At 46.6% G+C, this 72,089-nt stretch overlaps 2 protein-coding genes, 1 long non-coding RNA gene and 1 pseudogene across 3 annotated transcripts; 1 reads left to right on the top strand and 3 right to left on the bottom strand.

Annotated features, from left to right (window-relative positions):
• Nucleotides 1-10,609: 10,609 nt before the first annotated feature.
• On the bottom strand, nucleotides 10,610-21,561 carry LOC123066911 (uncharacterized). The gene is made up of 3 exons (XR_006431472.1): nucleotides 21,548-21,561; nucleotides 17,642-17,643; nucleotides 10,610-10,747 (listed from the first exon to the last, which is right to left on the bottom strand). It is a non-coding gene; the product is annotated as an uncharacterized lncRNA (long non-coding RNA).
• A 13,147-nt stretch (nucleotides 21,562-34,708) lies between these two features.
• LOC123073105 (uncharacterized) lies at nucleotides 34,709-34,845 on the bottom strand (annotated as a pseudogene).
• Nucleotides 34,846-51,364: 16,519 nt separating this feature from the next.
• LOC123068062 (increased DNA methylation 1-like) lies at nucleotides 51,365-60,471 on the bottom strand. The gene is made up of 9 exons (XM_044490566.1): nucleotides 59,994-60,471; nucleotides 59,834-59,907; nucleotides 59,481-59,707; nucleotides 59,214-59,300; nucleotides 58,037-58,136; nucleotides 57,761-57,931; nucleotides 57,453-57,718; nucleotides 51,686-51,776; nucleotides 51,365-51,589 (listed from the first exon to the last, which is right to left on the bottom strand). The coding sequence occupies exons 1-9, from the start codon at nucleotides 60,469-60,471 to the stop codon at nucleotides 51,365-51,367; spliced, it is 1,719 nt and encodes a 572-aa protein (XP_044346501.1).
• A 2,245-nt stretch (nucleotides 60,472-62,716) lies between these two features.
• Nucleotides 62,717-64,420, top strand: LOC123068061 (cytochrome P450 71A1-like). Its single transcript, XM_044490565.1, has 3 exons — nucleotides 62,717-62,723; nucleotides 63,031-63,898; nucleotides 64,066-64,420. The coding sequence occupies exons 1-3, from the start codon at nucleotides 62,717-62,719 to the stop codon at nucleotides 64,418-64,420; spliced, it is 1,230 nt and encodes a 409-aa protein (XP_044346500.1).
• Nucleotides 64,421-72,089: the final 7,669 nt, after the last annotated feature.

Genomic DNA, 72,089 nt, shown 5'->3' with positions numbered 1-72,089 from the left:
AGGGAGGAGAGGAGGAAGAGAGGAGAAGAGAGGCAGAGGGAGGAGCGTTACCTGCCCACGATGAGGTGGTGGCCGGAGCGGAGACGACGGAGGGCGGATATGGTGAGCTTGGGGGAGGCGGGGATAGACTGCGGGGAGGTCGCGGGCCTCCTCTCCTGGTGGACGTGGGACCTCCTCTCCTGGTAGACGTGGGGCGGCGCCGAGGCTCCAAGTCTCCGGCGGCTCCGAGGGTTAGGGAGGGAGGCGAGGGAGGCGGCGCTCGCGGGGGAGGCGGCGCTCGAGGGAGAGCAAGGGGAGAGGGAGGCGGCGGGGGCGCGTGGGCGGCTGCGGCGGACGGAGGGGGCGGCGGCGCTCGAGGGGAAGGAAGGGGAGAGGGAGGCGGCGGGGGCGCGTGGGCGGCTGCGGCGGACGGAGGGGGCGGCGGTGTGTACGGTTGGGGAATCTGGCGAGGGAGGGAGTTTTGCAAAAAAAGAATAAAAAAAAACAACAGTAGTGGCGCACTATGTGGCCGGTGCGCCATTACTAGTTAGCACTAGTAATGGCGCACTTTGCCTTGATGCGCCATTAGTATCTTCGGAAAATAAGAAGAAGAAAATTTACTAGTGGCGCACCGTGTGCCTGGTGCGCCATTAGTGTCTTCCACACTAATGGCGCACCTGCATATGGTGCGCCACTGCTATATAGTAGTGGCGCACCACATGACAGGTGCGCCATTAATGACCATTCCATCTATAGCCCTTTTCATAGTAGTGAATTCTGGAAAAGTTTCATGAGTTTCAAAAAAGTTCATCGATTTTGTAGAAAAGTTCACAAATCTGGGAAACAGTTCATCAAATTTGAAAAAATGTTCATCGACTTGAAAAAAAGTTCATCCAATTTGGAAAAAGTTCATCGATTTTGAACAAAACTTCATCAATTTTTAAAAAGGTTCATCAATGTGAAAAATAGTTCATCGATTTTGAAAAAAAGTTCATCAGTTTTCAAAGAAAGTTCATCGATTCTCACAAAATATCATTGATTTTGAAAAAAAAATCATCAACTTTAAAAAAAGTTTATCATTTTGTTAAGTCATCTGATTTTGGAAGAAAAGTTCACGGATCATAAAATAATTCGCAGATTTTGAAAACAGTTCATGAGTTTGGAAAAAAGTTCATGGATTTTGGAATAAGGTCAAATTCTTTAAGAAAAAAAGGGTCAACGATTCTTAAAAAAAACATAAATTGTAAGGGCACAAAAAACATGAAGGCACAAGAGGTTCGTAGTCCAATTGGTTGTTCGCTGCTAACTCGACGGACAGATCCCCAGTTCTAACCCCCGCAATCACATCATTTTTTCGTTCGCTTCAGATTGAACAGGAAAAAAAAAGACGGGCCAGGACAGCACCGCGCAGGGGTGTGCGCCTGTTTGTGAGAATTGAAGAAATGGGCGCAACGGTGCCGTTTAGGGTTAGCCCATGGCACAACCCGGCTAATAATTGTGCCATTGCGGGCCGTGCCGTGGCAGGTCCGATTAGGGTTGGCCGGGCCGGGCCGACACGTTTCGCTAGCTCTGCGGTATCCTATTACGATTCATATTTTTCCCTTTTCTTTCTTGTTATCTGATTTTTTTTTCTTTTTATCCTTCAAGTTTGTTTTTCTTCTGATTTTTCTATTAAATAATTCTATTTTGAGAAACACCTGCAACTTTATTCATACTCATAAAAATTACAGGTACACTGATTTGAGCCTAAGATCCAATAAAATACAAAGTAACTCCTATTACTAAAAATTACAATGAAATCTCTTGTAAACACATTCTTCGCGATATCAATCTTCGCTCAAAAAAATACTCCAAGAACTTCGGTAAAGAGGCTGCAATTACTCCGGAACAAGGATGTTGTCACTCAATCACCCGCATGAACATTACCAATAATGGTTTCAAAGTGCCTTGAGTCGCCCATCTAAAAAGATGGGAAGCCTTGATCGAGAACGTATTATGTGTCGGGATGATCCCCTAGAAGTACATGCTGTCGAGTCACTATAGCTTCACCATGATGTCGATGAAAGATTTCACCTCCACAAAGAATAAACCAACGAAAGAAGCTTGTCACAGCAATATAAACTCATCAGATCCAATTAATTGGATATGTGAGGACAGAAAGCTCTCTAATCATGGCTCCAGTAAAAGAACAAGACCAAATTTATTCTCACGAAATTACGATGATCACTAGACATTAACGAAGAACTTAAAGTTCTTGAAGATCCGAGGCCCCCTATCTCTCACCGCCAAGATGGCAGCTGGAGGAGAGGGGACCTACATTTCTCAGATGATGGCGGCGACGGCTGCACAGAAACCCTCAGGAGGAGTTCTCGATCGTGATTCTTTTCATCTAGAGCCTTTTCTTTAACTTTTTCTTTGTTATGTTTTTTATACTACAAACATTGTTCTAATGAACAATTTTCAAATACACACCGAACATGTACAATGAACATTTTTCAAATATACACACGGGAAAAAAATTCAATAAACGATGAACATTATTTTAATATACGGTGATTTTTTTTTTAAAATACACACTCGGAACAAAAATTTCAAGTATGACAAACAGTTTTCTTATACATTGAACCTTTTTCAATGTACGCTGATTTCTTTTAAGTATAACACAAACTAACCATCTATTATATAATTAAGACAAGAGACAAACAAGCGATTACGTTCATCCACATAGATTAAATTATCTCGACCACTAATTTTAAGTATAAACGGCTGAGATTTAAAGATATGTACGTTACATACAATATGTTGTACATGCACTGTTTGGCACATAATAAACCTGTCACGTATAAGTGCCTAGGATGGAAACGTGCAATCACAATGATGTACAGAAGAAGGACACCTACGGTTTTGAAGCGATCATCACATCTTGCTAAGGAAAAAACAAAATCATGATTGTACGTGTGAATAAGTGGGACATGTACTCAAGCTCGATTCATACTCTAATGGGAGAAAAAACCACCGAAGCCAGCCAGCTACCATGGGCCAACAGACGACCTCTCAGCCCAGTTCCTCAGCACGTACAGAACGGACAAAAAAATTCCCTAAAAAGAGAAGCGGGCCCAAACAGAAAAAAAGAACAAGTGAAAAAAGTGAGGTAGTAAAAGAAATGGAATTTGATTACCAATAAACAACTAATGCATTTTTTATGTAAAATTCAAAACTAAAGAACATACTATCCTTTTGGGCGTAGAATAATGCAAAAAATAAAAAAATACGGATGAATAATACAACTGCAATATACCATATAGAATGGAATACAAAGAAAATGTTTATTTGGTTCCCACACAAACTTGATATGAATATTTTCTAAAATATATTAGGAAACACATTGGAAAATTGATTTATTATATCAAGTTGCGACCTAATTATAGAGGTTGAGATTTAAAGATAAATATAGACTATCATCTACAAAAAAAATGGACTATCCATGCGAAGTGGTAGTGTGAAGTCTATGTTCGCATATAGTTGTAAAAAAGTCTATGTTCGCATGTAAATGGAAGAACAGATTGATGACATCGGATTAAATACGGGTGCTCAATAGCGCGGGTCCTTCCCTAATAAAATAGGATCCACCGATTTCACCTACACCAACTGAGAATAAAGAGATGAAAGTTACTTCCTCCGTTCCTAAATATTTGTCTTTCTAGATATTTCAACAAGTGATTATGTACGGAGCAAATTGAGTGAATCTACACTTTAAAATATGTCTACATGCATTCGTATGTGGTAGTCCATTTGAAATGTCTAGAAAGACAAATATTTAGGAACAGAAGGAGTACATACATACAAGTCTATAGTCTGTGTCACATTTTTTTTCGATAAAGGGCTTTTCATTGAATTGAACTATCGAGTTGATACAACCGCATCAAAGATAACCCGGCCTCTGCATAACTAGATGCACACAGCCAAAGTACCAGATCCCAAAAAACAAAACAAAAAGGCGGAACGCCAGCAGTAGCGAAAAAAGGATAAAAGAGGCCTAAGGTGATGCCGGGCCTATCCGAAGGTCACACCGCCATCCATGGGGGTAGAAAATGTCCCTGGCCGAGCACTCCAACCGGGTAGAAGCCATCATAAATAAGTCTCTGTCCTCCGGCCTCTGCAGGATAGACCACATACGGAGCCATCGCGAGCATATATGAATTACCTGCATAGGAGATGAAACACTTTTATGATTAAAAACAATATCATTCCTGGTTAGCCACAACGCCCAACATAAGGCAGCCGCCCCCGCAAGAATGTGCTTAGAAAATTGTTTATCTATTCCCCTCAGCCAATTCCCGAACATATTCCGTACGCTGCATGGAGGGTATAGATTCGAAGCAATTTGGACTATTGCCCATACCGATCTAGCAAATTTGCAATCAAAAAATAGGTGTTTGATGGATTCAAAAAACACATTTTTTGCTGCCTTGCCAGTTTCGTCGAGCTAAATTATCCCTAATTAAGATAACTCCTTTGTTGAGAAACCAAAGGAAAATCTTCACTCTTAGAGGAATCTTAAGCTTCCACAATTTTCTATTATCAGATGGAACCTCGTTATGAACCAGTGCATCGTACATGGATTTAACCGAAAATCTTCCGTTCAGATGCAGGTTCCATTTAAAGATGTCCGATTCAGCCGACAATTGGACAGCTTCCAAACGAGTCAGCAGATCGTTCCATGCATTCAAACGAGGTCCAGAAATCGTTCTGCGAAAAGAAATATCCGGGTTTACTTGTCCCAATACCTGCTTGATCGTGACAAACTTATGTCTAACTATTCGATATAAGCTTGGGTATTGCACATTTAGAGGAGTAGTCCCTAGCCAGGTGTCTTCCCAGAATCGAATCTGGGAGCCATCCCTGACAGAGAAGGTGCCAAATTGGAAGAAGAATTCCTTAGCTTTCATAACCCCACTCCAAAAATGAGAGTCACCTAGTTTCCAGTAAACCTGGGAGATTGCTTTGGACCCAACGTATTTATTACGAATGATCTCCTGCCAAACACCATCCTCAGTGAGTAATCTGTATACCCATTTGCTGAGCAATGAAATGTTTTTGATCTCAAGATCCTGGATTCCGAGTCCCCCTTGACTTTTGGGCCGACATATAATATTCCACCTAGCCGAGCGATATTTCTTTTTTTCATTTTCACTCTGCCAAAAAAACCTTGATCTAAAATAATCAAGGCGTTGGAGAACACCTTTTGGCAGATGAAAAAAAGATAGCATATAAAGAACCATGTTGGTAAGTACCGAGTTGATAAGAACTAGTCGGCCCCCATAGGACAGGAGTTTGGCCTTCCAGCTCGCCAACCGTTTCTCCAATCTTTCTTCAACATGTTTCCATTCAGCGATTGTCAAACACCGATAATGAATAGGAATACCTAGATATCTAATCGGAAAATGGCCTAAATGGCATCCAAATATCTCCGCATAATCTTGTGAATTTTCTGCGGCTTCGCCAAAACAGAATAGTTCACTCTTATGAAAGTTTATCTTCAGGCCCGAGAGCTCCTCAAAAGCACATAATACCAATTTGAGGTTTCTGGCCTTTTTAAGGTCGTGATCCAAAAACAGAATTGTGTCGTCCGCGTACTGCAAAATTGAGAGGCCTCCTTCTACTAGATGAGGAATGACCCAGGTGATTTGTCCAGCTAGTTTGGCCCGCTTGATGAGAGTAACTAGCATATCAGCCACGATGTTGAAAAGGATAGGAGATGCGGGGTCGCCTTGACGAAGCCCCTTCCTAGTCTGGAAATAATTGCCTACGTCATCGTTGACCTTGATAGCCACACTACCTCCAGACACAAAACTCTCAACCCATCGGCATCAAGTGTCAGAAAACCCTTTCATGCGAAGAGTTTGGAGCAAAAAAGGCCACTTCACCTTATCATAAGCTTTCTCGAAGTCAATCTTAAAGATGACACCGTTCAACTTTTTATGGTGAAGCTCATGAACTGTTTCATGGAGAACAGCAACACCATCTAAGATGTTCCGTCCTTGCATGAAAGCCGTTTGAGAAGGTTTCACTACATGGTCTGCGACCCCATTCAGACAGTTGGTCGCGACCTTGGTGAAAATCTTAAAGCTCACGTTTAATAAGCAAATTGGTCTATACTGTTGAATCCGATTGGCATCCTTTGTCTTTGGTAAAAGAATAATTTCACAAAAATTTATTCTGGAGATGTCTAGTCTACGAGCATGCAGTTCATTAAACAATTGAACTAGATCAGACTTTAACATATCCCAAAAAAATTGATAAAACTCCGCCGGAAAACCATCCGGTCCCGGAGATTTGTTATGATCCATTTGGAAAACCGCAGTCCAAATTTCCTCCTCAGTGAATGCAGAGGTTAGGAATTCATTTTCCGCAGCCGAAACTTGCTGAATGTCATGACAAAGAGACTCATCCAACTCCAGCGTAGTTTCCGAGGACGGACCGAACAAGTCTTTATAGTATTTTGTAATAAAGTCCTTGAGCGGACCGTCCCCCTCAATGCGGCCCTCATCCTGATCCAGGGTGAAAATTCGTTTCTTTCTATGTCTACCATTGGCTAACATTTGGAAGTACTTCGTGTTATCATCCCCAAGTACCAACGAGTCAGTCTTGCACCATTGGTACCATTTGATCTCCTCTTCGCGTAAGAGGCGGGCTAGCTGCTCATTGAGATGACTTTTTTGTTCAATCTCGTCCGCAGGTAAAAGCCTCACCTCCGTGGTTTTATCTAAGGAGTCTATCATGACGGATAGTTGCAGCTTCTCTTTCTTATAAATCCCGGCGGTATGTTTAGCCCAGCCACGGAGGAATTGGCGCAACGCCCTAATGCGATTGTTCCAACGCTGAATCGGTGTATCGCCCCGTGTTGGGCGTAACCACACCTTTTTAACCAAATCCGGGAAGCCCTCTCTAGTGAGCCACCCCAGTTCAAATTTAAACTGATGGCGGCTCGACGTGGTAGCAGGTTGGCCAAAATCAGTGAGCAAAGGAGCATGGTCCGATAAGGCCTCAATTCTCTCCAAAGCTCTTACTGATGCTAATGGATATTTAAATTCCCAGTCTGTAGTGACTAGGACCCGATCGAGTTTTTCGAAAGTCGGGATAGATCTATTGTTGGCCCAGGTAAATTGACGCCCCAAGAGGGAGAGTTCCCGCAGATCAAGACTGTCAATGACCGCATTAAAAAGAAAGGGCCATCGAGTGTCGAACCTGTCATTGTTTTTATCCTGCCTATACCGCAGAATATTGAAGTCCCCCCCCAAGTAACATGGGGTGAGGATTTTCTCTGCAGGTGTTGACAAGTTCTTTTAGGAAGGCCGCTTTAAATTCATCTTGGGCGGCTCCATATACGGCAACCAGACTCCAAATGAAATTATCAGACTTATTTATCAGGTGGAATTTAATATGATACCCCCCCTTTGAAGTTGACAGAAGTTCCAAGTAAGTAGAGTGTATTCCTAAAAGGATACCTCCGGACCTCCCTGAAGGCGGCAGGATATGCCATTCGTAATCTTTGCCACATGAGAAATGGTCCAAATCACGCGATAGAAAGTCACGCTTACTGCACTCAGATATTGCCACGAAGTCGAGGGCATGATCTCTAACGCAATCGGAAATATGTTTGTACTTAGCCAAGTCCCCAAGACCTCTGCTATTCCAAAACATTCTTTTCATGGGGAAACTTTGTTACGTTTGGATACTTTGGTCTTCTTCTTAGGGCGCCCCTTTTTACTGCCAGAGTTAGACTTGTTCTTACGAACCGATGCAACGAGCTCATAAAGCATCGTATCACGCATGGTGTCTTCAAAGTCTACCTCTGTAGTATCATTAACCAGATGAGGGAGGAGTCTGCCTCCAGGGTTGGCATCGGACTCCTCATCCTCCTCATCTGAAACTAATGGGTCCGCCATGAGAAGCGTTTTAGGAGCAACCGTAAACCGGTCGACCTCCATTTGCTTAAGAGCTTTAACTGAGAAATCAACTACTGCATCATTTTTACCCAAAGATATACCAAGACTAGCAATATTTGAAGACATTTTGGCTTTATCAAAAGATAGAAATGATTTGCATGAAGACGTACCATCAAAGTCGAGATTCCGCGATGCCGTTCTACGCATGGCCCTCTGCATGGAATCCTCATCGGTGGCAGAGGCCCCATCAGCCCCCACGACGTGGCGGCCGCTACGTCTAGGCGTTGAAGACAGCTCCGAAGCAGCCCGCATCGCAGAGGTCCGGAAGGGAGGAGTAGACGGCTCCGGCAACACAGCGGTAATCGAAGAACAGAGCAGATCGCCCTCCAAAACAGGGGCAGCAAGAGCAGCCTCCTCGTCCCCCGGTGGTGACGCTTGAGACAGCGCCGGCCCCGGCGATGCAGAGGGGGACCGTGAAGGCTGCAGCTCACTCTCCGAGGCAGCGATCGGAGGAGCAGCCTGCTCAACCTACGACGGCGGTACTGAAGACATCGCCCAAAGCGTCGCCAACGCCGACTCATGATCTGCACGCACCGCCGGTGAAAAGATGACACCCCGACGACCTGAAGAGCAGGAAGAAGCTGATGTCGGTGTCGTGAGGTGCTCGATAGCATCGTCCGCCGGTGATCCCAGCGCCAAGGGCGTCGCTGGCCCATCCTCCCGTGTCCGAATAGCTGCCATGGGCATAGCCTCCAGTTGAGGGGGTGGTGGCGGTGCAAAGCCAGCAGGCGGGGAAGGGATGCGGGACGGCTCAAGCTCCGAAGCCGCCATATGCCATGACCAACAAACACAAATCGTGATGTAGTACCACAATTTTGCGTTTTGGCCAAGGACACTAACTACCCGTTTCCATGAAGGATACTACGAAAATCTAGGGCACTAGCTATCACTTGACATATACTCTCTCTGTAAATAAATATAATATATTTTACATATTCCAATATTGGCGATATACATATTGAAATGATGAATAAATATACTAAAATTTGTCTATATACGTCCAAGTCAGAAAAAGTTAGATCCTTTTATATTTGTTTACTGAGAGAGTACTAACACAATGAGTGTAATATATCTACGTTTGCTTGCATCTAACACAAATAAATAAAGGTATGAGAGAGAAAACTATAACAAACAGTTTGAATATGACTTTAATACAAAAATGAATAATGATATTAATAGTTCAATTATGATCCAAAAAATAGAAGTCACCGCAAAATATGGAAACAAGCAATAAGAACAATCTATAATTTTAATAAAATTATTAATCAGATTTCGATTTGATAAATGTATATATATGTGAAAGGCAAACAATATGAATACAAGCAAAACCAACAACCTATCTATTAGTATTATGTATCTATGTATTATAATATTATTAAAACCAAAGGAGATCCAATCAATGACACTAGCGAATCATTATATATTTGTCACACTTGCTTTTCCAAACTAAAAAATATAAGGAGGACTACCCCGGCCTCTGCATGGAGCCATGCACATAGCCACACTTACATTTTAAATTGGGCACTATTATCATTTTTCTAGGATAGCTATGCGGGCACCGAGAAAGATACATGCAAAGGAATTTGACAAGACCATGGACGGCAGACATGCTGCAATTGGAGAAGTTTTTTCGTGCATGCACAACCCAGCGTAGTTTCTAAGCTTTCACTTTAAAACGTGGGTTCAACATGGCAAGCACAACACGTGAATAACATGTAGGCACACGCACACCTCAAAAGCGGCTCAATGCTGCCCTGATGGGGCATGGGCCAACGGCTTCAGCTGTCAAACACTTCTATGAGTGTATATTCATATTTTCAAATGAGATTGAGTTTACCTATGGTTTTTCTACAATGTGATAGAATGCCAAAACTAATATTCCGATGAATCAAATCAGATAACAAGTTGTGGGAAAGTTAGTGTTAGACAAAAACACCAAACATACCATTCTAAATCTAGCCGCGCTAATGCGCGGGTCACAACGGTAGTTTTTAAAATGCAAGCTGAACATTTTCTAAAAACTAAATAAAGAAAAAAGAAGAGAAAAAAAGAAAATATCAGTCACAATAGCGGAAAACCAGAATTAAAAAGTAAAAAAAAATACAAATGGTGAAGGAAAAAAGAAAAAGAACAAAGTAAAGCATATACTAAAAAACCGATAGAAAACCACCTGGGAAGGAAACAAATTTTCATCCCTGGAAAGTTCCAGTAAAAAGGTCGGCCATTTTCCCTCAATTAGGTTGCGCGTCCTAGTTGACCATGAAGCTTTTTTTTTTGCGCTAAAAGTTGACCATGAAGCTAACCGTGGCAGAGTGGTTAATGATGCTACCTACCACAAAGGTGACCTGCGTTATTGACTATTTCGTATACAACACCGACGGCGCTTCGCTACCTCTTGGACCGGACTCGTCGACGGGAGTTGCGGAACACGTTATCAATACAAACTCTCCGTTAATCCTGCATCAAGCAAGATTGCGTCGATCCTGCAGAGGTATTAAATCCAAGCCATCTCTTGATGATTCAAATTTTGTGATTAGTTTATTTTTAAGATCAAGTTTTACTTTCAGTGTGGATTTTTCTCACGAGATTGCGGTGGACTTGATGGCATTCAGATTGAATGACTCTATGAAATTACGTCGATACTTCCACATATTATGGGTAACGTAGGAGACATCCCTATTTTCCCTCGGGGGTCTTAATTACCACTGCTTAGCTTTCAATTTGCCTCTGACCATCAAATTAAATGTGAATAACCTGTCCTCCTCTCTTTGAAACAAGGGGCAATTCCGGTTCTGTGCGTGCTTCAAACAATTTTGTCTTCTCCATATTACAATATCTCTAGAGCCAATAATTTTCTATGAGAAACTACTGAACTCAATCACTTGCTGCCGTTACTCAACAGTTTTCTGTTGAGGCCTATCCCGTAGAGGTAGTCAAATTGGATCAGTGATCGATTTCTAGGTTTCGTCGTAAACCTAATTGGTTACTTCCAATTACGTAAATCAATAGTTCAAACCGCACTCAAAGGTAGGGCATTTCCCATTGATATGGGAACTTTTGTACCAGAAACAATAGTATCTCCAATTATAGCCCCTCTAGGATGTAAAATATATCTCTTCTCACCATCCCCATAGTGTATGAGACAAATGTATGCATTTCGATTAGGGTCGTATTCAATGCCAATCAATCTTGCATCATAAGAAAACTGTTGACTACACCCTAGGGACACGGTGGTTACACGTTCTCTAGATGAGCACAACAGCGCCACGATGTACACCGCCAAGATTCATAGGTTTACCCAAGGCATAGCAGGGAAGCCACAATTCATCGTATTTGAAATAAATCGTTGGCAGCAAGTTGGTACGCTAGTAGGGCCAGGGCCGGTCCTGAGAATTTAGGGGCCCAGGGTGAAACAATAATCCGGGGCCCTTCAGGGCCCTTAGTATAAATGTTTAAGTAGTAATTAACATATGTAGACATAAATTTGTATCAAAGAAAAACAGTCAAGTTCATCCAAAATCAGTGTGCATATTGAATAACATATTACATAATACCTTCAAAATTCCTTTATGTTCCGAGATAGAAAATCGCTAATGATAGTATCAATATCAATTTCATCAACCAATTCTTTCTGGATACTTTCTGACTAAGTCTGACATGATGTGCTGAAATTAAAAGGAACCATCAGCTTTTAAAATTAGCGCAAAGCTATGTTAGATAGAAGACCAATTCCACAAAGTCTAGGGCATAGTATAGTACGTTCTCTCTAATTTAGTGTGGCTATAATTTTATTCTTTGCGCTGTGCGCAATAATTCGAGGGCGAGCATCGACAATGCGAGTATGCGACAATTCCCTTCCCTGTTCGATCAATCGAGATTCGAGAATTTAGGATTAGAAAAAAACATGAAGAATAGCAAAACAGTACATGCAGAGGCATAGGGCGTCGGGTGCTACTGTGCAAGGAGACATGCTCGTACCTGTCGTAGTCGCGTAGCGCCGCGTGCCCGCGTCGCCGCCGTTCGTCAGGACAACAAGACCAGGAGAGTAGAACCACGGGTCGAGCCGTCGAAGACGATGAACACTCGAACATGTAAATGAAAAGAAGGAAGGGACGGAAGTCAAGGAATCAGAATCAAGGCCTGGGTCTGATCGATCGCGTGATCCGAACAAACAGGGAAACGAGCGATTTGGTTCCACGTTCGTCTCTACCTACATGCAAACATGGGCCAGACCTTTTTCCATTTTACTTCTACTAGTCAATTGTACATGCTTTGCACGTCATTACTTAATCATGGTCCCAAAGAAAAGGAAGCTCAAGGTCATAGGGCGTACACAACATTTTGCATTTGTCAATATTGGCCATACAAACATCACAAACAAATGTACATTACATAAAAAACATAATCTAAGAATGACTGCTATCTTAAAAAGAGAAAACTGTGTTTTGATTTCTCTAGTTTACCGAAAGCCTACATCTAATCTCTCAAGAATTTTTTGGCGACATTTAGTCCCCCGAGTATCAAAACCGAATAACTTCCGTCCAAAAACCAGGGAAAATCGGCCACATGTCACTTGTTTTCTCCCTAAGCTCCAGATCCACCTGTCCAGCACCCTGCGTCTGTCGAGCGGCTGCCGCCCAAGCAACTTTTGACCTTCGCCCAAAATATCTTGAGGGGCCAAAAATAGGCTTCCTGTAAATTTGAAGGACAAAAAACATATTTTTCTTCTTAAAAAAGTCACTAATTACATAGGTAAAACCACGAAAATAAATGGTTTGAGTATGCAAAGCAGTTATTAAAATTTGCGTGTTCTCGGTCATTTTTATGAAAACAATTATTCTTTATTATTGTAGTATCTATATTGATGGTACATATTTTGTGTTTTACCTTTTCAGGAAATCTGCAACATGTTAAGTTGACCCTCATGTCAGGCTCATATGGTCGGTGACACAAACTTTGTGTGGATGACATTTCATAGAATAGAAAAATATAGTTCTAGAAATTCTCACAAGAATTCAAATTAACACATATAAATTAATTTTGACTCCAAACACGAAAGAGGTGATCAAGCATTTAGGGGGGTTATCAAGTTAAAGCTTCAGTCATTTTACGTTGAACATATTTATTCATTGTTTGGATTTTGTTAGCTGAGAAAACTATCAATTCATACTACATGCATAGTTTTGAATATAATGAATTGTACATATATTTTTACATGAAAATGTGCATGTACTGTGGAAAGTACAAATGTAAAACCACGTTGATCGATGGCCCAGCAGAACGACCTTTTTTTCTGTTGTACCCTGGACACATGAAGTTGAGGGCTATCTAGTTTTTCTCGTGGTTTGTATACAAAAGAATCTTGTGAAAATTACTGGAAGCAGGTGTGGACGCAAGACACGTGAGTGCACCTCAGATGGGTCCCGCATGTCAAACACTCAGCCCACTAAAGTTTGGGTTCACTTTCCATTAAAAACACTGCAGGGACCATGCGTGCAGCATATGTGAGCCATCCGTGCACGCGTGAGGGGCAAATTTGACAAATTTGATCTATAGACGGAATCAAATCATAGAATGAACTATCCGTGAAACTATTTCACGCGGCTGACCTTTTTGTGTGACGCCCGCCACGAAGGCGCCACACTATACTGTGCAACGCCTCACAGATAGGCGCTACAGGCCAGCGTCGCACACGTGTGATCAGAAAATTACTAAGTCGTGTGCAGCGCCTGAGAGCTAGGCGCCACACTACACAGTGTAGCGCCTAGCTCCTAGGCGTTGCACTAGTGCAGCGCCTAGCTCTCAGACGTTGCACTAGTGCAGCGCCTGAGAGCTAGGCGCCACAGGTCAGCCGCGTGAAATAGTTTTACGGACAGTTCATTCTGTGATTTAATTGCGTCTATAGGTCAAATTTGTCAAATTTGCCCGCGTGAGGCAGAACGCGGCAGGGCCGACCGCGAATCCTGGACATTTCAGCCGTACAATTTCCAAATCCAATGGTTGGTATGGCACCAAGTTAAGAGGTCAGCACAGAGCAGTGTGAGCCGTCCGATTGAGAAAATCCAACAGCTATAATTAGGAGTTATTCGTATACTATAGAATAGTATAGACGTACGCAAGGCTGGGTTTCAAAAAAATCGTTCTAAACATGGACCCTAATACTACGTATACATACCTGGGAGGGCCCCCTTGACTTTTGGGGGCTTGGGGCGGCCGCCAGTTCGCCCTGCCCCAGGGCCGACCCTGAGTAGGGCTGGGCCCATATGTTGCTGCCATGTGCAACAAGCCGCCATTTAGTCGTAATGAGTGATAAAGGGTTTTCCAACATCTTAAGCCTTCTCATAAAATTTCTTAACTCCCACAAACAGAAGCTGATAATCAGGTCGGGTCTGATCAAGTCTACCTCACATAGAGCCAATATCGGGTCGATTGCCCGCCCATGACCCTACTCATGGGCCTTACATCGGTCCTGTGCCCGTACTCACCAGGTAACTCGACCCAATCGGGCACCCATCGGGCGCAAGTTTCCAACGGTCACAACGACCCAAATTATATGTACAAGATCCCGTTTGGTTTCAAAGGCAGGCAACCAGTACTAGGGACGATCAACATAAGCCCTATGGAAGAGCGCCAATGGTAGTTTAACTATTTCGAGTTCCATAATTAGTACACAATAAAGTAATGAGAATCTATTCCATGTTTAGTACTATGCTTAATTATGTTTAGCAATGTGTTGAACATGGAATTTTGTCATGGAGTTTGCATTTAATTATGTTTAATAAAATTCAAATGGTGTTTGAAATGAAGTTAAAATTCTTTTTTATGCAGGCTACATACCAAACAAAGAAAAACTGGAAGCATTTGTGGTGAGTGAGCTGAATAATGCTGATTCAATACAAAGTGCAAAGTATGCAAAAACTGTTAGCTGATTGTTGCTCTAATAAGTATTTCACATGCAAGACCTAATAGGCAAATAATGCAACAATTTCAGGAAACGCCACTCATAGATATTATTTATATTGTATATTTTTAATTTAGTTTATAGATAATTTTCCCTTTTATTTATTTGCACACAAGGAAGTTAAGAGCGAATTCCAGAAAACCCATTTAATGTTGTAGCTCTATGCCATGATATTTAAGGAAACTAAAATAGACACAAACACTAACATATATTTGTAACTCATCAAAGTGGCAAGAATTAATGCATGAATACTTTGAGTTTTGTTCTTCTCCATTTTTGGCTCTAATTAATGAAATATTTATTAAATAAAAAATAGGCAATGTCTCAAAAATAAAACAAAAAATACATACTTCTTGTACTGTATATTTCAAATTTAGTGAAATTACATTTTCCATTGTCGAAGTTAAAATTATATAATAAAATTGGATCTTAATATATTATTTATATCATTGTTTAGTTGTTAAGTGTATTATAAAACTATAAAGGTTATGATTGTATATTGAAATGATACATTTTAATTATAAACAAGTATAAAATTTTAGTCTAAATAAAAATCGCATGAGTCTCTGCTTCTATAAAAGGGAAAGATGAAAGTCTTATACATATTGAAATCCGCCCCATCCAGTTGCATCGGGATCCGCACTCACTATATTAGGTGTTTTGTATTCACAACTTGAATCTGCACTCACTCTATTAGGTGTTTCGTATTCACATTTTAGTTATCGTGTATTCTTTTTTCAATGTTGAGTATATCAGAACTACAGTTCACACGGGCCTGTCCTTGGAGAGGAAAGTTTCTGTCCATATGAAAAAGACCCGGTTCCTATTGAATGCTCCCTGCGCACATCCTCCCACCTACCATGTTTCTTTTCTGCACATTAGGGATCGGACTTTCTCCCCCTCACTCCTGTTCTTCTCATCTATCACTTCAAGCTTTGTCTCGGTCGACCTCGAAGAATAAGCTCCTCTCGCACTTATGGTGTGCCCCTACTGCAACAATGACACGATCCAATGGGTCGATCTTGTATACTCCTCACAACCCTGTGAAGCACTGCTATAAGTGCTAGTATCAATGGTTATGTCTAGTTAATTTTACTCTTCATTCCCTTCGGATCACATGTATTGAAGACACTATTTTTTTCCTGTATATTCTAGATTGGAAAGTGCAAATTTTGGAAACGGGAGGAGAAACATATTAACATTTTTATGGCGAAGTCACCAAAGTTGTTCATCCCTCCGCCTCGCAAGGATCAGCGGCGAAGTTCCATAACCCCGAGGTTCTACGTGTGAAAACAGGCCCATCTATGTAGCATTTACTTTGGATAATACCAATTAGCTTGGCCATATCAAAACTAAGTCTGAATCGTTGGTTGTAGGGGATCGGCCAATATAACCCCAAATCAAGTACTTTTCTCCTTCAAATTCTCCGCCTTTCCAACTTTATACCTTCCCCACAAAAAAAACTTCTCAATCGTGTATGCCTCATCACGACCATGCACAACCGTTGTGAGTCGCAACCTAGTCCCATCGTCCGCCTCCCACGCTCGGTCACTGTATGGCAGCGGTCGCTACCCCTATAGGCACTAGTAAATTGTAGGTGCTTTGCACGTTATTTAAATATATATAAAAGCATGGGAAAATAAATTTGAATATGTATTATCTTTCCTAGAATCCTATCAGACAAGATCCAACTTGGTTCTTAGCTTCATAGAATCCAGATTGTTCTAGACTCTTTTTATTAGAGTATCAGATAAGCATGCGAATAGATGCTTCTAGAACACATGAGATGGTTGAGTTGGAGGTTCAATTAGAAGGCGACATGGTAGAATCCTATGAGTTGAAAACTATATCCAACGGATGATAATGCTCGGATTTGCCTTCTCTTGACCGTTGGATGGGCATATCCAACGACCAATATTTAAAACTATTGGCACACTATATAGTGGTATAGATATTGATATAGATATAGATATAGCCCAAACCTGGCCAAATGGACCGGGCCAACCAGACCAGCCCACAGCACGCCGGCATGGCCCGCCATGGGCCATGCACAAAACAGGCTAAACAGGCCGTGCCCGGCACACGTACAACTTGGGTTGTGCCTGGGCTTGGAGGCTGGGCATGCGGGCCGGCACAACGCGACCCATTAATTTATTTAAAGAAAATAAAATTTATTATATATGTTCTAAAATACAACCCAATAGACCTAAAAAATAGCCGAACAGGCTGAAAAATATGCAGCCCAGCATGCTAAACATGCCACGGGCTAGTTCATTTATTAGCCGGGCCGTGCTTGGGCTGGAGGACACAACTGCACACTTTGACTTTTGTTCTCCTCCATTTGGCTCTAATTTATTAAATCAATGTCTCAAAAATAAAACAACAAGTTCATAGGCCTTGGACTATATATTTCAAATTTGTGAAATTACGTTTTCCATTGTCAAAGTTAAAATTATATAATAAAAATCTTAATATATTAGTTGTATCATTGTTTAGTTGTTAAGTATAGTATAGAATTATAAAGCTTACAATTATATATCAAAATGATTCATTTTAATTATAAACAAGTAGAAAATTTTAGTCTAAATATAAATCTCATGAGTCTGTGCTTCTAAAAACAGGAAAGATGAAAGTCTCATACATATTTGTAAGACACTGTAAATACGAAAAAAAACTTCTGGAGCTCGAGCACCACTACACCAGTGTGCTATTTATCCGGGCCACACCTTAGCATTGAGATGTGCTTCTTAGACCATATTCTTTGATGTATTCCCATCCATAGTTTTTATTCCTTTTTAGTCCAATCGTAGTGGCGAGTAACTTAGACTAGTAACATGCATACGATTACTAGTCTATATTATTACCTTCTTAATAGGTAGTGTCATAGGTGTGATAACATAGAGAGCTCCATTTATTATTTTGTAGAGTCATTTTACACTGAAAACCGCTATGTGATGGTAACATATTATGTTACTCTATTTGCATATCTCCAAATTAATTACTTGTCACATTATGTTCTTTTGCCTATGTGGCATGCATGTTACTACATATGTTACTCACTATGACCAGCCTTAGTGAGTTACACGGCTTGTCAGTGCATTTATTATCCATAGGCTCCTCCGACAGGCTCCTACACACACGTGGTGATTAAATGCTGACATACATAACTTCTTCCCATTTTTGGAGTTTATTTAGGACTAAGCCAATGATTTGATTTTCGGAGTTTAGGACTAAGCCAATGATTTGGAAATCCCGCACGCGACAACACTAGTTGGTGTTAAGATACGAAGTATTTGTATAGACAAACTAGTATTGCAAATAACAAACAGAACTCTCTTACTTAGAATGCTTGAATATTTACAATCAATGCCTCATGTCCAATTTCCCTAATGTAACAATAGTCAGCAGAAGAAATGCCTTGCTAAATAAGTAAACCAACGGGCTGTGATTTTTCTAGAACGTACTGATACAGTTCTACTATAGTAATCTTCACAGTTTTGCCCATTATTTTCAACATCAAGAAGCAGAAAAGAAAACACTTATAATTTAGATATTTTCCAGATGGATCATTTCAACACTTACCGTCAGATTTTTCACTGTGCTCACATGAAGAAAAAAACACAATTTGGATGGTTTTTTTCCTTGCAAACGTAATATAAAGATTGGCCTTACAATCCTCTACCATTCATATTTTACTGAATTTTGGCTCATGAACGATCTTGTTGCATGAACAGATAAACATATGTGCATGCACTGGGAATTATGATCCAACAAATTAGTTACTTATTGGATGAGGAAAATCAAGAGAAAAATCCAAACCCTCACATACATGCAAACTAAGAAATAGTTTTTGCTCAGGTGAACAAGAACATCCCCTATTACATGTAAGATTGTTGGGAAGCGTTAAACCCTTTGCTCGGGCCACACTTATATTTATATGGGCAATGCCGTGGCTTACAAGAAGAAAACGATCGATAGATCGATCGATAAAGAGAGTTGGAACATAAGAAGAGATAGAGAGGAGATACAAGTTTAAACAGGAGAAGTTCTCTCTCTATACAACTCTAACTCTATACAAATATTCCAACACTCCCCCTCAATCTAAACCTATGCAATTCCAAGGTTGAGATTGAACTTAAACTCATCAAGCCTCCTCATAGTGAGAGGTTTTGTAAAGCCATCAGCTAGTTGATCACCAGTGGGTATAAACTTTATGTCAAGCAGTTTGTGAGCTACTCTTTCTCTAACGAAGTGGAAATCAACCTCAATATGTTTGGTGTGTGCATGAAAAACATGATTAGCTGAAAGATAGCTTGCACCAATATTATCACACCATAATCTTGCAGCTTGTGGAGTCTTAATTCCAAGGTCATAAAGCAAAGTTTGAATCCACATGACTTCAGCTGTGGCATTTGCTAGAGCCTTATACTCCGCTTCAGTACTTGACCTTGAAACTGTAGGTTGTTTCCTTGCACTCCATGATATAAGATTTGTTCCCAAAAAACAGCAAATCCACCTGTAGACCTCCTATCATCAGGACATCCTGCCCAATCTGCATCTGAGTAAGCAGTCACAAGCATAGACGAAGACTTGACAATTCTCAGTCCAAGTCCTTCTGAGAACTTCAGATACCTTACAATTCTTTTAACTGTAGTCCAATGAGTGGTAGTAGGTGAATGCAAATATTAACACACTTTGTTTACAGAGTAAGAAATATCAGGACGTGTAAGAGTCAAATATTGTAACGCACCCACAACACTTCTATAGTTTGTTGCATCCTCATGTCCAAGTGCTTCTCCACTATCAACTGTGAGTTTCTCTGAAGTTGAGATTGGTGTACTTACAGGTTTGCAGTTTTCCAGCCCTACTCTCCTGAGTATGTCATGGGCATATTTCTCCTGTGAAAGAAGTATACCATCTTTTATCTGTTTGACCTCTATGCCAAGGAAATAATGAAGATCTCCTAGATCCTTAAGAGCAAACTCCATCTTTAAGTCCTTAAGCAAACAAGTGGTAGCATCTGAACTTGAACTAGCAACAATAATGTCATCGACATATACTAAAACATAGATAATGACATTTCCTTTCTGATAGAAAAACAATGAGGTATCTGCCTTAGATGGTGTAAACCCAAGTTGTTGTAACTGAGTGCTCAACCTTGAGTACCAGGCTCTTGGGGCCTGTTTCAAACCATATAAAGCCTTATCTAACTTGCAAACAAAATGAGGTGAGCTTTTGTTCTCATAACCTGGTGGTTGCCGCATAAAAACCTCTTCTTCCAGAACACCATGGAGAAACGCGTTCTGAAAATCTAGCTGCCTTAAACTCCAACCCTTGGAAACTGCAACAGATAGCACAAGTCGAATAGTAGCTGCTTTGACAACAGGACTAAAAGTATCATCATAGTCAATACCAAATCTCTGCTTGAAACCTTTTGCAACTAACCTCTCCTTATATATGTCTATGCTTCCATCAGATTTTCTCTTGATCTTGTATACCCACTTGCAATCTATGACATTTGTGCCCTTTGTTGGTGGTACTAGCCGCCAAGTTTTATTTTTCATAAGTGCTTCATATTCAACATCCATGGCCTTTTTCCATTCTTTACTAGCAAGTGCATCATGCAAACACTACTAGAAAAACCCCTACTAATGGCGCACCTAGTATGGCTATTAGTGGCGCATCTGTGGTGCGCCATTAATAGCACGCCATTAGTAATTTTTACTAATGGCGCACCACCTGGTGCGCCATTAGTATCTGGTATACTAATGGCGCACCTCGGGTGCGCCATTAGTATAGGCCAGGGTGCGCCATTAGTATGCCTCCCAGGGGCCATGTATACCCAGGTGCTTTGGCATACTAATGGCGCACCACCTCTTGATGCGCCATTAGTAACCGCGGCATACTAATGGTGCACTACCCAGTGATGCGCCATTAGTATGCACTGTCATACTAATGACGCACTGTCTTGTGATGCGCCATTAGTATGAATATTAGGTTTTTTTTATCTTTTTATTTTCTGTTTTTTGCACAGGTTACAAAATGTATAGTTTGACAAAATATAGACAGCACACATCAACAACAGATTCATCGAATACAATAGAAGATTAGTCTTTGAATACAATTCATCATATTAGTCTCCGAATACAATTCATCATATTAGTCTCCGAATTAAAAAGACCGAACAAAGATAGAACATTATATTACAAGTCTCGAGACCGCGAGTAGCGAGTTTGTCTTCACATTACAAGTCAATATCGATCATCTAAACTACCATCACATAGAAGAGAGCTGCGGTCATCACGATGAGCATCATCACGATGAAACTCGTCCTCATCCGGTTCCTCCAACGCTCCCTCCCCTCGCCCGCTAGATAGCGGGCGTATCTAGATTCGGCCTCGGCCCTAGTGGTGTACCCTTTGTAACTGTTACCGCTGAATCGGTGAACCTGTCTCCGACACTCCTCCCAGTCATCGTAGACTCCGGGAACCTTACCCTTGTACACGACATACGTCGGCATCGCTATGCACTAGCCAAACGAAACGTTAGTACCAATTCACAGACAATACATAAGCAATATATAATTATGCAATAGAACGATCGGAAGAGAAAAGCAAGACATTAATAGCATCAATTACATCTAAGTTGAACGACTCTCGAAACCAAAGGGACATACTACAAGTTCATTAAAGTTTAATTACAACATGAGCCAATCGATGTTTCAGAACTAGACAACTCGACTCAAGGGACCGGAGCGTGGATGAAGCCGCTGTCTATCGTGGGAGTCATGAAAGAACGGGCGTTGTCATCCTGCATTTGTAGCATTGTGTCGATGTCACTGTTGGATGGTTGATTTCTGAGGTAGAACTGCCCCGAGGTACGAAGGACATCTTGATGGATGATTTCCGCAAACTCCGACTGGATGCGAAAGAATTCTTGTCAGAGGTCCGCGTCCTGGATTGCCGACACGCTCGCGGCCCAATCTTTGAGTTTACTCGGTAGCAGAAGTTGATGATGGTCCCGTACGATCGCCCGCATGTGATGGATGGCGTAGTAGGCACCCTTCTGACCGCCAGGCGGCTGCTTGACGCAGCAGAACGTCGTATTGTGGGAGAACACGTGCTTGCCGTACTTACGAATAGGCCTGGTGAAGGTGCCTCCAGATTGGGCGTAGCCGGGGAGAACATCATCAAGAACCTTCTTGACATTTGTGTAGTCTATGTTCGACTGACGGTCCGGGTCGAAATACGTGGCCATGGAATATTTGGGGCTTAGGAGGATGAGCGTGCAACGTGTGTCACTGCAGAAAACACGGAATGTTAAAAGAAAAACGATCGAAATGTAAGAATTCATATGTTACGGGCCGGTTGAGGGGAGGACTTACTCGGGAAAGTAAGGCACGAGGAAGTTATCCTTATCTTGGTTTGCCAGAATGACGCCTTCGAGGTAAGAACTCGCGACTTGCCGGTCCCCAGCGCTGCCCAAGATCTTGGCACGCATGTAGAAGGGGTCGACTATCACGATGTCCGGGGTCTTGTCGCGAATGATCCGCATCTCCATACTCAGCGAAAATAGCCGAACGAAGGTGTAGTGCAGCGGATGAAGGTTCAACATAGCGTGGATGTCATCAAAACGCAGGACGATCGTACGCCCGATGGAGTTATCCACAAAGCCCTTGCCCTCTGGCACCTTGGCCGCGAAAACCGGGTATGCCACATCCTTCTCCCTGAGACGCCGCTTCTCCAAAGCAAGAACACTGTCATGCAGACTCCGCATAGCACCGGTTGCAGCATTGAGCATATTTGTCGGTAGCATCGCCCTACCCGCCACATGCACCCTCCTCGAGATATCCTGCGGTGAAGGTGGCCCGTCCTGAGCACGGATCGTACTCGGTGCCGGCTGGCTCGCACCCTTCTTAGTCTTTCTTTTGCGTGCCTTCTTCTTCTCCTGTAATGGGACCGAGTTCTGCTCACAGACCGCCTTCTTGAGTGTGTTGGGGCTGATAATATTTCGCACCTCGCCTATCTGAGGCTCGGTGAAGTCGGCAGCTGGAGGCGTCTCCTGAGAGCTGAACGCCAGACGGCGCCTGTTGCAACTTGGCTTCTCCGCGGTACGAGCTAGATCGCACACGTCTTTTGTTGGGTTTGGTTCTTGAGAAGGAGGCCCCATGAAGTCGCCATCGTACCCATGCTCGGCAAAGTACTGATCGACGTTGCCAAATGTATCATCGTCGTCGTCGTCGTCGTTCTGATCCTGTGCCATATGCATGTTTGGATCCAGTGGCATAGGGATGTCCGGCACCGTTACGGCGGTCTTGCCATGGGGCCGACTTGGCGCCGGCACGACTGGCGGTGTTGTCTTTGGGGTGGTGTCCCCCGCCCCCAAACGAATCTGGCTCTTCGGCCAAAGCAGGGGCCAGCTCAGGCAGGCGCTGAGGGTCATCACGTCTTCATCGTCGGCCCCGACGGGTCGAATCGGAGGTAACAAGTCGTCGCAGCCTGGCAGCACCCGAACCAGTTGAACCCTAAACAAGTTGGGTGGCATCTGGGTACCGTGGAACAAGGGGTTGCCCGGTTGAACGATTTTGCCCTTGGCGACATCGACCAACTCGTTGTTCACGAAGTGGAGGAGAGTGCACGGAACGTCGGCGGCGCCCTGCGAAAACATGTAGGGCGTCAGGGATGCCCAGTCAAAGGCAAGGAGATGAAGTCCTCGGCCGAGAGAGGCTTAATTAGTTACCGTGATGATGGCGTCGAGCTCGGCTAATGTCGAGGCACCGCCAACGGCGGGCGTGCAGTTGACGGAGGGGCCGCTTGCTGAAGAGGTGCCGGCCGGCGTACACCCGGGTGCATTAAGCTCCCGTGCCGGCGTCGGAGACACCAATGCCGCCTCCGCCGGAGGCACCAATGGCCCCGCCATCGCATTATGCGAGTTGCTGGCCGTGAAGCTAGGAATCGGGGGCGGCCCCTGTTGGCCGCCCGCAATCCACGCACTCAACCCCGAGATCAAGGTAGGCACAAGGGCGGTGATCGTCGCTCCGAGTCGTTGTTCCACTTGCTCTTGGACAATCTCCGGAATCCGCGCCACCTGTGCCTTGAGTTCTTGAACCTCTCGCGCCTGGCTTTCCGAGCTGGTCTTTTTCTCCTTCCGCACACCAGCGGTATAGTATGACCCCCATTTTGTCGACAAGCCTTTGCCGGCCACACGACCAGCTGACGTCGGCTTACTGAGCTTATCCTTGTTCTTCATTACATTCAACCCCCTATTTAGAGTGGTGTCCCAAGGGTTGCTCTTAGTCGACCCCGCGCTACTGCTTTCAGTCGCCTGCGGAAGGAATGTGAACCATTTAGAAATTTGGCTTCATTAATTAGAATGCAACCATATGGAGCTAATTACGCGGGGGTGTATTCCTTACCAGAACAAGCTCAAGCTGCCTGGTCTTCGGATCCGTGGTAAGCTCCTTTGTTTTCGGGTCCTTCTTGTACCGGGCCCTAACAAAGTTCCTGGTCTGCTTGTCACCGTATTTATCGAAGAGGGGCGGTAGGCCTTGCTCGGCACGGTCCGCCTCCTCCTTGTCCCATATAGGCTCCGCCACTCTGTAACCGCCGGGACCGAGTGTGTGTTCCCCTATGTTCAGCTCCCGCATTTGTTTCCCCCACTCACTTGATTGGGAGCTTGCGGTGCTCGAGCAATTGATCTTGAAGTCGTTGTAGTCATCTTCGGTGATCGAAGGATTTTTCTCCTTGATCTTCTGATAACTCTCACCTTTCTCGATCATTCTCTTCACATTGCTTTTCCAAGTAGACAGGGCCTTGCTCATCTTCGTGAGGGCAGCATTGTTCACTTTATTCCTTTGAGGCTTGTGTTCTCAAATTCAGCGGGGAACTTGTATCGTTCGTGCAGCTTCGTGAAGAGGAGGTGGCGCAAATTCCCTCGGTCAGGATGCCTCAGGTTCTCGGTGTTGATCGAGACGGTGCTCCGGACAATGCACCCGAGCTGAAGCGAGTACCCCTTGACTATTCGTTCGGGCGCCGTTGGATTCCCGTTGGAGTCCACTTCAGTAACTTCCTCCTTGAGGGTGCGGAGCACGATCGGGCGCCGGTCCTTCCGTTGCCTCTTCAGTTGGCTGCCATCTGTGCGTGCGCCGCCATCATCAGTGGTGGCATCCTCGGCGGCACCATCAGTGGTGGCATCAGTGTGGTCATCCTCGGCGGCACCATCCGTGGTCTCAGGATCGGTGGGGAAGGCGGCGGCCTCATACAAGTGAGGTTGTTCCTCCATCTCCTGGGACAGCTCCCAGAATGCCTTGCCGCCCGAACCCCCGGCCTCATCGTTGTGGGCCATGTTTCTCTCTAAATAGAAACAAAGTTTGGTCAAAAAGTTGGTTATTGTCAAGGAACAAGATCATGGTCTCATCATTTAGGGTTTGTCGACACCGAGGCATCCTAAAATCTAAGCTTTTATCATTGAGGGTTTTTCGACGCCAAGGCACCCTAAAAGCCTAACCTTTCATCATTTCGGTTTTTATCGACACCGAGGCACCCTAAAAGCCATGCATTAGTCACAAGTACGCCGGGGCACTTGATCCTACTTAATTAACTACTAAGATACCCCGGCCCATGCATTAGTCACAAGTACCCCATATGTCCTATTTTTAGCAAAGTCATGCTAAAATTCACGGAAAATTTCAGCATGACCTTTACTGAAAATAGGACATATGGAGTACCCGAATTTGCCGGAACGGAAGTTAATCGACATTCCGGCAAACTCAAGGGCCTCTCGGGGTACCTGCAAAATCATTATCCCAGGTGGACATGGATGCAATGTCACATGTCACATGGATCCCACACCCACAGGAGCTGGTGAAGCTTCATGTGTATTTCACGAAAACCAGCCTGACTAAAGAGCTTTATGTAGAAAACAAATCACTCCAGCAGCTCACACAGGATCATCCCTCTAAGCAATTACTCAAAATGGGCACTAGCAGCAAAATGAACATTTTACAATCTGAACTTTTTTTGTCATCTATGTGCTCATTTAACTTTGATCCAAATAGTATCAAAGTTCTTAGCAAGTAAGTAATACATGCATGCTTGGCTAATTAGCAAGTAAGTAACTCTTACATTATCAAAACTTGCCAGTTTCTGAAATCAATTACTGACAGGGAATAGCACAGGCACACAGCAAACCTATAACTTAATGATGGTTATTAGGGAAGACAGGAAATGAGGATGGACAGAACCATATGTTTGGGAAATGCAAATAGAAGTAGTGCTATGAGAGTAATTTTTTTTTCAATTTTCATTGATGTTTCAAATTAGATCGGTGCACATGTGGCTGCAATTTCTATTGGTCATCCAAGATGGGTGTTCATAGTAAAGTACTATATAGTGGCACTAACATAACCTTCCCACTGGCCACAAAATATCCTTCCCACAGTTTGTTGGCTGATGACATGATTATTTTTACGAACACACTTAAATACAACCTAGTACTCCCTCCGTTTTAATTTACTCCACATATTAGAGTTGTTTGAAGTCAAACTTTGCCCAAGATTAAAGAGAAAAACATTAACATATACAAAATCAAATCAATACCATCAGATTCATCATTGAATATATTCTCACCTCATATAATTTTATAAGTGCAAAAACTGAAGATACATGCTACGTTATTGTGCAAAACGTTTACATTAACTTTGTGTAAGTGCAAGTGATGAAAATCTGCTCTCCTTATGAGAAAGAAACTGAATACATGCCCTGTTTATCTGAAGAATTGAATGAACATTGGCCCCGAAGCATTTTCTTGACTAAACTGTGCTCGTAATCCAATTTATGGCCTAATCTACTCAGATTTTACTCAATGACCATGTGCCCAGAGAAAAGGGGAAGAACAGAAGAGGAGGAAGAGCGTACCACGTCTGTAGTCGGGCTAAGTTGTCGCCGGTGACGGTGGAGACGAGGCTGGCTGACCGAGGCGGCGTCGGGGCGGGGTCGAGGCGGCGTCGGGGCGGCGTCGGGGCGGCGTCGGGGCGGCGGGGAAGCGTCGAGGCGGCGTGGCCGCGGCGTCGGGAGAGGAGAGGGGAAGGGGATCTAGGGCGAGGGAGAGGGCGAGGGAGAGGGAAGGCGAGGAGAGGGCGAGGGAGGGAGAGGGCGAGGGCGAGGGCGAGGGGGAGGGTCAGGGCAGCGGCGGCGGCGGCGATGGATCGAGAGGGAGAGGGAACTGGCGAGGGGGAGAGGGAAAGGGGGGATCGGGCGAAGGGGGAGAGGGAAGGGGGATCGGGCACAATACTAATGGCGCACCTCACCGTGGTGCGCCATTAGCATGTCCATACTAATGGCGCACCTCACCGTGGTGCGCCATTAGTATTTTTTTTATTTCAACTCGAGCCAACAGGTTATGTACCACCAGAACTGATCCACATCAAGTCCCCTCTACTAGCTCGACTGGTCAGCAGCCAGTTCTCACACCAGGAGGTCCTGGGTTTGACTCCTAGGCGCCACAAATTTTTTTTTAGCATTTAAAAAGCTGTTTCATACTTATTTGTGTTTAAATATGTTCAAACTTGTTTAAATAATAATAGTAATATTTTTTTTATAAGACAGTAGCATTTAAAAAGTTGTTTGATACTTATTTTTTTTATAAGACGGTGCGCGGGGTGCGGGGGGTCGGCGGCGGCGGTTGAGTAGGGGAATCGAGGGTGCGGGGGGTCGGCGGCGGCGGCCGGTGGACTAGGGGGGTGCTCGGCGGCGAGAGGGACCGGATCTGGCGAGGTGGGATAGCGATCGAGATGGAGGGGGCCGGGATCGAGATCGAGTGTCCATGAAATTTCAAAATATTCATGATAGTTCAAAAAGTACCCATGAAATACAATCGAGAAATGAAGGCTACGATTTAAATACAATCGATCTTAGCTAGCTATCTGTTCACAATCTTCTTGCCCTTCTTTTTCGCATATGGAGTTCTTCTGTGGAACGGACGTCCTTTAGGTAGGGTGGTCCTGCTTCTTCTTGTGGTGTATGCTGCTACTTCATCATCGTCGTCATGTTCGATCCTCGGGTCGCCGTACTTGTCGAAGTCTTGCTCATTGGCTACTCCATCCATTCCGATGATCTTCCTTTTGCCTCTCCTCACGACAACACGACTGGGCTTTGGCGGGTCGGTAATGAAGAAGCATTGGTCCACTTGGGAAGCCAGTACCCATGGCTCATTTTTCGCGGTGACGTTTGCGCCCGCGGTCTTGGATTTGGCTTCGGGTATAACCATGGTGGTGAAATACCGGTCTTCTTTTATGACGTTCTTGGCCCATCTAACACGGAACATCGGGACCTTCTCTCCAGCGTAGCTCAGCTCCCAGATCTCCTCGATCCTTCCGTAGTATCTGTCCTTGTCGTTACCGGTGTAGGATTCCATCGTTACCCCGGAGTTCTGATAACCATCGCTCTTCATGTCCTTGGCCTCGGTGTAGAATGTGTAGCCGTTGATATCGTACGCCTCATAGGTCATCAGGTTGTGCTCGGCGCCCTGTGACAAGGCGAATATGAGTTGTTCTTCCGCGGAAGAATCCTCATGTAAAGGGTACGACAGAAGCTTCTGCTTGAACCAACGCGTGAAACATGAGTTGTGCTCTTTGAGTATATCTCCGTCCGTCCTCTGTTGGCCTCGGTCATTGTACGTCTTCTTAATAAAGGTTTTGTGCTCTACCACCCAAGGATCGACCACGTCTATGTGTTGTAGCGCGACTAGGTTTGCTCTTTCAAAGTCGGTGAGTCGACCCTCGAAGTCGACATGCATTTCGCGGCGACCCTCACGGTGACCCCATCCAGCGAGCCTGCCGAGGTGCCTGTTGACAGGCAGACCAACGGGGTTCTCGATGCCTAGATAATTCGTGCAGTAGGAGATGCACTCTTCGGTCAGAAAGCCCCTGGCTATGCTTCCTTCTGGACGTGACATGTTGCGAACGTATCCTTTGATGACACCATTCATCCTTTCGAACGGCATCATGCTGTGCAGGAACGTCGGCCCGAGTTGGATGATATCCTCCACTATATGGACCAGCAGATGCACCATAACGTCGAAGAATGCGGGCGGGAAGTACATCTCAAGCTCGCATAGTATCACCACGATCTCTTCCTGTAGCCTTCTGAGTTGCCTCACGCCAATCGACTTCCGAGAGATGACGTCGAAGAAGTTGCATAGGCCAAATAGCGTTTCACGGACGTGCGCGTCCATGATCCCACGGATTGCAACTGGAAGTATCTGCGTCATCAGCACGTGACAGTCGTGAGACTTCATCCCGTTGAACTTCTGCTTCGCTGGGTCTAGGTATCTGCTTATCTTCCCCGCGTAACCGTAAGGAAGTTTTACTCCTAGGAGGCAGGTGAAAAACTGCTCGATCTCCTCCTGACTTAGAGTGAAGCACGCGGGAGGGTAGTCATTTCCGGTCTTCTTGGCCTTTTTGCCTTTGCGACGACTTTCTGTGTCCTGCTTCGCCTCATCATCATCATCATCATCATCATCATCATCATCATCATCATCATCATCATCATCATCATCATCATATATAGCGTGAAGCTCCTGCCTGATGCCCATTGATTTCAAGTCTGCCCTTGCTTTCGGCCCATCTTTGGTCCTCTCTGGCATGTTGAGCAGGGTACCAAGCAGACTCTCGCACACGTTCTTCGTGATATGCATGACATCAAGGCTGTGAGGCACACGGTGGATCTTCCAGTACGGCAAGTCCCAGAAAACAGACCTCGTTTTCCATACCTTCAGCAGCGGCTCTGGCGCCTTTCGCTTCTTTCCCGGCTCTGGCGCCTTTTGCTTCTTTCCCGGCAGTGGGCAGTCTTTCCAATTTTTCAACAGCTTGTCTATTTCCTCGCCGCTCCTCGTACACGGGCGTTTTCGGGGTTCGGTTTCACCATCGAACAGATCCTTGCGTTTCCTCCACGGGTCATCGTCGCGAAGCCACCTTCGATGTCCCATGAACACGGTTTTCGAAGACCCGGGATCTCTATCTAGCTGGCGATACGTTGTGTCATCCATGCACCTTACGCATCCAGAAAATCCGTGGACTACCTGCCCCGCAAGATATCCGTAACCGAGATAGTCGTGCACCGTCGTGAGCAGTGCGGCTCTCATAGGGAAATATTCTTTCTCTGCGGCGTCCCACGTATTGGCTGGCGTTTTCCACAGCGTGTCAAGCTCCTCTTTCAGCAGCCCCAGATACAGATTGATGTTGTTCCCTGGTTGTTTCGGCCCTTCAATTAGCATACTCATGTGAATGTACTTCCTCTTCATGCACAACCAGGGGGGAAGGTTGTACATCCACACAAACACAGGCCAGGTGCTATGTGTGCTTCTCTGGCTGCCAAACGGATTGACTCCATCGGTGCTCGCGCCCAGCACGATGTTCCTTGGATCGTTCCCAAATTCTGGGTATTCGAAGTTCAATGCTTGCCACTGGCTCGCATCCTTAGGGTGACTCAGCATCTTGTCTTTTTTATCTATCTCCGGATCATTTGCGTCATCTTCTCGCTTCTTCTCCTCCCTATCCGCGTGCCAACGCAGGAGCTTTGCTACCTTAGGATCCGCGAAATACCGCTGCAGACGAGGAGTGATCGGAAAGTACCACACCACTTTTCGAGGAGCTTTCTTCCTCTTCTTGTATCGAGTGACACCGCACACCGGACATATTGTAGACTCCGCGTGCTCGTCCCGATAAATGATGCAATTGTTCATGCACACATGGTATTTCACGTGCGGTAAATCCAGAGGACACACGATTTTCTTCGCCTCCTCCAAACTGGTCGGGCACTTGTTCCCCTTGGGAAGACGTTCGTGCCAGAATGACATGTTCTCGTCGAAGCATGCGTCGGTCATTTTGTGTTTTACCTTCATCTCCAGAGCCATGAGCGTTACTTTCAGGCGGGTATCCTCGGGCCTGCATCCTTCATACAACGGAGTAACCGCGTCTAACTCAAGTTGATCCATCTTGGCTTTCTCTCGGGCGGCAGCTCTTGCGTTATCCGTCTGCTTGAGAAGCAGCTCTTGAATATGAGGGTCCTGCACCCAGCCCATCGATGGTCCAACGTCGTCTGCTCCGCCGGCATCATCATCATGTCCTGCATCTTCTACATGATGACTGTGTACAGCATCACCGTCGTGATCATCTCCTGGGGATTCTTCGTCTTCTCGCCCCCCCCCCCCCGAGCCGCGGTGGTTGTCTTGCTGCCCTTCCTCATTTCTTGCCCGGCCCCCATGGACGACTTCGTAGTCATCTTCATCACCTTGCCACCGATAGCCATCCATGAAACCACGCAAGAGCAGGTGGTCCCGCACCTGCCCGGAATCCGGGTCCGCAATAAGGCTATTCAGCTTGCATCTTCGACACGGACATCTTATCTCCGTCTCGTTCTTTTGAAGCATCTCGGCCTTCGCGGACCTCAAAAACCTATTCACGATGCCTTCGGTCATCGTGCGGACCATGGTCGCCTGCGGGGTAGAGCAAAACGATATTTTAGAACCAAGAAAAAATTTGGCATGACTTTCCCTAAAAATAGGACCAAAAAGAATGCTTAATGCCAAAATTCTCGCCGAAACGGAAATGAATCAACATTCCGGCAAAATATTGGCAACTATCGCATTTCAAATACCGGTACACCTCCAAACACAAACACATATGCAACACCACAAACATATGCAACACCACGAACATACATAGATCTAGCTAGGCCATAAAAAGTGCATGTGCACATTGTTGTAGGGAGAACAACATAAATATAGCTTCCCCCCTTACTTACCTAGCAAAACAAGGTAACTTAACCACTTAATTTGAATGAATCTATGGTGGAAATGAGGTGAAAAAGAGGAGGCACCCGAGACAAGGAGGAGGCGGTGGAGAGAATGAAGTGGGGAGAAAGTGAGTGTGGGAGGAGAGGCTGTCCAAAATATCTTGTTGCTGCCCACTTACTAATGGCGCACCAACCACAAATGCGCCATTAGTAATCCAGGTTACTAATGGCGCACCCCCTGGCGGTGCGCCATTAGAACTTTTGCAAAAAAAGGAATAAAAGCAATAATAAAAAAATAACATTAGTGGCGCACCTTCTGGATGGTGCGCCGTTACTAGTTGCACCACCAGGGGATGCGCCATTAGTATGTTTGGACAGGCGCACTAGTTCAAAAAACAAATTTGGTACTAATGGCGCACCGTGGTCAGGGTGCGCCATTAGTAGTTTCAACACTAATGGCGCATCAGAAGGTGGTGCGCCATTAGTATATACTAATGGCGCACCACTTGTCTGGTGCGCCATTAGTGTCATTTCCATCTATAGCCCTTTTCCTAGTAGTGAAATGAGTTGGTTCACCCATACTAGTGAGAAAGGCACGTTTAATTTTATCATACCTTATAGTGCCATCAGTGTATTCCTTCGTCTTAACAATACCGGACCGAGATCTCGTGTGTCGAAGTGAAATACCTGGCGCATTAGAATCATCAGCAGAATTCGCAACCACGGAAGATCCAGCCGGATCCGCTGCGCCAGACCCTGCGCCAGACCGATCTGGATCAGCTGCGCTAGATCGTTCCAGATCCGAGGCGACAGGGATCTCCCTCGCGATCAGCGCTCCACTGGAGCCGTGCCGCGTGTCACCCTCGCTGGCTGTCTCCTCGGATGCGCGGGGTGAGACATTGGTGCTGGGCCCCGCGCCTGTCGCCTGGTCGGCCACCAGCCCATCAGCCGCGCGTGTGGCGCTCAGGGAGCGGCACGGGCCCGCGCCGGCTCAGCTAGACTGGCCCACGCTGCCTGGCCTGTCATCGGCTGGCGCATGCGACACGGAGGGAATCGCCTGCGATCATGCGCCCAGTCTGACGAGGGGATTTTCCTTGGATCCTGTTCTGCTGCCGCCCAAATCTTCCTGGGATCCCGTGACAGCTTTGGCTGCATCCCTTTGCATAAAATCACGCCCTGAAGCGGCACTTTTATCATCAAAAAACATATTTTCTTTAGGATTAGTCACATGATCAGCACTTAACTCACCCCCGTGATCTGGACTAGACATATACTCCGGAAGAAGTGCAATATTGTTTTTCAAAAGGGAATATTGTTTCATCAAATATAACATCACGAGAGATATAGATTCGTCCAGTAGAAATTTCAAGACACTTATATCCTTTGTGAAGGTTACTATAACCGAGAAACACACATTGAGTAGAACGAAACTCAAGTTTGTGATGATTATATGGACGAAGATTAGGGTAACAAGCACACTCGAAAATTCTCAAAGAGTTATAGTCTGGTTTTTGATGAAACAATGTTTCCAAGGGAGTAATATGACCAATCACTTTGCTGGGAAGACGATTTATAAGATAAGTGGCAGCAATAAAGGCTTCATCCCAATATTTTAAGGGCATGGGTGCATGAGCTAGAAGGGATAGACCTACTTCGACAATGTGGCGATGTTTATGCTCGGCGGAGCCATTCTGCTGATGAGCATGAGGGCAAGAGACATGATGACTAATACCAATGTCACGAAAGAAAGAGTTGAGTTTCTCATACTCTCCTCCCCAGTCACTTTGGACTGCAATAATCTTTCTGTTAAATTGACGCTCAACAAGTTTCTGAAATTCTTGGAAGATGGAAAGAACTTCAGATTTAAACTTAAGCAAATATATCCAAGTGAACTTGCTAAAGTCATCAATAAAGCTAACATAATATTTTTTTTCTTCCAAAAGAATCTCTTGCATGACCCCAAATATCACTAAAAATAAGTTCCAATGGAGCACGAGACACACTATTTGACTTAGGATAAGGGAGTTGATGACTCTTTGCACACTGACAAGCATCACAAACAGACTCAGTATTTTGACTAGATGACAATGGAAGATTGCCTTTATTCACAACTTGCTTGACTATGACCGAAGAAGGGTGTCCTAATCTTTGTTGCCATCTCGCCAAGGAGGGCTTGATGATGGAGTAAACTTGATGACGACGCTTTCGACTAAGTGCTCCGGATGTGATGGGATACAAGCCTCCAATGCATCTACCGTGGTGAATGAGCTCCCTTGTTGCCCGATCCTTGATGAAAAAATATGTTGGATGACTTTCAAAGAAAACATTATTATCGGCAGATAAACGAGACATAGATGCTAGGTTTTTGTCGGCTTGTGGAACATGAAGAACATCTTTTAGAATAAGATCACGTTTAAGAGTAGGGGAATTAATAGATGCTTGACCAATGTGACAAATATCCATACCTCCACCACTTGCGGTGTGAATTTGATCGTTGCCGAAGTATCCCTCCCTCATGGAGAGTTTTTCAAGCTCGTTGGTGACATGATCAGTGGCCCCTGAATTGGCGTACCAGACCGTGCCATCTCCTCCTTGCTCTCTGATCGCATCGGTGACATGACGAGCGTCAGGAACAAAGTCTTCATCCTAACGATGCCAACAGTCCATGACCTCATGGCCTGGTTTCTTGCACAATTGGCACCGAACACGGTTGCTTGAGGAAGGACCAGAGGAGGTGTGATTGTTTTTGAAGCCACCCCCTCCAGAACGGGCAGGAGCGTTGGTGTTGGTGTAGCCGCCCCTGCCGTGTCGTGCACCTGATCCGCTGCCGCGGCCGCGCCCGCCACCACTGCTGCTGTTGCTGCGGTTCCTCCCCTGATCGCGCCCACGGCCAGTACCACGGCCACGCGAGGCGGCGTTAGCTGAAGACTGGAACACATTCGTCCCATGGAGAAGATTGAGGCGTGCGTCAAAACTGAGAAGCTGCGTGTACAGCTCCTGAACGGTCACGGGTTCAACCCACGCAGCAAGCGCCGACACGACCGGGTTGTAGTCGAGGTCAAGGCCGGCCAGAACTTGGGAGACGATCTCGCCTCTGGACATGGCAGCTCCAGTGCAGGCGATCTCATCCGTGAGCATTTTGATCTTGGCTAAGTACTCTGTCATGGACATGTTGCCCTTCTTGAGGTTTGTGAGTTCCATCCGAGTATTGATCGCCTGTGCTTCGGTTTGGGCAGCAAACATAGCTTCGATCGCCGCCCACACCTCCGCCGGTGTCTGAAGGGTAACCACCTGTGCAAGAATCTCGCGAGATAGAGAACCCATCAGAAAAATCTGAACCTGTTGCTGATGTGCATACCAGAGAACTCAGGCGAAATTGGCGATCTGCTCCTCCTTCCCTTCCTTGGTGATGGTAAGGGTTTCTGGTGGTACCTGGCTCGCCGGATCAAGGTGGTGGCCCATCTGTGCGCCTCTGATTTGAGGCAGCACGATGGCCTTCCACATGAGGTAGTTGTTCCTCATAAGCTTCTCCTGGGGGGGTGATCCAAGGGACGTGGCGAGAGCACTCATGGTGCTGGAGGTGATGGAGGCAGTAGTCATGGCGATAGGTTGAAGATAGGCTTGTCTAGATGCGATCTCCTTTTGATCTTAGGAAGAAGTCGCTCTGATTACCATGTAAGATTGTTGGGAAGCGTTAAACCCTTTGCTCGGGCCGCACTTATATTTATATGGGCAATGTCGTGGCTTACATGAAGAAAACGATCGATAAATCGATCGGTAAAGAGAGTTGGAACAAAAGAAGAGATAGAGAGGAGATACAAGTTTAAACAGGAGAAGTTCTCTCTCACTAGTAGAAAAAGGGTCAAACGTGAAGCACATTAGTGCCGGTTTGTATTTGAGCCGGCACAAATGTATACATTAGTGCCGATTCCAACGGCTAGCCGGGCCGCTCTCATTAGTACCGGTTCGTGGCTAACCTTTAGCACCGCTTCGTGCCACAAACCGGTACTAATGAGAGTGGTGGCGGGATGTTGTTAGTCTGGGCCCCCTCTAGCACCTTTAGTACTGGTTCGTACCACGAACCGGTACTAAAGGTAGTCCTACATAAACCCTTCGTCCACCCGAGCTCGCTCTGTTCTTCCCCTTTCCCCTCTCCTCTCTGTTCTTCCCCTCTTCCTCTCGAGCTCATCACACATTTTGCCCAAAATTTGTCAAGATTTGAAGGCCCCCATCCATTCAAATGATCACAAAGGTTAGCAACTTTGTCCTTTCATCTCTCATTGCTAGATTAGCTCTTGCAATGCTTTATATAGTTATTAATTTGTGAGTTTAGTAATTTGGGAGGAAATATATATATGTGCTAGTATTTGATTTATATGCAATTTGAGGTTAAAATAACACTTAGTTTGCATATGTAGGTGTGGTTTACTTAGTGCCTTCTAAATCTCCGTCGTAACCACCGTCGATCGCCCGCACCGTCCCGTCGCCGGCACCACCTTGTGGTGAGCCTCTTGTTCATGAAATTTTATATAAAAAATTGATGTTTGTGTGATTTGGATATATAGTTACTCGTATAATAATTATCTTACCCGTACGTTATTTGTTATACATAGTGCCATGGTTTTGATATCCGTCCCCGTCGGCCCTCGTCCTTGTTATGATTCGGATGTGGTATATTCTCTTTTAAAACTATTTGTTGCATTTCGTGTTTATGACAAATTATGCCCATCAAGTTGACATAGATATTTTTATCTAGGAGGTATGTGAACCGGAAATTCCAACCGACCCTATTGTCGAGAGGTTAAATTTAGTTGAAAGAGAAAACGAGTACTTGAAAGAAAAATTGAAAAGAATTGAGGGGGAGAAGATGGAATTGGAGTTGCATGTTGCCGATGTCGTCGATGATCACAAGATCAAGAAGGAGAAAATGCGCTTGAAGATTAGAAAGATTAGAAAATATGCCATCGATAGTGAGGCTTGGTATCATTATGCTGTTGGATCAATTGTTACCTTAGTTGCGATCTTGATCGCATTTGTTGTTGCATTTAAATGCTTTAGCTAGAGAGTTATTTGTTTGTTGCATTTAAGTGTTGTATGAACTTTATGTATGAACTTGTATTAATTTGGTCTATTCGGTGTTGTGTAATGAAGATGAGCCGGCAATGGATGTACGATGACCGATGCTCTCCCCAGTTCGTTGAGGGCGTGCATACTTTTCTGCTTGCGGCTGAGGCAAACAAGCGGGCGGATGGTTTTATGCCTTGTCCATGTGCTGGCTGTAAGAATGGTCGCAATTACTCTACGTCAAGAACCATTCACGTCCACCTGTTTGAGTCCGGTTTCATGCCCCACTATAATGTTTGGACCAAGCACGGAGAAAGAGGGGTTATGATGGAAGACAATGAAGAAGAAGAGGACGACGACAGCTATCCTGGCCATGGGTTCCCTGAATACGATGATACAACAATGGGGGAAGAAGCTGAGCCGGTAATGCGGGAAGAAGCTGAGCCGGCAATGCGGGAAGAAGCTGAAGAAGAGGCATCAGATGAGCCCGTTGATGATCTAGGTCGGGCCATTGCCGATGCAAAGAGAAACTGCGCAAGTGATTTGGAGAAGAAGAAGTTGCAGCGCATGTTAGAGGATCACAAAAAATTGTTGTACCCGAATTGCGTAGGTGACAAGAAAAAGCTGGGCACCACACTGGAATTGCTGCAATGGAAGGCAGAGAATGGTGTATCTGACAAGGGATTTGGAAAGTTGCTGGTAATGATAAAGGATATGCTTCCAAAGGACAACGAATTGCCCGAGAGTACGTACGAAGCAAAGAAGGCTGTCTGCCCTCTAGGGTTAGAGGTGCAGAAGATACATGCATGCCCTAATGATTGCATCCTCTACCGCGGTGAGTACGAGGATTTGAACGCTTGCCCGGTATGTGGTGCATTGCGCTATAAGATCAGCCGCGATGAGCATGGTGATGTCGAGGGCGAGCGCCCCAGGAAGAAGATTCCTGCCAAGGTGATGTGGTATTCTCCTATAATACCACGGTTGAAACGTTTGTTCCAAAACAAAGAGCATGCCAAGGCGATGCGATGGCACAGAGAAGACCGTAAGAAAGACGGAAAGTTGAGAGTACCCGCTGACGGGTCGCAGTGGAGAAAAATCGAAAGAAAGTACGGGAAGGAGTTTGCAGATGACGCAAGGAGCGTATGGTTTGGTCTAAGCGCAGATGGCATTAATCCTTTTGGGGAGCAGAGCAGCAACCATAGCACCTGGCCTGTGACTCTATGTTTGTATAACCTTCCTCCTTGGTTGTGCATGAAGCGGAAGTTCATTATGATGCCAGTGCTCATCCAAGGCCCTAAACAACCCGGCAACGACATTGATGTGTACCTAAGGCCATTAGTTGAAGAACTCTTACAACTGTGGAATGGAACAGGTGTACGTGCATGGGATGAGCACAAACAGGAAGAATTTGACCTAAAGGCATTGCTGTTCGTGACCATCAATGATTGGCCTGCTCTCAGTAACCTTTCAGGACAGACAAACAAGGGATACCACGGATGCACGCACTGTTTGGATGATACCGACAGTATATATTTGAATAGTTGTAAGAAGAATGTGTACCTGGGACATCGTCGATTTCTTCCGAGCAGGCATCCCGTAAGAAAGAAAGGCAAGCATTTCAAAGGTGAGGCGGATCACCGGACGAAGCCTCGCCACCGTACTGGTGCTGATGTACATGATATGGTCAAGGATTTGAAGGTGATATTTGGAAAGGGTCCTGGCGGACAACCTGTTCCAAAGGACGCTGACGGACGCGCACCCATGTGGAAGAAGAAATCTATATTTTGGGACCTGCCATATTGGAAAGACCTAGAGGTCCGCTCCGCAATCGACGTGATGCACGTGACGAAGAATCTTTGCGTGACCCTGCTTGGCTTCTTGGGCGTGTATGGGAAGACAAAAGATACACCTGAGGCACGGGAGGACCAGCAACGTATGCACGGAGAAGACGGCATACATCAGGGTCATGCAAGCTACGCTCTTACCAAAGAAGAGAAGGAAATCTTCTTTGAATGCCTGCTCAGTATTAAGGTACCGTCTGGCTTCTCGTCGAATATAAAGGGAATAATAAACATGGCAGAGAAAAAGTTCCAGAACCTAAAGTCTCATGACTGCCACGTGATTATGACGCAACTGCTTCCGGTTGCATTGAGGGGGCTTCTACCGGAAAACGTTCGATTAGCCATTGTGAAGCTATGTGCATTTCTCAATGCAATCTCTCAGAAGGTAATCGATCCAGAAATCATACCAAGGTTACAGAATGATTTGGTGCAATGTCTTGTCAGTTTCGAGTTGGTGTTCCCACCATCCTTCTTCAACATCATGACACACGTCCTAGTTCACCTGTGCGAAGAGATTAACGTTTTGGGTCCTGTATTTCTACACAATATGTTCCCCTTTGAGAGGTTCATGGGAGTCTTAAAGAAATATGTTCATAACCGTGCTAGGCCAGAAGGAAGCATCTCCAAGGGCCATCAAAATGAGGAGGTCATTGAGTTTTGTATTGACTTTATTCCTGACCTTAAGCCGATTGGTGTTCCTGAATCGCGGCATAAGGGCAGACTGGATGGAAAAGGCACGCTAGGAGGGGAACAAATAATATGTATGGACGGACATTCTCTCACTGAAGCACACTACACAGTTCTACAGAATTCCGCCTTGGTGGCTCCGTATATGGATGAACACAAGAATTTGCTACGCTCCAAACACCCGGAGCGGTCTGATGACTGGATTACACGTGAACAAACCAGGAGTTTCGCCAGCTGGTTGCAGACACGTACCATGCATGACACCTCTATTGAAGATGACCTGTACTTGCTGTCCCAGTTACCATCTTCGAATATAATGACTTTCAAAGGGTACGAGATAAATGGTAATACATTTTACACGATCGCCCAAGATAAGAAGAGCACCAACCAAAACAGTGGTGTCCGCTTTGATGCAGAAACCAAGACGGGAAAGGAAACATATTATGGTTATATACAGGACATATGGGAACTTGACTATCGACATGGTTTAAAGGTCCCTTTGTTTCGGTGCAAATGGGTCAATATGACACGAGGCGGGGTAACGGAAGACCCGCAGTACGGAATGACAACAGTGGATCTCAACAATCTTGCGTATGCAGACGAACCATTCGTCCTAGCCAATGATGTGGCACAGGTTTTCTATGTGAAGGACATGTCTACCAAGCCAAGAAAAAGAAAAGATAAGGAAGCGAATGCATCGTACGATGAGCCAAAGCGGCACATAGTTCTTTCTGGGAAGAGAAACATCGTGGGAGTGGATGACAAGACAGACAAGTCAGAAGATTATGAAAAGTTTGATGAAATTGCTCCATTCACAGTGAATATTGACCCGAGCATCCCGTTAAATGATGAAGATTTTCCATGGTTACGGCGCAAAGGGACACACGCGAAGAAAAAGTTTCACACCCAAAGATCTGGGATGTGATCGGCTTCACTAGCTATCATCACTTTCTTCTGTGTTTCGCACCGAGAGGGGAATCTCTGTAATAGTTAGGGTAGTTATGTGGTTTGGCATTTGAAACGCGAAGAAATTTTATGTGCAAACAAATTCACACTAATTTCAAATAATTCAAAATTTAAACTATTCAAATTTGAAAACTACGGGCACTAAAGAAAAAATAGCAGAAAAGAAAGAAAAACTATAGCTGAAAAGAAAAAACTATATAAAAAACTACTCAAAATAAATAGAAGAAAATAAATATAGCAGAAAAGAAAAAACTACTCAGAAATAAATAGAAGAAAAAATAAAGCAGAAAAGAAAAAAAATTATATTTGCTATTTTTCAATCGTTTACAAAATGACCGTGAAATTGAAAATCACTACAAAATGAACTCTAAAGATGTTGAATTTTGGCAAACTAGATAAAAAACTACTCACAAATAAATAGAAGAAAATAAATATAACAGAAAAGAAAAAACTATACAAAAAACTACGCAAAAATAAATAGAAGAAAATAAAGCAGAAAAGAAAAAAATATAAAAAAATTGGGGCGCTGTCATGTGGGCCTGATAGGCCACAGGTGTGTAATTACAGGCCTTAAAGGCCCAGCAGACTCACAGGGCAGCGCCCAGAGTTTAGGCCCACAAGCCTGCTAGCTATATAGAGGAGTTCGAAGTGGTAGCCGTGGCTGGGTTTATAAACCAGTGCGGCTGCCCTTCACCCGGCGAGGTGGGACTAAACTTTGGGGTGGCAGCGCGACCCCTTTAGTACCGGGTGGTGGCACAAACCGGTACTAAAGGGGGGGCCTTTAGTACCGGTTTGTGCCACCACCCGGTACTAAAGGGGGTCGCTTCCCGCCGCTTGGCCTGGCCAAAACAGGCCTTTAGTACCGGTTGGTGGCTCTAACCGGTACTAAAGGTGCCTTCTATATATACCACAACTACGAAAATTTCAGTTTCCCTCTCTGTTTGTTTCTCTGTTTCCGTCTCCGTCGCCGCCACCGCCGCCCTCGATTGTCTCCGTCGCCGCTCATCTCCGTCGCCGCCCCCGTCCCCGTCGCCGCCCCCGTCCCCGTCGCCGCCCCCGTCTCCGTCGCCGCCCCCGTCTCCGTCGCCGCCCCGGGCCCGTCCCCGTCGCGTCGTCCCCGTCCCCGTCGCGCCGTCCCCGCCGTCGTCGCCCCGGCCGTCGCCTCGCCGTCGCCTCGCCGTCGCCCGCTGTGAGCTCTCCCTCGCTCCCGGCGGCCACCATGGGCGCCGCCCCTCCCCGAGCCCATACACACACACACACACAAGCATGCATGAACACACACACACACGTACATATGTATTTTGTATGTTTAATTAGTTTAGATTATTTAGTGTTTAATTAGTATACACGTATTTTGTATGTTTAATTAGTTTAGATTATTTAGATTATTATTTTTTCACTATTATATATGTATGAATGCATGTTAGATGGATATAATTAGTGTTTAATTAGTATGGAATTTTTTTATATAATGTTGTTTTTCAGTTTTTTAATGGATGTATAGAAGTTGTGTTTTCTGTTTTTAGTGTTAGATGCTTAATTAGTATGAAATAGTATATAGATTTTTGAAATAGTAGAAATGTTAGAAATTTTAGTTATCAAAATCCAATCATTAAAAAAATATTACTTTTTGCGGGCATATAGCTAGTATTTGTTCTCGACGATGCCCGGCCCGCATCCTCGCCGTCGACCCGTCCGCGACGACGTCCAGCCGACCCATGTCTGGGACTGGGCTCCGCCGGGCTGGCACTGGGAGGTGCTGCCTGGAGGGGCGCGCCGCTTGATGAGGAACCCGACCCCGGGTCCCGTCGTCGACCCTGATCTCGTTTGGTGGCGTTCGCGTGGGCCAGTTTCGGTGCGAAGGGACCTGGCCCCGCCGGAGGTGGTACGTCGCCGTGTCAGGGAGGAGGACGAGCACGTTCATCGCTACATGGTTGCGTTAGAGGGCGGCAGGTTCTCTAATACCTGGCAGTATCTTCGGGGATCTCACTTCAGCTATGATCCTGTGAGGGTTCCTTCTCTCTGGGTGTCCACCGCCCGCGCCGCAGGAACCGCGAGTGTCCTAGATTCTTCTGTAGTATTCGATCTTTAATTAGCTAGCCAGTGATGTATTATTCAATATTATATATTATTCAAGATAATGTATTCAAGATTATATCTATTATTCTAGACGAAGTATTCAAGATTATATCTATTATTCGAGAAGATGTAATTTGAATACTAAATTGTTTTATATTTCTTTTGAATTAGTTAAATAAAAGCTATGACAGACAATACCGATAGAGAGGGAGAACAGACCATGTTCGATATGATACGCGGGCCAGATGATGATCAGAATAAAGATTATGACGGCTCCGAATTTCTAAACAACACCGGAGAGGGTGATATGATATTCGATTACGACGACCGAATTGATGAAGTCATGAACTACGATTATGACAATGACGAAGAACATGTTGATCCTGAAACAACAAAGACCGGCGAGGTATATATATTTATATAAGCAGGTATCTGGTGATCATCACATGTTTTAAATGACTTGAAGATATATTAACGAATCGATCTTTATTCATTCTGCCATCTGGATCGAGCAAATCTTCAGGCAAAAGGACGAAACGAGGCCCGAACAAAAAGTTGAAGGAGGGCGTAAAGTACAATATCGAGGCAGTCAGACCTAATGGTGAACCATTAGCGCATAAGAAGATTGCGGACAAGTTCATTCGTCAGTGCAGAGTTCTTGTGAAGGACCAACTCCCGATCTCCCTTCAAGAATGGAGAGAGCCAGCAAAAGACAAAAGACAAAAAGGCAAAGAGGACGCTGCTCCACGTCCAGATGTTACTTTTGTCGACAAGAATCAAAAAGATCTGCTTTGGGATACTCTCATGGAACATTTCACCCTACCAGATCATTTCACAAAAGCAGATGTGCAGAAAGTCAAGGACGCTGCTCTTAGGAAGATGGCGGTTGCATTCAAGAATCATAAGAATCGTGAATGGGACAAGTACGTCAAGGGAGGAAGGAAGACTCCAGTATTCGAGGAAACACTAGAGAACCAACGTGCTCATTAGGACGATTTCGTGAAATTCAAGGATTCGGAATTAGCTAAGGAACGGTCTAGAATAAACAAGAAGAATGCCGAAAAAAAGGATAAGTTCCATAAGCTGGGGCCAGGTGGCTATGCGGTGGCAATGCCTAAGTGGGATAAGTCTGAGAAAGATATGGAGGATGCAGGTGCCACTCCGGTTACTAAGAGCTGGCCCCCCAGGGTCAGGACTTGGTTCTATGCGCATGGGGGGAGTTGGACCCGAAGACAGGCAATGTTTCGACGAGGCCAAGTCTGAAGGGAGCCGACGATGCGATACTTGTTGCAATAGAAGAGGCACGATCGGGGGTGTTCGAGCCCAACAGAGAGAACGACGAGCTTACGCGTGCCCTGGGAAATCCTGAACACCCGGGAAGAACACGAGGCAAGGGCGCTATTCCGTGGTATGAGGGGTTTTCAGACTGGAACACCGACTACAGAACCCGTGCGAGAAAGAAGATTGCGGAGGAGAAGAAGAGGAAGATGGAGGAGGAGCAGAGGAAGCGGGACTATGAACGCCTTCAAGGCCTAGAAGCAAGTCAAGCGGAATTGGTAGTCAAATTCCAGCGGCAGCAGGTGCAGATCGACTCACTTACCCAGCAAAGGGGGTCTCAGCAGCTGCAGCAGCTAGCAAATGATCCAGCATTGGATAGCACCACCCCATCCATGCCGAGAAGCAGCGTGGGTTCCGCCCCAGACGACGCAATGCTGGGTAGATACCCCATGGATGACATCATGGAGAACACTAGCTGCGAGCTACACGTCAAAATGAAGAACATATCCATGAAGGTGGCGGACGCCGTTGCTTTTACAAATCCCCCCGAGGCAACCTTCCATTGCAACCCGATTCCAGCGGGCTATGCTCGTGTATTGGTTGATGAGGTGGTGGACCCATATTCGGAGCTAGAGCTTGACTATCCTGGAGGTGACGACGAGCGCTTTCTCGGAGACGCCAAACATCGTATCATCCTATGGAAAAAGGATTGCATCATCTTTCGAAGGCCACCGACACCGCGTCACCCGACTCCTCGTCGAAGTCCGCCACCGAGTCAGCAGTCTTCCGCTCCTGCAAGTCCACCAAGTCCGGCAAAGTGTCAGGCCACTCCTCCTCCAAGTTCGGCAAAGTGTCAGGCCACTCCTCCTCCTCCAAGTCCGCCACAGCGTCAGACGTCCACTCCTCCTCCAAGTCCGGCACAACCTCAGGCCACTCCTCCTCCAAGTCCGGCACAACTTCAGGTGGCCACTCCTCCTCGTCCAACTCAGCCCCGTCAGCCGTCTCCGCCGCCTCAGCAATCACAGAAGAGACACCCCGCAGCTATGGTGCGTAGCGGTACGAGTCGAGGTAGTACAGGAAGTACAGGCGGAGGCAAGCGATATAAATATGGTCCAAGCCTCACGCCTCTTCCGCAGAGGGCTTATGACAGGTCCGAGGAGGAAATCACAGCCATATCGAAGTCCGAGGTGGAAGCCCATTTTGCACCGAAACCACCACCGCCGCCAAGGGAGAAAGTGCCTGAGGAAACGATTGACCACTTCATTCGTATGGCTCAACCACCAGCTCCCAAGCCTGTTGACACAGACTATGAGCGCCACATCAGGAAGTTAAATCGAGCACGTCTACGTAAGGAGGCGAGCTCGGGATCGAGCAAACAAGAAGCAGCTGTCAAAAGCGGGGAAACCATTCCCCAGCTGGGAGAACAGGCGGCGCAATCGATCCCCTCGCTTGTTGTGCCAACAACACGTGACAGTACGCGCGCCCAATATTATTGTGGGCAAACAATTTACATTCCTGAGGTGGGCAATATGGTAATAACGAAGGAGCATATAATAAAGGCTAAAGTTCTCAAAATCACTGTTGGACAACTCCTCGAGATCGAGCCCATGCCTGTGCTTAGAGAGGATGAAATAAAACGGAAATATGTCCGGGGCCAACCTTTGGTCGAGCCAGACAAGGTCAAGAACCTCCCAACGAGAATGTATGAATTGCATGAATGGTACATGAACATTACCAAGATTTCCGATCGATTGTCCCTCATGGTGAATGTCATGAAGGAGCATTACTACCATGAGAAAGCTGTGTCCGTTGAGTATTCTGAACTGTTTTAGTTATACAATCAAGACGCACTCGACAAATCTATCGTCAGTTGCTATTGTCTGTAAGTGATTTCTTTATGTAATTTAAGTCTCAAGCTAGCTGTAGTGATCCTTTTGATCAGTCATTACCTGTAATTATCCTCACTATATTCTTTTCTGTGGTATTATATGCAGGATGAAGATGTATGAAATGAGAAAAGGTGGACGCTATGGCATTGGGTTCATTGACCCAAACACCGTTAATGAATACACATGGAAAATAGATGCACATCATGAAAAGGCCGTAGAGGACAGCATGCTAGAGTTCTTGAAGCGCCTCAAATACAATGAAGATATACTACTTTCTTACAACTTCCAGTGAGTCACACTGTCTTGTACTACAAATTCTCTGTTTTTGCCTACTAGCTAGCTACATGTTTTTGCTTACATATGCCCGCTTAATTAAGACATGCAAACGTGTGTGCATGCAGATTTCACTGGGTCTTGTGTATCATTAAAGTTGACGCCGGAACAGTTGAAATACTGGACTCGTTACTTAAAGAAAAAACTGACTATAACATCTTATTTGGGATAGTCAACAGGTAATTTCAATCATTATTAACTATATATCTCGGCCTATTTAGTTCGTCATTTCATGATATGAACTATTTAATAACCCCTTTATTCATTTTCTTTGTCGGCGGGCAGGGCTTGGGCAAGGTTCATCAGCGTCACGGAAGGCGAATGGAAAAAAAAGCTTCAATGGGGAAGACCCAATGTAAGTAATTAAGTAGTACTAGCTAGCTAGCTAGCTGCCATCTCTTTAATTATCATGCTTGATTAATTATTATCTGATCAAATTCCATTCTCGTAAAGGCCCTGAAGCAGGCGCAGGGGACTAATCTGTGTGCATTCTGCGTTTGCGAGAACATTCGCATGATGGCGTCCGAAAGGAGCAGATCTCAAAGACAGGAATGGGTACGCTTGTCAAAACACTATTCACAATTTTTACACCATTATCGATATCTAGTCACACAACTAATACACATGCATATTGATCTCCTTCTTAACAGTTCAGAGAGGTGCGGGCGAAGCTCCTAGAAACGGAGCGCGTAGAAGCACTTCAAGAGGAAATAGCGGGATTTTTGCTCGACCAGGTCATAAATCCGAAGGGAGGGATTTTTGTGTTTCCATATATATATACAATGTGTAGTATCGTAAAATACCAGCAAACGAAAAAGAATTAAAATGGAAACACAAAATTAAATGAAAACCCACCAAACCTTATAGTACCGGTTGGTCTTACCAACCGGTACTAAAGGGCTCCAGGCCCCTGGAGCTAGCTCGTGCCACGTGGTTTCCCTTTAGCACCGGTTCGTGCTGAACCGGTACTAAAGGGGGGAGGGGGGCTTTAGTGCCCACACTTTAGTGCTGGTTATGAAACCGGCACTAAAGGGCCTTACGAACCGGTGCTATTGCCCGGTTCTGCACTAGTGTCTCTATACAACTCTAACTCTATACAAATATTCCAACATTACAGAGCATGGACATGCCGTCCCACAAAGAACATGAATCCACGCATGAACGGCTAGCAGCTCGCGATGTCGTGCACACGTCCAAGACGCCGGCTGCCGGAGTTGAAGCACAAAATAGCCGAACATTGGGGGGAGAGCGAGGGAGGACAGAGCAGGCAGAACAGAAGAGGCCCATAGGCGGTTTAGTCATCAAACGGTATGGCCACACTGCCCTTTATTTTATTTTATTTTATTTTGCGAGGACACACTGCCCTGTAATTGATTGTAAATGGTAGATTTATACGCTAGTATTTCCCCCATAGTAGTTATGGTCCATATCACAACGCCCCAATGTGCGAACGTGATAATGGGCTCACTGACGTCCAAGCTCTAAAAATCCCCAGTCCTATAGTTATACTAGATCGTCGAAGACGCGCGTTGCCGCGCCCATCTGTTTTGGCAATATGTTGATAAAAATTTCCATAAATATAAGGTGACAAAGGGTAAACATAATTGAAACATGAGGTATTGAAAATGATTAAATAGTATGAAAAAGTTGTTTGGCAGAAGTTTTCTTTTGTCTTGAAATGGACAGTAGTAAGTACAACCAAAAAGAGGAAAAATACTAAGCTGGACATATTATACACATCTTTGTTTCATGTATTCAATATATGTATAGCCATTTCTATCTTATGGCTAGTTTCAGATGAAAATGTTTTTTTTTATGATATACTCTTGCTTCAACTTATACTCATCGCTAGACTACTATGAGTATACTCGAAAACACATCTATAAATTAATAGCCTTGATCAAGGAGCATGGCTAACCTTCACTTAATGGAGTAATCGCATTAACCTGAAAGAAACCAAGAGTAATATAACTTCAGGAAATGTCGAAACATCAATGCACGGATTAACTCAGCCAAAGCCACTGGATGGAAGCTATGCTTTTTGTGAGTGATGCAGTACATGACATGTCAATAATTGTTAAATCTAAGATTAAAATTTGAATTGCTTTGTAAGAAGATTATAACGCGCATACACATCTCTGATGAATGATCGTCATAATAATTTCCACACTGAAAGAAAATCACACACCTTTAAAAAACACACATGATTATTCTTGTATCGGAAAACCAAATGTTTATATAAATGTTCACCTTTGGTTGCTGATGTCTTCTTGGATTGACTCCCATCTTTTCCTATGTCTAGCAACTTTCAACAGTCACTGCATAAATGTGCACAGTGTATCCCATATAATCATTTGTAGCCAAAATAAAAATAACTTATTAAATAGAGTACACAACTTACATGGAATTAAAATGCAAGAAGGTGCATAAATAAAGTATCCAATATGCGCAGGAGTTCATGCAATGTTGTAGAGGTAAATCTTAACTGAAATGAGAGTAAATAAGCATCACTTGACCTTTTGGCGGATCAAAACCTATATTATCTTCCTTTCGCTCCTACTTGGATTGGTATTTAATTAGTTCAACGCCTACAAAGCTACAGGCTACTGTACTTTCGCAGAAATTCATAAGCACCTGAAAATTAAGAAAACATGCATGTGATGTGAGCGTATACATGTAGTAGCTTCTGAAGAGCACTCCTTTTGTAAGAAAGCTTCTGTTTAACCTATGGTTTTCTAAATTTCTAATAAGAGATGGACATGATATTTACTTAAGAGCATAATCAAGAGACTATAGTACTGCCCCAGTAAGGAATTTTTGGTTCAGTATAGCCTCAACAATTGATCGATCGTTGGACCAAAAGTAGAATTACTAAATCAACAATTAAGTTTACAGGTAATGTATTTACTTTTACTGCAGTGTCCATGCATCATCTGCATAAGCTGAACGTAATTTCTACTACCTATGATAGAAGTAAATCTAAAAGAACTCCCAGTCGGCACCATCACAAAAATATATAAATTTTACAATTTAACAGTAACCGATCATCTTCCATCCCAAGAAGATGAGTCCTCGTGAAGCTTTGTACCTAGTTGTAAACCCTGTTTGACCTGACCTGTACAGGAACAAAAGAAAAATTGGAGGAAGATGGATGGGGATTGAGATGAGTTGATCAGCAAAAAATGACACCTAGAATAAACTCAGTTTCACACCCTCAGTTTTTCCCTTGCCTTCCTTGCCGTTGATCTCCTCTCTACCATCAGCAGTAGCACCGTTGCCTGTGTCTTTTTGATGCTGCAACGAGTCCCCCCTCCCTTGACCGTCCGCACCAGCATCCGAATCTCTCGCAACGAATCCTCTTCCCTTGAATGCTCTTTCTTGCCATCTCAAGGAACACCAACTGTACCTCCTCCGTTTCGAGAATTATGTTCTCAGATTCAATCCTTCGAACCCTATAATAAGCATAATCAACAATTCACCCTGATCAATAGAAGGTCTGTGGTACCTAACGCCTTAACTCTGTTGAATTGTTTTATAGGAATATCAGGGGGAGTAAAGGGGAGATCAAACCTTGAAATCGTTGAATCCATGAATGAAGCATCACCATGTCCTCGCGCTGCCGCACATCACTATAGCGGCAAGGTGCTCTGGAAGGCGCCTCCGTGTCTGGCGCCGACATGAGCGCCCCTGCCCAGAGATCGGGAGGGTTGGGAGCGGTGCGGGCTCCATTCTCTCTCTCTCTCCGGCGAGAACGGCAGCGACGGCGCACTCTGTCTTAGCCAAGGTCGGGATGGGGCGGCGATGGGGAGCGGGTTGGGTGCGGGAAGGGACGAGGGTTGCGGGTAAGGCTACGAGGACATGGGCAGAAATCATGATCGTTCGTTTTCCATCAGACGCTAATCAATGTCAGTGAATGAGATGCTTCCAATTCGGCCCCCGGAGTAGCGGCCCAGGATCGGCCCAGGCGGGAAAAAAACAGTTCCCTAGATGTCCTAGAACGATGAGACACGTGATCTGACGGCTGGAAATTATTCAAACACGAAATCTGACGTCCCAAATCGCTGATAGGCTGGGAGAGCTCGGTTTAGGCTCGGTTATACTGTCCTTAATGTAATTATAAGGCGATGAAACAAATTGATGACGGGTGGAGGTCGGACGAGGGATCCATGGTAATCGAGGAGGGTACAGAACTATTCCCTACGTTCCAAAATAGATGACCCAACTTTATACTAACTTTGTATTAAAGTTAGTACAAAATTGAGTCATCTATTTTAGAACGGAGGGAGTATGTACCAAGTCCCCTTTAATAGTAGAGATGAATGCTTTACCATAAGTTAAAGTCTGGATTGTTCAATTAATGTATAGCTTACTGCAACCTTTTTTATCAGAGAAAATTTCACAAAAGACCAAATAATTTTATCCCAAGTTGTTCAAAATCCGTCTTATACCAAACACCATTTCAAGTTTTTCTTACTTATCTCATGTGTTTCTAAATGCAAAATAATAACACCATCTAGAACGATCATAGCTTTAATAAACAGATTTTTGACTGGGGCAAATATCTTATCACTTACATAGATATCTCTATTATTAGCGAATTCATAAAAAGGGTAGATAATACATTAAAAAAACAAATAAGCATATGCAATTGAATGGTACCAACATAAACACTTTTGAGTAACAAAAATTCCCTCAAAAACAGGTAACAAAGTTAAAGCACCATAATTAAAACAAGCAGGCCCGGTCTAGCATGATAAAAATCATGAAACATGAATGAAATATCATCACCAATTAATTGCCAAATAGTGTTGGCAAAACTCAGTGGGAAAGCCTTATTATGCTTCATCTGGAAACTACATTAGTAATCTCCTCTAATGTAAATTGCATACGCCAATGATCCAACAGACCGTCCTGTTAAAAAAAGTACATGCAAGGTTCCTACCATGCCAAGAATCACCAAGCACAAAACAATCGATTTCTTCTCATTCAAAGGCCTATAGACCCCGTGATAACACAAATTGGAATTCCCAAACCATGGCCATATTGATGTAAACAAGTTTCAAATGTACAATTTTTGAAGGAGTGATTAGCCCAAATGTCAATTTTTCAGAGTAATTGATCCATTATTCGCATTTTTGATATGAACAACATGGAGCTATTTTCATACTCAAATGAAGAAATGCACAAAAAAATCTCAAGAAATCCTGTCGTCGTTGGTGCAACACCAACATGATCATTTGTTCAGGCCGAACCGGAGGTTGCCACCACGTGCGGCCATAGCGTAGCTCGTGATCTGGAACACGCTCGAGCCCACCATCTCACCTCCTCAGCACCTCAGACCGCTAGGCCCTAGGATATTGACACCCGGATCCTCATTGCGGCAGCCATCGGGCACCAAACAGCCTTGGGAACGTGATCCCAACCACGAGGTCGGTGAAACTGGTGAGCGACCAACTCATTTACCATAATGGCAGCTCGTCCTTAGTCATAGGTGGCGCCTGACTCTCCTCTTCTCCGCGTGCACTCTATTGCTCAGCGATGTGTTTATGTAGTACGATGGTGCCAGTGACGACGACCATGTTGTTCTCTTGGGCTCCTCCCTCAGTTGCGACTCCATGGGCGTGAAGCCAAAAAAGGACCTCTTCCACATGTCGACCACCTCGTCCACCGCCGGGATCACCAGCTTCTCCACCTGCACCAACTCCAGCACCTGGCAAAACAAGTGATGCTCATGTTTATGAGCGATCTCTAGATCCACGTTGGAAAGAAACTATTGTTCTCTCAATCTCGGGACTACCTGCTAGACGTCCTTGACGAGGCAGCCCATCATCCGCTGCCTCTGGTAGTGCGGCATTGTGCCCATGAATGGCATCTCCGCCAGTTTGTAGGCATGGAACCTTTAACATAAATCAAAGACATATGTGTTTGAGCCTATTCATTTGTATACATTGTTTTTGTTTTGCACGCCCGATATTAGTTTGCAAGCCTGAAAACTCTAGGATATTAAATGCTTTTTGTTAACACAGCACAGGCGCAAGCGCTCATATACACGCGCATACACTCACCCCAATAAACGCACACACACGCACACCCTACCCCTATGAGCACCTCCGAAAGACTGAGCCGGCATATCATCTTCAAATTTACAAAACCACCGTAGGCACCTCGTCATCGATGGGAACGTCTCCTCCCACTGAATGTGCATCGCCAGAAATCCTGAAATAAATCCAAAAATAAATGCGAGCATCAAGATTTGAACCCTGGTGGGCTGAGGATACCACAATCCCTCTAACCATCCAACCACAGGTTGGTTCGCCCAGGATATTAAATGTTGAAACCGAAAGTCTCATGCACGCCCCCTCCAAAATTACTGTAAATAAGTACTGCTAAAATACAACAACAAAAAAATACTGCTAAAATGCTTGAGCCAATTAATAGTATCATTGTCTTGTTATCCACTAACTGAGACCCTATTGGCTAGCCAAATGTTTCCCACATTTTACCTCAAAATTTATAAAATGGAAACTGAAGATTTGGTTGGGGAATAGGTTATAATTAATAAATAAAAATGAAGGGAAATAAGGTTGTTTGAGAACAAATGCACCTAGGTGGACGTCGTAATACAAATGCCAGGCCCAGACTTTGCATAGGAAGGAGGCCCTACTAAACCTCAAACCAAGCCCATTCAATACCAAGTGCAAAGTATGCACAAAATATTATGCAAAACCTAATAAACAAGTAATGCGAAAATCTCAAGACAAGCCACTCATAGATATTATTTATATTCTAGAATTTTCTATTTAGTTTGTAGATAATTGTCCCTTTTATTCATTGGTAGACAATCTGAAAACAAGTAGTGCATTCTAGAAAACTCATTTAATATTTTTTGATAGAAAAAACTCATTTAATATTGCAACTCTATGCCATGATATTTAAGGAAACTAAAAAACCACAAACACCAACATGTATTTGCAACTAATCAAAGTGACGCGAATTAATGCATGAAGACTTTGACTTTTGTTCTTCTCCATTTGGCTCTAATTTATGAAATATTTATTAAACAAAAAATAGGCAATGTCTCGAAAATAAAACAATAAATTCATAATACTTGGACTATATATTTCAAATTTAGTGAAATTACATTTTCCATTGTCAAAGTTAAAATTATATAATGAAATTGCATCTTAATATATTAGTTGTATCATTGTTTAGTTGTTAAGTATAGTATAGAACTATAAAGCTTACGACTATATATTGAAATGATACATTTTAATTATAAATAAGTAGAAAATATTAGTCTAAATATAATTCTCATGAGTCCCTGCTTCTAAAAATGAAAAAAAAATAGAAATCTTATTCATATACGTAAGACATTGTAAATATGGAAAATCCTTTTTGGAGCTTGAGCACTAGCAGTGGTGGAGTTTCGAAGAGAAGTCTGGGCGGGCCAGCTCTTGTGTCTCGACCAAAATTTTCAAATTCTCAATGATACTAGTTGTTTTGGTAGGCATTAGACCGTGCATAGCGCACCTTTTATTCATTGACTGCTTGAATTTTAGACTATAGTGCTATGGTGGACAACCTATAGAAAAATTATTGTTAATCGACAAATGAGATTGTTTTTTTCAGCAGCAAAAAATACTATATGTGCGGCTCACCAGTCAGCAATACCCATTGTCTGGGTTGACTTTCATCGCCTTGCTGCTGGCCGGCTCGAACTCATGCCGAGAGATGATGTTGGCTGGATGTGCAACGAGCGATGCTGGCGGCGGCTCGCTGCCCCACAGTCCGGTGGTAAACATGCTCATTGGTTCCCGTGAGAAGGGAGCTTGGATTCTGATGCCTGCTTATTACTGGGCTGCAGGTGGTGGGCTGCACCGGGTTACAAAGCATAGTAAATATTAAAATGCATAAATCATGGGTGGGCAATGACGGTTTGCTCTTTATGGGGGGCCACACCTAGCATTGAGATGTGCTGCTTAGACCATATTTTTTTGATGTATTCAAATGCATAGTTTTTATTCCTTTTTAGGCTAGTCATAATAGCGAGTAACTTAGACTCACTACTAGGAAAAATCCTAATAGTAGTGCGAGTTTTATGCTTACTAGTAGCACGGGGTCCCGCGCTACTAGTAAAGAGCTACAGCTATTCCTTAGCACTAACGCGTGTAACACACGCTACTGCTAAGACATATAGCCATAGCGTGTATTATTTCCAGTGTTGCTGCTAATCTAACTAGTAGTAGCGTGCTTCATATCCAGTGCTACTAGTATTTTGTTTTTTAATTATTTTTAGTGTATTTATGCGCCGTTATATAAAATTTGATACATTATCAATTAAGAGGTTGTTATATCATTATGTCAATGATGAATTAATATATCATTGTGAGGAAGAAACATGGATTAGATTCATTTGGATCAATCAAAAGTTGAATTAGGACGACGATCCTACTAATTCAACTTTTGGTCACTTTTGATTCATCCACATGAATCTAATCCGCGTTCTTCTACCAATGATATGATAACTAATCATGATCATAATAAGGAATCATCATGATAATCATGATCAACATCATCATCATATTAATATAAAAACTCTTGCATCATATCATCACCAACAAAACTAGCTAATAATCATTGTAGTCATTTCCACCAACACTATTTAATCATCATAGTCATAGTGTAGATATCTAATCACCACCAACACTAGCTAATAATAATCATCATAGTCATTACCACCAACACTCGCTATTTAATCATCATAGTCGTAGCGTAGCACATCATCATATTCAAACTTATTCTAGCTAGCTAATCACTTTTGCTGCTCTCTCTTAGGTAAAATCGCATAAAACATGTGTACAAATCTCCTCTAATGTAAATGACGTCCGACAAAGATTCAGAAGCTCCCCTAACAAATATTCCACAAGCCCGCGCTGTTAGAGCATCTCCAGCCGTTCGGCCCTCAGGGCGCTGAAAAAGAGTGTCCTGGGGGTGCGCCGGCGATAAACTCGGCGCTGGGGGCGGTTCGGCACCCAGCCGTCGCCCCCAGGCGCCGAATTCAGCCCATCTTTCGGTCCAAATATGTCAAAAACGGCCCGATAACTACGTGAATCGGCTCATTTTTGGCGTGGTTCGGCGGTTTCGGCGTGAATTTTCGCATACAGATAGAAATCAATTATTAGTTCAGCGTGTTTCGGCGTGTTTTATCACATAAATCAAATAATTCACTACAAATTATATAGTTTAACAAATAAAACTCAAGTTTCATCACATGTCATTCCCAGCCTCGCCCTTGAGCCTCCATAGGTGCTCCAGCAGATCGTGTTGCAGTTCTTGATGCACCTGTGGATCTCAGATCTCCTGACGCATATTGAGGTAGTCAGTCCAGTTTTCCGGTAGCTGGTGATCAAGAGGACCCTGCCTGTAGTATGGTCAATGTCAAACACTGACTCTTCCTGCTCACTCTCAATGATCATGTTGTGCAAGATGACACAGCAAATCATGATCTCCCACATTTGATCTTTCGACCAAGTCAGAGCAGGGAACTGGACAACAGCAAATCGAGATTGGAGCACACCAAATGCCCGCTTGACATCCTTCCTGCAAGCCTCCTGAATCTTCGCAAACCGGGCGTTCTTGCCTCCTGGCACAGGGTTTGAGATGGTCTTCACAAATGTCGACCATCTAGGATAGATGCCATCAGCTAGATAGTACCCCTTGTTGTACTGCCATTGACCTCGAAGTTCACCGGAGGAGAATGACCTTCAACAAGCTTGGCAAAGAATGGGGAGCACTGCAGGACGTTGGTGTCATTGTGAGTTCCTGGCATCCCAAAGAAAGAGTGCCAAATCCAGAGGTCCTGTGTGGCCACTGCCTCAAGCACCACACTGCAATCGCCTTTGGCGCCTTTGTACAACCCTTGCCAAGAAAATGGACAGTTCTTCCATTTCCAATGCATGCAGTCGATGCTTCCAAGCATCCCAGGAAATACTCCTGCTTCATTTTGTGCTAGGATCCGAGCAGTTCTTCCGCATTGGGTGTTCGCAAGTACTGCGGCCCAAACACTACCACCACTGCCCTGCAGAACTTGTAGAAACACTCAATGGTGGTGGACTCGGTCATGCGCCCATAGTCGTCGAATGAATCACCGGGAGCTCCGTATGCAAGCATCCTCATAGCTGCCGTGCACTTCTGGATCGAGGTGAATCCAAGTGTGCCGGTGCAATCCTTCTTGCACTTGAAGTAGCTGTCGAACTCCCGGATGGAATTCACAATCTGGAGAAAAAGCTTTCGGTTTATCCGATAAAGGTGCCGAAATGCTTTCTCACCGTGCAATGGAGCGTCGACGAAGTAGTCCGAGTAGAGCATGCAGTAGCCTCCCAGACGATGCCGGTTCCTTGCTTTCACCCGCCCAAGCACCGAGCCACCTCGCCGCGGCTTCTCACTGCTCGCGAGCAGGCCGGTGAGGGCGGCGAGCACCATGAGATGCTCTTGCTCCTGGACGTTGGCTTCGGCTCCCTCATCCAGCAACGCCGCGAGCGCCTCCTCATCTTCGGAGTCCATCGCCGGGCCGGGCAATTCAACGAACCCCTTGTGGGCGAGGTGGGCGCAAGCCCGCCGGTGTACAGCCCTGTGCGCGGCCGGAGTGCTGGAAAAGGTGCCCGGGACGGCGGTGAAGAGGCTGCCTTGACCAAACCCCTTCTTTTTCCCGGCGGGAGATGATCTACCTAGCTGCTGCGGGTGGTGGTCGGTGCCGGGATCGGCAGGGTGGCGGCCGAGCGCGGGGGGCAGAGGCGAATCCGGGCGGGCGGCTTGACTTTTCACCTGTCAATGCGGGCCCTAGAACGCTTTTCTCTTGCGCCGGAGCCCCCGAGCGTCCCCCAGTGCGTCGGGTTCGGCCTGCGAGCGCCGGACGCAAAAACGGGCCGAGCCGGCGAAATTTGGCGTCCTGCGGGCGTGACTGAGCCGTTTTTCTCGGCGCCGGCGCAAATAAATCGTCGGGGGAGGCCGTCCTGGGGGCGCGGCTGGAGATGCTCTTAAGAAAATGTAATACAATCACCCGATAACATAAACATAAACTGCAATTCCGAAACCCTGTCCCAGACACGCATATATTGATGTAAATAAGTTTCAAATGTCAAAATTCCAAGAGTGATCAGTCCAAATGTCTAGATTTCAAAGTAACCAATCCATTTTTCTCGCCTTTTCGAAATGAACAACATGTAGCTATAAATTTTAATGCTCAAATAGAGAAGCACGTGCACGTGCTCTTAAAAAAAATCCACAAGCACGTGCTCTTAAAAAAATTGTAATATAGATCCCCTGATAACATAAACATAAATTGGAATTCCCAAAGCATGTCCCAGATATGCATATATTGATGTAAATAAGTTTCAAATATCAAAATTTCAAGAGTGATCAGTCCAAATATCCAATTTCGAGTAATCAGTCCATTTTTTCGCCTTTTCTCGAAAGGAACAACATGTAAATTTCAGTACTCAAATAAAGAAAGGCACAAAAAAAATCTTCAGAAGTCTATCGTCGTTCCTCGCAACACCAGCCTGCCTCATTACTTGTTCATGCCGAGGCGGAGACCGGCGCCGTGCGCAGCAGGTGCGTAGCTATGCATCTGGAACACGCTGGAGCCCACCGCCTCGCCGCCGCAGGACCGCCGGCCGCTCGTCCCCGGGGCACCCACACCCAGCCCCCTCACGGCGGCGGCCAGCGGGTCGGCGCCAGACGGCGGCGGGAACGCGATCCCGGCGACGAGGTCGGTGAAACTGGAGAGCGGCCAGCTCATCTCCAGGAACGCCAGCTCGTCCTCAGTCATCGGCGGCGCCTCTTGGCAATCCTCGTCGCCGTGCGCAGCCTGCTGCCTGGCGATGTGCTTCTGCAGCATGACGGTGCCGGTGACGACCACCATGCTGAGCCTCTTGGCCTCCTCCCTCAGCCGCGGCTCCATGGGCGCGAAGCCGAAGGACCTCTTCCATGTGTCGACCACCTCGGCCACCGCCGGAATCACCAGCTTCTCCACCTGCACCGTCGTCAGCACCTGGCAACACAAGTGATGCATGCGCATGCGTCAGAGCAAAATTTACAAGCGATCTCTGGACCCTCATTGCAAAAATGGTGGTTGTTCTCTTGATCTGTGAACCACCTGCTCGACGGCCTTGACGAGGCGGCCCATCATCCCCTGCCTCCGGTAGTGCGGCAGCGTGCCGGCGAACGGCATCTCAGCCAGTTTGTTGCCATGGAACCTGCAAGGTAAATTAAGAGGCAAACTTATCTCAGACAGGCGTGTTCATCGCCATACGTTTTTCGGTTTTGGATGCTATGTACTCCGTCAGCCTACAAAGTTAATTATGGTACATGCAGCTAAAATGCTCGAGCAAATTAAGAGTAGTATGACTGTCTTCTCATCTACAGTACTTGACACTCATTTGGCTAGCCAAATGTTTTGTACATTTTGTTTTATGGGAAATTGAAGATTTGGTCGGGGAATACGTTATAAAAATGAAAAATGGAAGGAAAAATGGTTGGTTGGTGATGAGGACATGGCTACCTTGGATACGACAAAAATATTGCTTGCATATTTGTGTGGTCATTTCTGTTTATGTTATGTAGGATAAAAATACTTCAGCTACTTTTTATTTTATGTCAAATTGCGATATTATTGGACACTTGTACAAACCACACATTTGCCTCTATCAATTGGGAACAAACACCCACCCTTGCTTACATACAAAAGCCCGACACTATCATACATGTGCGTGCGCGGCTGTGTCTAGCCTGCAGTGAGATACAAGCGCGTCTCGCCTCAAGGAATCTAAATGTACTGCTTTTTGGTTGCTTTTTAATATATTTTTCCAAAAATATGAATACATATATTAAAAAAACTTAATATACTTAATTTTCAAAACACTGAGAATTCAAAAATATGTGGTGTTCATTTTTGTACTGTAATTTTTAAATATAGCATTAAAAATTGGTTCACGCGTTTAAAAAAAGTATGTGACATTTTTTAAGGATTGATTATACCAGGTAAAAAAAGTTTTTGTAATAAAAAAAGTAGTACCATTCGGAAAATATAAAATGTTTGTGACATTTTAAAAAATTATATCTGTTTTCTTTTTTGCCTCAAAAAAATGTTTAGTGTACCTTCACCTTTTGTTCGTCTGAAAAAATGTATAGTACACATCTCAAAATCATAAATTACATCTATAAACAACTTAAAATTACTGTATCTTTTTTTGGCCTAAAAAAATCTGTAATGTACATTCATCTGTTGTTCTTTTGAAAAAAGATGTATAGTACACAATTGCAGCAAAGGATACCTTAACAGGGCTACCGAGATGATTTCTGTGTCCTTCTCGAGTACCATGGTATAGAATCCTTTGTAACTTAGCCGCTTGAACTCCGACCTACACGCTCAAGAAAGACCATCATCATCAAAAACAGATCAGAATTGATTCTAATTTTCAGATAACAGTGCCACTCTGAAGCAACCAATCCAAGCTTTCTTCAAACAGCAGCGCCACCCCCTGATGAATCTTCATTTGCCTGGAGTTGGAGTAACACTGTGAGAGAGAGCTTGAGCTTACCCGAGGCTGTAGACGGCCTGGTGCAGCATGTCGACGCCGGTGCGCCGGTCCTTGACGGGGTTGAAGCATTCATCCAGCACGCCCAGCGACACGGCCAGCTTCGTGTTGCACTCGAGATCGGCGGCGGAGTCCCCGGTGTCCTTCTGCATCTTCAGCAGGGACCAGGAGTAGCCGTCTTCATCGGCCCTGTTCGCCGCCCCCGCCATCTCCGTCAGCTTCGCCGCAATCTGAAATCATAAATCCCAAACTCCCAGTCAATGTCACTGTGGCAGTAGCAGTATGATCAGGAGTTTCAGCAGTACAATAAGTGTGTTGCCGAAAGCAAAAATGAATGTTTCAGCGTCTGTTTTCACCTTGTTGCAGGACTCGCTGCAGAAGGGCCCGATCTCGTGCCCGGCGAACAGCGACGTGCGGCAGTGGTTGTGATCTGCATGGAAGCATGCATGCAGAGGTGTCGTCAGTGAAGATATGTTTTTTCAACAGTATGAGAGGTGATCATGGCGGATTGCTTACACTTGCGGGCGCACTGGTGGCAGGTGGAGGGGGCGCCGTCGCTGGCGGAGCAGAGGAAGCAGCGGCAGTAGTGGCAGGCCCAGGAGCCGTCGGGGACGCCCTGCACGGCGACGCACTCCGGGTGGAAGGTCGACGGGCAGCTGTCGCAGCACAACAGCTGCCCGCCGTCCGCGCACACGCCGCACGCGTCGTCGCTCCGGTCGCCGTCGACGGCTAGGGCAGCACGAGCGCCTCCCTTCCTCCCCTGCTTGGCGAGCAGCTGCAGCGACCGCTTCTTCGCCTGCGCGCTCCGCTCCCGGTCCTGCTCCAGCGCCGCCCGCGCCGTCTCCTCCGCGCGGAAGATCTTCACGCGCTCCAGGTCCCACGCCTCCCGCAGGCACCGCAGCAGCGGCTTGCCGGACATGAGCAGCAGCCGCTCCCACGGCGCCGGGGACCCGTCCGCGGAGCCGGCGTGCGATGCGAAGGCCGGCAGCGCCATCGCCATCGCGCCATCGCAGCAGCTGCACTGGATGCCCGTTCTGGTCACCGCGCCGGACACGACCTTCGCGGTGATGCTCGCCTTGTCCTCCGGCCCCGGCACGTAGAAGACCTGCTCTTTCTCCTGGAGCACGCCGGCGTCGATCAGCCATGTCAGGACCGTGTGCTTCTTTTCTGGCGCCGCCGCCGCCGTGCCGGGCGTGCTGTTGCTGTCGTTCATCCTGGCGACGAGGCTGCACCGTGTGGCGCTGCTCGGCGTCGGCGATGGCGAGGCCGCGGCCGGGGCGGCGTTCCTCCTCTTCCTGCCGCTGCTTGGAGGCGAGACGGTCTTTGGCTGGTCGTTGCCTTGGGCGCTGGGATTCGTGGCCGCCGGTTTGTCGGCGGCGGGTTTCCTGCCGGGGACCTTCTTGGGTCCCGCCAGAGTGCTGCTCCCCTTGGGCGCGCGCGGCTTCCGTAGGCGGCCGTTCGGCGATTTAGCGGCGGCCTTCCCTTTGCGGACGACGCCGGTGGACGGAATAGCGAGCACAGGGCCCAGAAGCGCCACGGCGGTATCGCCGTTGCCGCCGGCGGCCGGCGTCACGTTCTTGCCGGCCCCTTCGCCGTTGCCGCCGATCGGTGGCACATTCTTGCTGGCCCCGGCACCATCGTCAGCAGGGACGATCTGGAGCGACCTCTCGCTCGCCGGTTTGCCGCGGCCAGCGCCAGCATGTTTGGGAACATGCTCACCGCCGGCGTCTCTCTGCGCGGCTACGGCGGTGCCGCTGGCGCTGGCCCCCGGTATCCGTGGTATCCGTGAAGACGCGAAAGGTGGTTGCATCCCACGGCCTCTCCCGGGGGTGGAGAACGGCGGCGGCGTGCCCTGCACGTAGCTCTGCAGCCACGGCGGTCTGGAAGAAGCGCCCCACCCCGCCAAGACCATGAGCTGCTGCAGCAGGTGCGGCGACGGCATCGACTGCGTGGACGGAGCCCGCATGGCAATGGGCACCGGCGGGGCGGCACCGGTGGTCGGAGGGCCGTAGGTGGTCATGGCGCGCACCGGCGTCGAACGCCACAATGCCGAGGCGTCAGCCCGTGGAGACGGCAGCTGCCGATACGCCGTCTTGCCGTTCGTTGGGGCGGCGCCTCGTGGAGACGGCAACTGCCGATACGCCGCCATGCCGTTCGCTGGAGCGGTGGCTCGCGGAGAATGAAGCTGCCGATGCGCCGTCGTGCCACTTGCTTGTGTGACGCCTTTCGCTGGCGCCGTGGCTCGCCGAGACGGAAGGTGCCGATGCGCCGTCGCGCCACTTGATTGTGCGACGCCTTTCGCCGGAGCGGCGGCTCGCGGAGACGGGAGCTGACGATACGCCGTCTCACCGTTCCCTTGTGCGCCGCCGTTCACTGGAGCGACGGCTCGAGGAGAGGGAAGCTGCCGATACACCGTCGCGCCGTTGCCTTGCGCGACGCCGTTCGCAGGAGCGGCGGCCCGTGGAGATGGCTGCTGCCGATACGCCGGGCCGTTCGCTGGAGTTGTGGCCCGTGGAGATGGCAGCTGCCGGTACGCCGCGCCGTTGGCGGGTGCAGCGGCACGTGGAGAATGCACCTGCCGGTACGCCGCGTCGTTGGGCTGCCCAGCGTCAGAGCCGCCGCCGCCGGCGCCGCTGCTGGAGTTGAGCACGTGGAACTGGCCGCCACCGCCGGCGGAAGCGGCGTGTTCCGGCCTCACAGACGCCGGCGGCGAAGTCATTCTACCGGCCGGCCGGAGATTCACGACAGAGGGTTTGGATTTTCTGCCACACTTTCTCCAGGAGCAGAAGAAGCAATGGATCACGAGGAAGCGACACGAGAGTGCACTCGTTTTTCTTGGTTCCACGGGCGATCGATCGATCCACGGGGTCGGGCTAAAACCTAAAGAGGGTGCACATTAACAGGTGATAACAATGGCTCCGGTTGTCATCCAGCACCACGCGGTAACATAAACCGTGGGGATCATCAAGAGTATTATTTGTTACTAGTAATAAGATGAACGGATGATGATCAACGCGGGCTAAAACAGGCACCAAATTAAAGCGCGCCAGCATGCATGCGTGCATAAAGCTGCGTTGGCAAGAGAAGCTAGCATGGATACAGTGGGACGGTCATTAAGAGCATTGGCGAGCGCATTACTAGTTGCTAAACAACACGTCCGCGCTTACACCATTCCCAAATTCACTCTTACTACGTACCCACCCTGCCAGGCCGTCCGATATGCCCATGCGCAGGAACACATGCAAGGTGTTTTCACCTTGCTATATGTGGGTGGAATCCACTTGCCATCCTTCTATTTTCTAAAACAGTTTGTCTAATTCACATCTAGATGTTTTTTAAGGATGCATGTCACATCTAAGCTCCCACAAACATATAATGCAGCAGTAAGTAAAAAAAAACTAGGACAAAAATAATAATAACCATAAACAGAGTGGACATCAGCTTAGGTGTGACATAGTGTCACATCTAGATGTGTCCTAGATAGACGCTTTCTGAAATTAGTATAAATTTTAATAATTTACTTAACTTGCTGGTTGGTGTTTCGGGCTTCTAGTAGCCTGGTCTACCCATGCTCCCGCGACCTCCCTTCTCCGCATCGCCGCCACCCCCGCCCCCGCTTCCTCCACCGCTTCCCTTAGCCATCGATATGCTTCCTCGCCGGCGCGGATCCGCGGGTCCAGCAGCTCCCCCCTCGCCGGGCGTGTCCAGGCGCAGGAGGCCGCCGCGCTCGTCGACCGGGTCCGCCCGCACGCGGGCGACGTCATGAACCTCAGCGACAACCTCATTGTGTACTCTAACACGGTCATCTCGCGATGCACGTTTGGTGACACGGACTACGGGGTCGAAGGCGGCGGCGGCGGCGGCGCGAGGCTGAGGAAGGTGTTCGCCGAGATCGAGGAGCTCCTGGGCACGGTGCCCATGGGAGAGACGGTGCCGTGCCTGCGGTGGGTGGACGTCGTCACAGGGCTGGAGAAGAAGACGAGACGCGTCTTCGACGAGATGGACGGGCTGCTGGAGCGTGTCATCGCCGACCACCGCCAGCGCCGCGGCGCGGGTGCGGCCACCGGGGAGGAGGGAGACTTCGTGGACGTGATGCTGGACGCGGAAGAGCTGGACACGGGCAGCATCAAGGGCATTATCCTGGACATGCTGGCGGCCGCCACGGACTCGACCTTCACGCTGCTGGAATGGGCCATGGCGGAGCTCATCAACCACCCGCACGAGATGCGCAAGCTACAGGACGAGGTCCGCGCGGCAGTCGGCCCGGGCGCCGGCGCCGTCGTCACGGAGGAGCATCTCCCCCGCCTGCCCTACCTGAAGGCGGTGGTGAAGGAGGCCCTGCGCCTCCACCCGCCGACGCCGCTGCTCCTGCCGCGGGAGACGCTGGAGAACACGCGGCTGCTGGGGTACGACGTGCCGGCGGCCAGTGGCGGCTCCAGGAATTTGCAACCGGGTATTCATGTGTATTCATTTTGCCAAAATCATCGTTGTTTTTCGAAAATTGTCACTCTTCTGTCAAAATCAACACGGTTTTGTAAAAATCATGGGTATTCACATGAAGACCCAAGAATACCCCTAGCGCCGCCCTTGGCACCAGGGTCCTGATCCACGCCTGGGCCATCGGGCACGACCCGGCGACATGGGGGAGCCGCGCCAAGGAGTTCGCGCCGGAGAGGTTCCTCGGGTACGATCTCAAGATGGGGCAGGACTTCGCCTTCTTGCCCTTCGGCGCCGGGAGGAGGGGCTGCCCCGGCGTCGGGTTCGCCATGATGTCCAACGAGCTGGCGCTGGCAAGCCTCGTGTGTAACTTCGACTGGGAGCTGCCTGGCGGGAGGATGCCGCCGGTGGACTTGAGCGAGCTGCACGGCCTCTCCGTGCGCCTCAAGGCGCCTCTGCTTTTGGTTGCCAAACCTTGGATGGAGGTGCACGAACGAAGCAATTAAAGCAAGAATTAAAAGTTTTATTTTTTGCGAACAGAAAGATATTTTTCTTTTGCGGGTGGCAAATAGAAAGAATTAAAAGCTTTACATATACACATCTTGCGAATTGAAAGAATTTAAAGTTATACATGTACACTTGAGCAATATGAAAGTTACCAAAAAATTGAATTTGGGTCGGTCGGTTGATTTTTCTGACCGTTGATTGCTGCTTCAAAATTAGTGCTTCCCCCCCCCCCCCTCCTATTATGTGTTCCGTCCAGCTTTTTTTCTTTGGAGTATTGCCAACACTTTATAAATTGATCAACGGGAATGTTAAGGAAATACAAGAGCGTTATGAGGAGAAATAAGAGCATCTACACAGTCGGGCGCCTCATACGCTCGGGCGGGCTGTCCTGTCACTGTCCAGTACCGCAATTTCGACCCAAACGGGCACCTCAAATGGGCCTCAGACGTCTGGGCTGACCGGCACCCTTCATATCTAGCCTAAATATGAGACGGATATGGGGGCGCCTGGCACGCCTGTCACGTCGGATCCGACAGCACGACCCCATTGCAAATTGCAACAAATCCACCCCCAAGACCCGCCAGATCCATTTGCTATCTCCTCTCTTCTTCCTCCTCCGCACCGCCCGTCTCGTAGCACCGCCTCCGCGCGCGCTCGGCAACCGTTCCTAGCATCTGCGCTACTAGCTCCAGCGGAGCAGTCCTCTCTCCTGTCCTCACCGCGGGGGACATCGTCGCCAGCCTGGACGCCACCGTTGTACGTCCGACAACTCTCTGGCTCCGCCTTGCGCTTGATGTGTTCGACACATTGTCTGACCGGTTTTTTGTGATTTTTTTAGGGGAAACGATGGATTCCGATGCTTCGTCCAACGAGGAGTATTGACTGACGGAGCTTGATCAAATGATTCAAGATAAGTTTTTCGATTCCTCGGATTCAGACGAAGAAGTGGACATGATCATGCTCATGAGCATGGAAGAGGAAATGGGCCGGCAAGTGGAGCATATTCACAACTTCAAGGGCTCAATTAAAGGGAGAAGACTGATCAACTAGGATAGGGTGTCCGGAGCAAAGCTACTGCACTTCCCGGATGATCCATGGTTTCGTCGCTGTTTTCGCATGCAGAAAACCATTGTTTTTGTGCATTGTGGAGGGAGTGGAGGCACACGACGACTACTTCATGTTGGGGAACGTAGCAGAAATTCAAAATTTTCCTACGTGTCACCAAGATCTATCTATGGAGAAACCAACAACGAGGGGAAGGAGAGTGCATCTACATACCCTTGTAGATCGCTAAGCGGAAGCGTTCAAGAGAACGGGGTTGAAGGAGTCGTACTCGTCGTGATCCAAATCACCGGAGATCCTAGTGCCGAACGGACGGCACCTCCACGTTCAACACACGTACAGCCCGGTGACGTCTCCCATGCCTTGATCCAGCAAGGTGAGAGGGAGAGGTTGAGGAAGACTCCATCCAGCAGCAGCACAACGGCGTGGTGGTGATGGAGGAGCGTGGTGGTCCAGAAGGGCTTCGCCAAGCACCGCGAGATATGAGGAGAAAGAGAGGTAGGGCTGCGCCAACAGGAGAATAAACTCATGTGGTGGGCTGCTCCTATGCCTCCACTATATATAGGGGGAGAGGGGGCTGCGCTCCCACCTAGATTTCCACCCCTAGGGGGCGGCGGCCAGCCCTAGATCCCATCTAGGGGGGCGGCCAAGGGGTGGAGAGGGGGAAACTTGCCCCCCAAGCAAGGTGGGGCGCCCCCTCCCCAAACCCTAGGCGCCTTGGGCCCTTGTGGGGGGGGGGGGCGCACCAGCCCACCTGGGGCTGGTCCCCTCCCACACTTGGCCCATGCAGCCCTCCGGGGCCGGTGGCCCCACTTGGTGGACCCCCGGGACCCTCCCGGTGGTCCCGGTACGTTACCGATAAAACCCGAAACTTTTCCGGTGACCAAAACAGGACTTCCCATATATAAATCTTTACCTCCGGACCATTCCGGAACTCCTCGTGACGTCCGGGATCTCATCCGGGACCCCGAACAACATTCGGTAACCACATACAAACTTCCTTTATAACCCTAGCGTCATCGAACCTTAAGTGTGTAGACCCTATGGGTTCGGGAACCATGTAGACATGACCGAGACGTTCTCCGGTCAATAACCAACAGCGGGATCTGGATAGCCATGTTGTCTCCCACATGTCCCACGATGATCTCATCGGATGAACCACGATGTCAAGGACTCAATCGATCCCGTATACAATTCCCTTTGTCTAGCGGTATTCTACTTGCCCGAGATTCGATCGTCGGTATCCCGATACCTTGTTCAATCTCGTTACCGGCAAGTCTCTTTACTCGTTCCGTAACACATCATCCCGTGATCAACCCCTTGGTCACATTGTGCATATTATGATGATGTCCTATCGAGTGGGCCCAGAGATACCTCTCCGTTTACACGGAGTGACAAATCCCAGTCTTGATTCGTGCCAACCCAACAGACACTTTCGGAGATACCTGTAGTGCACCTTTATAGCCATCCAGTTACGTTGTGACGTTTGGTACACCCAAAGCATTCCTACGGTATCCGGGAGTTGCACAATCTCATGGTCTAAGGAAATGATACTTGACATTAGAAAAGCTTTAGCATACGAACTACGATCTTTGTGCTAGGCTTAGGATTGGGTCTTGTCCATCACATCATTCTCCTAATGATGTGATCCCGTTATCAACGACATCCAATGTCCATGGTCAGGAAACCGTAACCATCTATTGATCAACGAGCTAGTCATCTAGAGGCTTACTAGGGACTTGGTGTTGTCTATGTACCCACGCATGTATCTGAGTTTCCTATCAATACAATTATAGCATGGATAATAAACGATTATCATGAACAAGGAAATATAATAATAACTAATTTATCATTGCCTCTAGGGCATATTTCCAACACTTCAAGCTCAGAAGGGTTTTATGCGGACAACTCTCTTTATTTGACAAGTAGAAGTGCGCGGCTGCTCTAAGGATGCTTGCACTTGGTACTGTTGCAGATGCCACTTGTGAGATGGTCAGGATGGGGGAGAGCACATGCTTGAAGACTACTGTCAAGTTTGCCCGCGCCATTGTGGAGGTGTTTGGACCTTAGTGTCTCAGAGAACCAAATGCGTAGGCCAAAGAAAAGTTGTTGTCTATTGGAGAGGCAAGGGGGTTTCCAAAAATGCTCAGATCAATTGATTGCATGCATTGGTAATGGAAGAACTGCCCCAAAGGTTTGCTGGGAATGTATCAAGGTCACACCAGAGAGGCCACCATCATAGTAGAAGTGATGGCATCACGTGACTTATGGATTGGTGAACAAGTTGAAATCCTGGAAGATAAAGATGCGGCTCAGCTTATGAACTTTTTGCAAATGCATTAGAATCTTTGAGGTCATCAGGTGCACACGCAGATACTCAATGGCCTTGTGGAGCACATATGGACCCACAATGGGAACCAAGGAGCTAATGCTTGAGTTGTGCACTTCAAATAAATTTTCTGTAAACACTATCTAGCTCGGTACCAACATTTGTTATTTACGTGCGACATTGACTTTTATCAACGACGTGCATGGATTTTTGCATGGATTTGAGAGTCTGGATTTGAGATACGTGGATGTCGGGAGCGAAATATAAGGGTCCGTCCGGATGCGCCCGCGAGCTGCCTAGGCGCATCCGCGGACGTATAGGAGGTCGGATTTGCCAAGTCTGGCTGTAGATGCTCTAAGCCATGGATGACGACCCTGATCAAGCATAGCTGAGTGTTTGGCAAGTAAATGAGCCTCTAAATTTGACACTCTTCCTTCAAAAGTTACTAAGCAACTAACTAAATTACTAGCTCTCGCAGCGAACTCGTTAACAATCGCCTCATAACTGCTTCCTCTTCTCTTCAAAAAGTCATATACCACTATCTTACAATTACATGCAATAACGATCGTTGGAATTGAGAAATTTTCAGCTAGTGGCAATGCCTCATGGCAAGCTAGATCTCCAAAGTCGCTAGGTCTATGGTGCCACGCAGTACCAGAGATGATGACCCCAAGTAGCTGCCATCTCAACTTCTGCAAAAAGCAGCCGACGCGCCCGTTTTGCCATCTCCTAAGAGACCTCCATCAACGCAGGAATTTTAGATCAGTCGATTCCTTTAAGGCCTCCCCCATTAACACGTGTGATCTAGCAAAGCTTAGAGACCCCTCCTCCCTACTATACACTACAACATGAAAGCGTGCGTTGCCGCGCCCGTCTACGTTGAAGAAAGAATGGTATAAATATTTACAAATTTGAATTAACCTGGAATTTGGATCAAACATGCTCTACCCATATATTCAGTGTTTATGCCATAAGAGTATACAAACATGTTTTTTTGGATTAAGGAGAAAGACAGGGAGAGGGGTGACCAATGGGGCATGAAAAAAAAAATGTTTAAATCATGTTCCATAAAGTTCTTTCAAAAAAAATATGTTGAGCATCAACACACCGAAATAGTAATGATATTTTTAATTTCGAATTATTTGTTGTCAATTTACGTTTTATCCAAGAGCATGTCAGTACGAACCTCATTTTGAATATCTAGAGAAGTAGATTTTATTTCTCCTTTTCTCTAGGATATAGTACGTACTACTATTCTCTTGGATATACGAACTATCAAGAAAAGTTAGGGGTGGGTGGACGCATCCCATGATGCAAATTGTTCATACTTCCCATAAGACACTAATCAAACTTGACTTGTCCACTACAATTGCAAGCAAGCAAACAAATGACAACAAATCAGTTGCGTGAAACGGCAACTCGACCATCGTAGTGGTGTAAGCAGACTCGACCGAAAAACACAGTTGTTGGCGGTAGTGTTTTTTTCCTCGAGAATCAGTTGTTGACGGTAGTTGGGCTGCCAGAATCATTGGAAGCGCTTGCTGGGCCGGGTCACCTTGCTCCTTTGTCGGCCCAGTTCATCAGAACGCACCTGGATCAGTCTGTAGAGCAGCAGCCCTGTTAAGTTGGGCTGGCCATCTAGTATCATGCGTGACAGCAATGAATTGATGGTAAAAACGCTGTGCGAAGTGTCATGCGTGACAACAATGAATTGATGGTAAAAACGCTGTGCGAAGTGTCATGCGTGACAACAATTAATTGATGGTAAAAACGCTGTGCGAAGTGTCATGCGTGACAACAATTAATTGATGGTAAAAACGCTGTGCGGGGTGGCAGATGGATCCAGTACGTTCACGAGCATCATCTAACGGCTAAGGATCTAAATCGCTGTGCCAATTAGGCCTTAAGCACAACCGACGCTCGTGCATGTGACTACTTGGGCCGCGACCCAATCATGAGCGAACAACTTGGTGGCTTCGCCCGGTCGCTTGCTTAATCGCTTCGTTTCTGTATGTTCATTTGCTAATTGTTAGACTATATTTACATGTGTATATTGTAACGTTGTATACCATCTCATTATATATATATATATGTGATAGGCCATTTTTAGAGGGTTGTGCCGGTTCCTCCAAAGCCTATTGTCTTACATGGTATCACGCTAGGTTACGTCCGCTTCCGCCTAAAAACCCTAAACCGCCGCCGCCGCTGCCGTCGCCGCCACCGCCGCCGCCGCCGCGCCCGCCGTCGCCGTCGCCCGACTGCTATGACGTCCGCCGCTGCGTCCGGCTCCACCGCCACCGGTTTTCTGCCGGCCTCCCTCGCGGCACTTCTCTCGAGGCCGCTGGATGCCGCCTCCCTTCAGGCGCCGATCGGGACACGGAGCGTCGGCTCCCTCTTCGCGCTCCCGCCGGCTGCTACTTCGCCCGGGCAGGCGCTTGTGGCCCACACCGCCGCCGCCCCGTCAACCGCGGCTGTCGCGCCCTCGGCCACTGCGCCGCTGGTGGCGGAGGACGTCGCGCTGGCAGGCTTCGCGGCGTCAACCGCGGCCATCGCGCCCTCTGTCACCGCGCCGGCTGCCCCTCTGACTGTCTCCACGGTGGTCTCACCTCAGCCAGTCTCCTCGATGGGATCGCAGCCGCCGCCGCCGTTTCACTTCGGCCATCTCATCACCATCAAGTTGTCGTCGGACAATTACATCTTCTGGCGCGCGCAGGTTCTTCCGCTTCTTGGGAGTCACTATCTGCTTGGCTATGTCGACGGCTCTCTCTCCCTTGCCCTCCTGCGCTGGTTGACAGCGTGCACGGTCCGGTCTATAATCCGGCTCACCGTGTCTGGACAGGGCAGGATCAGGCGAACCTCTCCTCCATCCAGGGGTCGCTCTCTCCGGCCGTTGCTGGGCTTGTTGTCTTCGCCAAGACGTCCCACGAGGCATGGACTATTCTTGAGCGCTCGTTTGCGGCACAGTCGCAGGCTCGTGTATCTGGGCTCCGTCGCCAACTTGGGGAGTGTCAGAAGCTTGACTCCACCGCCACTGAGTTCTACAACAAAGTCAAGAGTCTCGCCGACACGCTGGCCTCCATTGGACAGCCCCTCACCGACTCCGAGTTCAACTCGTTTATTGTCAATGGTCTTGATGAGGAGTATGACGCCCTAGTCGAGATCATCAATGAGAGGGGCAACTCCACGCCCATGCCAGCACACGAGGTCTTTTCACGCCTCCTGCTTACTGAGCAACGAGTCGAGACGCGCCGATCCAGGGGCAACGGCGCCCTCTCGGCAAACGCCGCCACCAAGGGTGGTCGCTCCTCTGCTTCATCCAGGGCTCCTTCGGGGCAGTCACCACCACCCGCCTCGGCCCCTCCTCCTACTGCGACGCTACCAGGGGCTGGCGGTCCACGTGTGTGCCAGCTTTGTGGTCGCGATGGGCACTGGGCCTCGAAGTGTCACAAGCGCTTCCAGCGGGGTTTTCTTGGTCTCGGCAATGACGGGAAGGATACACGCAACTTTGCTCGTCAGGTCGCCATGGCTGATCGTCCGCCGCCGCAGAAGCCACAGGGACACACTCAGTCCTACTCCATTGATCCCCACTGGTACATGGACTCTGGGGCGACAGAGCACCTGACCAGTGAGATGGGGAAGCTTCACACTCGTGAACCCTACCATGGCTCCGACAAGATCCACACCGCCAATGGAGCAGGTATGCACATCTCTCATATTGGTCAAGCATCACTTCTCACTAGACATGCCAATAGGAGTCTTCAACTTCGCAATGTTCTTCGAGTTCCATCTGTGACACGTAATCTTCTTTCAGTTCCTAAACTCACTCGTGATAATAATGTGCTTTGTGAATTTCATCCTTTTGATCTTTTTATTAAGGATCGGGGCACGAGGGACATTCTTCTTAGTGGGCGGCTCTGCCAAGGTCTCTATCGTCTGGAGCATCCTGGCGTCGCTCGCGTCTTTAGTGGAGTTCGGGTATCTCCGTCACAGTGGCATGCTCGTCTTGGTCACCCGGCCACACCTATTGTCCGGCATGTTTTGCGTCGTCATGAGCTTCCTAGTGTGTCTAGTAATAAAGATGTAGCAGTGTGTGATGCTTGTCAGCAGGGGAAGAGTCATCAACTTCCTTTTTCGGAGTCCAGTCGTGAGGTGAAACATCCTTTAGAACTTGTGTTTTCAGATGTATGGGGTCCTGCTCAGACTTCTGTTAGTGGTCATAATTACTATATCAGTTTTGTTGATGCTTACAGCCGCTTTACCTGGCTTTATCTTATCAA

This window comes from Triticum aestivum, chromosome 3B (genome assembly GCF_018294505.1).
Source record: "Triticum aestivum cultivar Chinese Spring chromosome 3B, IWGSC CS RefSeq v2.1, whole genome shotgun sequence".
Classification (NCBI taxonomy): domain Eukaryota; kingdom Viridiplantae; phylum Streptophyta; class Magnoliopsida; order Poales; family Poaceae; genus Triticum; species Triticum aestivum.
This window is presented reverse-complemented; position numbering and strand designations above follow the sequence as displayed.

Coding starts and splice junctions, on each gene's coding strand:
- LOC123068062 (XM_044490566.1), bottom strand. CDS start 60,471: ATGGCGCTGCCGGCCTTCGCATCGCACGCCGGCTCCGCGGACGGGTCC. Junction 59,708..59,833: donor GCAGCGAGTCCTGCAACAAG/GTGAAAACAGAC, acceptor TTATGATTTCAG/ATTGCGGCGAAGCTGACGGA. Junction 57,719..57,760: donor TCATGCTGCAGAAGCACATC/GCCAGGCAGCAG, acceptor GATTGCCAAGAG/GCGCCGCCGATGACTGAGGA.
- LOC123068061 (XM_044490565.1), top strand. Junction 63,899..64,065: donor CTGGGGTACGACGTGCCGGC/GGCCAGTGGCGG, acceptor TAGCGCCGCCCT/TGGCACCAGGGTCCTGATCC.